The 72089-nt window shown below is 37.6% G+C and overlaps 1 protein-coding gene across 1 annotated transcript; it reads left to right on the top strand.

Annotated features, from left to right (window-relative positions):
* Nucleotides 1–19358: 19358 nt before the first annotated feature.
* On the top strand, nucleotides 19359–60235 carry DCN (decorin). The gene is made up of 8 exons (XM_009284358.2): nucleotides 19359–19559; nucleotides 23858–24090; nucleotides 40929–41041; nucleotides 51096–51309; nucleotides 51498–51611; nucleotides 52827–52920; nucleotides 57471–57609; nucleotides 58710–60235. Exons 2-8 carry the CDS (start codon nucleotides 23886–23888, stop codon nucleotides 58902–58904), a joined length of 1074 nt encoding a protein of 357 aa, XP_009282633.1. The 5' UTR covers nucleotides 19359–19559; nucleotides 23858–23885; the 3' UTR covers nucleotides 58905–60235.
* The last annotated feature ends 11854 nt before the right edge of the window (nucleotides 60236–72089 follow it).

Here is a 72089-nt window from a genome sequence, read left to right as displayed (position 1 = left end):
TATCATGTTACTCCTTAGAGAGTGTTTTCTCATATGTTCTTCAAATTACAGCTGCTCAGACAATCCTCTGACATCCAAGTCATTCAAAACAATGAATATTGTACTCACGCTATTGAGGCACAAAATGTCTTTATACTTCATCAGGAAATATTTTAAACCAAGAAACAGACAGGCAGAACATTCATAATTAAGGCTGCCAATTTGTCCTCAGTTCACATATTTTTTAAACAAAATACTATATCGTTTTTCTGAAAAGAAAAAGAAAATGTGCAATTAGATATGAAGCCTGAGATAGCTGCAAAGGAAACCAAAGTTGACTCTTCTGGAATGGTGGGTTAGGGGGTTTATACAGTGGTTGTCACTGCTGCCGGCATTCCCCTCCTCCCGCAGACTCAAAAGTGCCATTGGCCTTACTCTGAAAGAAACACTTCTGCTGTGACAAAAGTTTTTTTAATAACTTTTGTTTTGCCACAGGAATGCGACTTCACTCTCCTTTTGAGCAACAAACTCAGTCTCTTAGATTTGGGCAGTAGTGCTATTATCTTCACTCCTTTCTTGGTAAGGAAGAAATTGAACTTCTGATCACTATACTCATTTGGAACGTAACACAAAACCAAGAACTGTTTCACTACATTAACTACTATTAATGCTCCTCCTTACCTGAAATAAGGAAAAAATGTTGGCCTTAAAGAGGCAATATTCATCTGAAGTCTACTCAACTTCAAGAAGTCAAAGTAAGTTTCAGTCCCCTTCCATTTTTGATAGCTTTGCAATTTTTAATTTCTTGTTTCTCTTCTCCTATAGTTGAAAAATGAAACTATCCCATTTCCCATAGCAACACAAAACAATGGAAAGCTGTCTGTGCATACATTGGAAAACATGAAATGATAAAATTTTGTGTTTAATGACAGAGAACTCTGAATCACTAATCAGTTTCAAAAGTGTTTGTCATAAACGATGAAATAGCTCACTTCCTGTGGCACCAGGCCTAAAAATGACAAAATGGGGCAGACCCCTACACCCATGGAGAGGCCAAGGTCCCCTGCTGATACCCGCATACGCAAAACAACCCCCTACTGGAAAAGAGGACAATGGAACATCTCCATACTTCTGGCTTCAATTTAAATTCAGTTTTTTTCTTGTTGTACAATTTCCTGACTGCAGTTATATTTATATTTATACTCTCTCATGCATAAATTGCATTATTCTGCTAAATGTTTAAGCAACTGTCAAAGCACTAGTTGTCTTTTATGACTCTCTATAGTAGAGAGGAGTAAAACTGCCCTTCATTCGCTTTCTGTTCATAGTTCCCAATTTTTTAGCCTCACTTTTAGATTGTCAGCTGTCTGTTCTCTGATTAGTTTTAAGGGAGCATACAGAATGCTAGTATAATTTTAGTTAGTAAACCCAAACAATGTTTAGTAAACTCAAACACTTTCCTTTTGTGTCTATTTACAAATGATGTTCATGCAGGTTCAGTAGGATTAGCAGCAAAACGTTTCCAAAGGAAGTTTGTAAAGATAGCATATTTGCAGTGCTAAAGGTGTTAAGCCAGGCATCTTACTGTCCATAAGATTTATCAGCAAAAATTGTGCAGGCATATTATATATTTCATGAAACCATTAATGGTTTGCAGCCTTCCATTTGGCTTTCCACATTCTTTGGATTTTAATTTTTCGGATGGCCTATGGAAGTAGGCTATCATGGCTGTAAAAAAGCAGTTGGCACCTAATAAAAATGAATACAAAAACTTCCAAATTGACTGTTCCTAATTGCCCAGAAAGTGTGAATTAGGCTCTAATCCTTTGGGTACTTAGCTTGCACTTTACTGCACATGTGAAGGAAGGGACCCCAGAGAGCGCGGGATAGTGGCTCAGACCCCTGGCCATGCTCTGTGCCACAAGTGGCCGCCCGCCATCACAGCTGCGGGTGCAGCAGCTTCACTTCATCCGCCTTCTGCAGGCACAGCCTTGGTTCAGGCAACCTCAGGCAGCCTCGCACACCCCGCAGATGAATGCACCCCTGCATGTTCTGCCGAGGGGTGCCCTGGCACAGGGCATCGGCACTGCTCCCAGGAGCAACCCCCCAGCTGAGCCTCGGACCAGACTTCTTCATTCACTCTTGGCACAGCCAGGAAATCCAGTTTTTTGGGAGACCCCTGGTTCTTACCTTTTCAACTTTCATCATTTTCCCAAGACTTTGAAAGAAACTGGGGGAAAAAAATTGTGAGTGGCCAAATTTTGCCAAAAATAAAATGCCTCTAGTAATAAGATACACTTTGACAGTTCATATCTGTACCAGCAGTACACAGCTGGAGTATTTATATGTTAAAGATCTGGATATAAATTCAATTCTTCACTCAGAGCACGTTTTTTAAACCAACACTGATGTGGTCACAGTAGTCTGAAGAATGATTCAACAGCTCTTAAGTAAAATAAAGAGAAACCATCCATTCAATGGTGTACTCAGCTGCTAGGAAATCATCGGTAAACCCCAGGAAAATGCCCTAATTATCAGATTTGAACAGGTTTCCATTGTGTGAAGCAGTCCAGACTTACATAGGACTAACAACAGTACAAACACAGGATAGAAAGCAAATGGCTGAGTACTAATTCTGCAGGAAAGAATCTTGGCATGAGTCAGCTATGTCATGCTATAGGAGAAAAGGAAAAAAAAAAAAAAAAGAAAAAATATGTATACTGTGGTACGTATACAGGAATACTTCCTGTGAGATATACAAAATAATTTTTATAACCTACAGATATAGTCAGCATTGGGAGAGCATCAGCTGGAGTCCAGTTTGGGGCACTGCATTTTAGTAAAGATGTGGACCCATGGAAAAAGCCAGAAGACAACACTGAGAAAGATCGGAGGACAAGAAATCACAGTCTGTGAGGAAACACAGACAGAACTGGGGGCTAGAAAAGAAAGAGCTGCGCAGAAAAAGGGCTATAAACTACTGAGATTACAAAATGGACTATCTCGTCTCCTTTTCAGTGGTGGTAGAAGAGGAAGTGAAGGGCTTTGCTGCAGCATGAAAGCTTTGGGGTAGACTGTGGGAAAAAATCCTTTCCAGCTGTTGGGAAAGGTCACCTCGCTGCTGCTGTCGCTGACAGCCCTAAGTGCCCTGGGCTTGGCGAAGGTGTCTCGGGAGGGACACAGCTACAGCCCGCCCCGTCCTTCAGCTCCAGGTGGGAACGTCTGTCTTTGCATCCCTCCCAGCTGCAGGTTTCTTCATAGAAGAGAAACTGGGGTTCTTACCCATAAGCCAGGAATCACTGCACAAAAGACATACATGGTTAGTAAGTGATGATGCTTGTTTGTTTAGGAAATAACATCAGAGAGTCAGGTATAAAGAATATTTTCCTATTTTTTTCATAGTTGGGAGTTCTGGGATATGTTTTGATGCCTGGAACAGAAAGGTTCTATGAGGTTGTTACAGGCCCTGTAACTTCTTGGCCCCTTCTCATTTTTTACTGTTGGCTATTGCGCTCAGGAAGCAGACTTCAAGAGTTTGGTCCAGCAGGTTTGTTTAGTAATGAGCAAAACAGTACTGAGTTAAGAGTTCAGACAATATATCTAATAATAGGTGGTTTATGTTTTAGCTATTTCTTTTATTGGAGAAGAAAATTATTCCCTGCTAACAATTTCAATTCCGTATTACATCCATAGTTCTTAGATGTATCTACAAGGTGTATCAAGAAATATGAATGTACATGTCAAGACCAGTATGTTACCTAATATTTACAGTTAGTGGGTTGACTAATATTTATGACCATCTTATAATGTATAATTTTAACCCAGAATAATGCAAGTAATGTTATCTGTAGGATCCTAGAGATTGCTTGTCTCCATGAATCATATCCAAAATCTCAAACAGCTGTAAGAACATTCAGAAAATGTAAAGTTGTCCCTAAGAACAGAGTGAGCACCTGCCTATGGAAATCTTTATATGAAAATGTGTGAGTTGGAAATTTCACACACCAACTGGAAGTAGAGAGTTCTGAGTTATCGCTACATTTTGGTGTGTGTGAGGGCAAAATATTTTCAAGTATTCAAACAAGTTGTAAATTACATTCCTTTTGGTTTCTGTATTTATTTTTACTGAACTTATGTACACATGGAAGTTGTTTCAAATGAATATCTGAATGTTACCTCCAATAATTTCTCAGCCCTTTGCTCAAAAGAAATTACAACAAATGTCAGTGTAATTTAAAATCATTGACAGTGAACAATTCAAAGGCAGAAATGGTCCATTTTTGAAAGACAAGTTATTTGCCAGGAATAAGTTGCTCGAGTTCAGTGATTTTTGTTGTTTTCTAGTTGCTGCTTTTGTCAACATCCCTGTACTTTCATGAGTGCTGGTAAGTGCAAACTAATGCCATCTTTTGAAAAGATCACATGGATGGAACATAAAAATCGGTCTTTCAAATGTCACTTAGATACATATCATTTTAATATTAAGATTTGTACCATAGCTCCTAGAGACCTGAAATGACAGATAAACCTTATTTTCTTGTTACTAGATAAATGCCTGATAAGAAACACTTGTAGTCAAAGAATCAAAAGCTTTACCACATCAAACTTTCTATTGTTTCAACTTTTCAGATGGCAGAAATATGTTTTCTGGCATATAAAACTATTCTACTTGATACTTAGAAGTACTCTAAGTACATTAAAAAGCTATAAGTAATGATATTAGCAAAGAGAAATGCTGCCAAGAAGCCTGTGCATTCTGTCTGGCTAATACACTGAATGTTAATTCACTAGCAGCAGCTGGTACTCTGCCTACTCTGATACTCTGCATGTATATGGTAATAAAATAAAACTCAGCAGCAACTAACACATAGCAGTATATTACATGTTAGTTCCCAAATATCCCTACATGAAGAACGTCAGCCCAATCCCATGCCAAGGAAAGATAAAGTATTAGATACTGAGCTAGGAAATGCTAAATGGTTTCTTACCATTAGTGGAGAAATATGCAGTATGAACAAAGTCCATATTAGTGAAATTAGTGGTCCTTCTAAATGTGTTCTGCAGAAGTAAAATACAAACCTTTATTAAAGTGTATGTGAGCCAACACTTTTCCTTTTCAGTACGTGAAATATCTGGTTACTCTTCCCGTAATGTTTTATTCATACATGATTTCACAGTAGCTTAAATTTTCTAATACAATTCCCAAAACACATACTTGTGTCCAGATATGTGGTCTCATTTTAGAAGTGCTGAATTCCCACATCTCCCACTGAGCAAACACAACTGAGTTGGTGCACCAAATCAACCCATTTATTTATGGTCATATCCAACATCCACTGAAATTAAGGAAAAAAATAATTCCCTTGTGTGCAGTAAGATGAAGGAGTTTGCTAAGTCCTTTAACTTTAGGCACCCACTCAAACAGAAGTTTGTCAAAAGAACCTTTAAAATGTCTAAACAGAATTTGGTAAAAAAAATTTGGTTTTGGAGGAAAATGTTTATTTCTGATCATTGACGCTTATTTTGGAAAATGTGTTTCTAAGTGTTTTCTACCATAATGGTTGTTGAGAAAGAACAGTGGCAAAAACCTATATATTACAATATTTCTTATTCAGAATATCACACTGATATACTGAATATATATTCAGTATATCACACACATATTCTGTGTGATATAAGAAAAAAATTTCTTATTTTTCAGTGTTCTGTCATAAGGTGAAAGAGGTGTAGCTGGAGAAAAATGAAAATACCCTTGAGTAAATGCACTATAATAATACTATTCAAACTGTTATCATATCTCAGCCTATTAATTCAGGCAGTTTTCTCATGGCCTCTCATATAATCTATTTATACTGTGTCTGTCTGAACAATATGTGACTAAGAATGGTATTTATTTTACTTTTACATCATACTGGGAAGCGTTCATTGCCCTCTTTTAAATAAGCATTTAGAACTTCCTGCTTCTTGTGAAGAAAAGAAGTTTTCTTTTAAATTATGTGAAAAGCTGAATGAATTTTGGGGAAAAAAAACCTCGCTTATTGAATAACTTGCTCCAAAGAGCAACATTATTTGTTAAATAAAGCAAATAAAAATTTGTTAAATAAAGGAAATAAATATTTGAGTAACAAACTTTATGGAAGAAACCACACAGTGCATATCTAGTAAACAGTTTTGCCTACTAATTTATGAATGCCCGTGAGCCTTGTGCTTCCCTCTGGGCCCATCCTAGATAAGTTACACAAGCTTTCTGACATGCCTGTGACAGCCTTTACTCTTCTGCCCTTATCATACTCTGCGTAATCCTAGAACTACACCAGGGCAGCCCAGCTGCAATATTCAGGTAAAGCCCTGTCTGGCAGTGGTCAGTGAGCAGCCAGATTGCTTTCAGTGGCCTCTGTGTGACATACAAGCTTGAAAGGAGTCTAGTGCTTAATGGTATTATTCCAGTGTTCAATCCACTCTACCTGTCATTTAGAAATTTAAAAAAAAAACCCACCTTTTAAATTGAGAAACTTTGAACATAGAATTTGCCTTGTAACAATACAGGTTCCTTTTTCTAGAAGTGACTGAAGAAATTTCTCAGCATGAGAGAAAGTAGAAAGAAGTATAACCCTGTGGGAGTGTTCAAGCGTACATATTTCTTAAGTCTCATTGGTGAATAATGGGAAAAGATGTCAGAAAAATATATGTGCTAGGGGAGAAAAACTTTAAGTGATTCAGTCTGGCGAGCAATAGGCGTAGCTTGAATTTTAATCCTTCTCCATCTAGCACTCTCCTTCCCCCTTTTTCTGTCTTTTTTTTTTTATTTTCCCATTTAATTAATTTAATACTTTTATTTATTCACATTCCAACTTACACGAGTGATGTATTTTTTCCACAAGAGATTCTCATTCCCAGATACCACTTATTATTTATAACACTATGTGCTAGAACATAAACTTTTCAGATATTCAAGGGATACACTTTTTTGCATACTGGAATGTCTTACATTTAGTCGCATTTAATACAAAATAAAATGAATATAAATATTTTGCCTTTTCCATATGCACCCTCCAAGAATGGCTTTCACAAGGAAATATCTGGATTGCAAATGGTCTCTTCAGTGCCAGAAACAACTCTGCTGTCTCTATATGACTCTACAGCCCTGTTGAACTGCAATTTTAAACTTGCCTGGCTATTCTTTCATGTCTACAAATCACATCATTGTGTGTCCCTGTGTTAATATGTTCCCTCAGTAACTGGTTCATGTGAAATGTGTTGCTATAAAATTTGCTTCAACATTTTTATTGTACCAGTGAAGAGGAAAACCCAGGCTCAATGGCATTGCAAATTTACTCCATAATTTCTTACCTCAGACACATATGAAAAGATAGGAATCTTTTTTTTGGACCAAATTAAACAAACCACAAGATTTCTCTGAAGTAATATGTACTTCCCATGAAATATTTACAAATGATCTCTGCAAGGGTAAAAAGAACTAAATTGGTCCAATTTAAAAGACTGCTGTAAACCTGGTTATAGGAGGTTGAACATAGCCTTATATTAAATTTTAATCTGCAATATTTACACCAGGCAAACTGAAGAAATCCAAGTCTGCAATACCTCAAAGAAAACAGTAATTTTTTGCACGATTTTTTTTTGCACAGTCTCAGAAAGATTTGCTACTCCAGGCAGTTGAAGTAGATGTCCAGTTTCATTCATTCTCTGTTAAATGAAGAACAGTGTTCAGAAATAACATCCAGATTATATGTATATTTTTGTTGCTGATCTCTTACTCTGCCTCCAAGACACAATGGAGTTTGGCTCCAATCTAATCAGAGCTGGTTCTGCTTGAGTTGATTGATGTGCCCACACAATCAAAGCACAAAAATAGACAAAAACAACTGAAATAAAATGTTACTACCCCTAGTTTTAGGATAGTTTTCAGAGCTTTGGCACTGATATTCACTGTCAACCCTGAAGAGGGTATTTAGACATTAGCCTTTCAACAGCTGAACTCAGGTTTATTGATTCAGCCAATCCTGAAGTCTACAGAAAAGCCGGGAATTCAAGGTGGTCACTTTTTATACTGTTTTAACCAGAAGACAATGCGTCAACTCTTCTTTCTTGTTTCAGAAAATGTAGTCACCTTTGTTTTTAGAGAAGCCATTCATTTTGATTTGTGAATGATTTTGTTGGATAATGAAGCAGGAGAATTATCCACTGGATGTAGATCTTGTTTCATTACTTAAGTCAGGTAGTTAAAGACTGTGAGGGAAGGCCAGGCATTCAAATAATCCATATCACAATTCTTTAAAATGTGATTATAATGCCACTAAGATGTAAAAATCATTGGCAAGCTCAAGAATATTTTTCATAGAAAGTCAGTGTCCTCATTCTTCCACAAAAGGGGAAACAAAGCTACAAGATGTGATAAAGTAATCTGAGATAATTTGTAATTTTCACATGGTAGGTGGTACGGTGACTTTGAATTGGATATGAAGGTGGAGGTTTGCTCTTTTTCATATATTTTGAAGACATGTAAGAGGACATAACACCATGACAAAGATTCATTCAAAAAAAGGGCTGTTTGTCCAAAATCAGGTTTTCCTTTCAATTTGTTATGGCTAAAAATAAGAAGAGGTTTAATCACTTTCAAGGAAAATGTAACTAGACCAAAAGTCAATCCTTTTGAAAATTCTTTGCTGTCAATAAATACCTCCACAGAGATAAAAACACAAGTCTCTCTAGTGTAGGAGACAAGGCACAGAGGGTGATTGCTCCACTCTTCTAGGCTCTGGAGAAACTCATATATACTGTTAGGTACCCCATTTTAAGATTAAATTCAGAGAATCTGTGGAAGAATAAATGAATCATCAGAGGACTGGGAAAAAAAGTGTAGCAAGAGAAATGGTTAGAGGATCAGCAGTTGGTCACAGAAGTCTTAGGAAGGAAATGATGGCACTCTTCAAGTATGCAAAAGGTTGCTATGAAGAAGACTGTGATGAGTTGTCCCACAAGAAGTAGAACAAAGAGTAATTGGCTTAATTTGCAGCAGAGACTCATGTTTGATATTGGGAAAGCTTTAATAACCATCAGTAGAGCTGAGTAACAGGATCCAGTGCCGGGGAGTGGAGCCCTCCTGGATCTGCCTGGGCACAGGGAACAGAAATAGCCACAGGGGGAGAATCAGCACCTCTGAGAGGTGTTTTACTTGATGCCGCTTCACAGCAGGAAGACGGACTAAATGGTCTCCTTTGTTCTGTCTCCTACATTGCTATTATTAGTGTGATTTTCACGCTGCACTTTGTCACAAGCTTGCAGTGGAATACCACTACTGAGAAAAATGTGTGCCGGAGCTTCTGCTTCACAGATGTAGCATGCAGTTTATATACTATAAAGTGCTGCTGGGTTACCAGCTCAAAAGCATATCAGCTTCGAAAGGGTGTTTGTCACACTTGTGTCTACAGTTTTTACAGACCCACAACCCATGACACTCATGAAATTAGTTGTGTTAGCTTACCTTAGATAGAATATACTTTTTTTCTGGAAATTAATGAACACTGAAGGAAACCACGCCATTATGCTTGGTAACCCTGTAAACACTATGTCATATTTACTATGTAATATATAGCTGGTTAATGAGTAATGTACATTTAAATAAAAAGAGATGTGGGTCTCCAGCTTACAGTAACTCTTACTGAAAAATCTTATTGAGGAATAAAATAAATATGCTTTTATAGAAATGACTCAAAACCCAAGAGAACCAAATAATGAATGAGATTCTTTCAACAGAAATTTTACATGGAACAGGATGTAGTACAGAGCTCTATAGTAGAGAATATAATTTTCTGTTAATTTTCCATTTGATTGTGTTGGCTGTTTTAAAAATACTATACAAAACCAATTTTGTTTCCTGTTAAATACTTTTGGACTTTTTCATACAAACAATTCAGACAACCAGATTTCCTATCTGATGATTTTGGATCTTTGTCTCTTCAAAGACATGGAAGACTATAAAGACAAGCAAAAGGATACTCTGGTAAAATAATTTAATTCTTAAGCTTCTAAATAAAAATATGTGTGGATATAAAGCCATTGCTCACGATGATAGAGAATATCCTTGTGTCCAGTTACTGCCTATATTGAGTACACTGTTCTCCAAAAGCAAAGAGACTGGAAGACTTACGAAACTGTTGCACAATTTTCTGTGCCTTATGTAATCATGAGTTGATGGGTGTTGGACTACCTCTTAGACTTCAGAAAAGCTAACACAGAAATCCAAAATTCAGTAAGCAGTAGATCTAAACCAAAATCAAGCTTTTACACTTAAGATAAGCCTGGGAAGTCTGGGCAAAGGGCACATTGTAGGTCAGAGATTGGTAAAGCTGTTGCATATGTCACATCAGTCACTTCTGTTCAGCTTTATACAAACAAAATGACACTAGGAAAAAAAGAGGGTAAAGTACTCTGGATATCTAGAAATGTCATATTTGATTAAGTCACATTTTGTACTAATTTGCTGTATAATTTCCAGCTGCCCTGACTCAAGAGTTTACAGTCATAGGAATCATAGGGTCATCACAGTATTTTTTACAGTCCCACTTAGCACCCAGCACACGGCTTATGTCTCCTCAGTATCAAACGGCACTTCCTTCTCCTTTAGAGTACAAAATGGCAAATCCCTAAGTGTACATCACTTTTTAACTGGCCAAGATGAAAATACACACTTAAACATTTGTTTTGGTGAAAAATGGGCATATGTAAAAGGCAAAATTGACATTTTTTTCAGAACAGGCCAAGCAATTCTCAGACTGTTAGGGAAACTAATTCAAGCTACAATAAATATTGTAGAAACTTTCATTATAAGGCAGTAATCTGACTCTGTTTTTCCTTGATGAAAGATATCTGACATTATTTTTAAAAGCTTCAGATCTGAAATACAAGAATGTGAATTTTTGTCTTCTACAGCCACCGATCTTTTATTATAAACAGAAGGTCATATTATGGTTTCATTTTTTAAAAATAAAATATCCTGAGGTATAATCTTATAAGAGAAGCCATAAAAAATAATATTCTCAGACAGGCTGAACCTTCTTTCAAGATTCAAAGAATATTTTTAAAACTATTAAAATCATTTTGCTGTCTCCAGCATATTTGGCAATTACATTTCATAAATTTTGTACTTTTTTAGTGCCACCAATTTTGTTCTCCTTTAATCTGAAACATACCATGATAAATTATCGATTCACTATTTGGAAAATAAACTATATGAAGAAGCTGCTTGCTTTGGGAAATACCACCAAACTCTGTCAATAAACACAAAATCTGAGAGGTTGTGGGGAGACTTGCAGGAAGGGGGGAGAATTTCAGTAGATGGTGGGAGCTCCATAACTCTCTACTAAATTCATATAAAATGGCCGGCCAGTAACATTTGTGGAGAGGAGTCAGAACATACTGAGAAATGAGGCTATGTAAAGTGGTGGCAAGGGATGCAATAGAGATCTACCCCCAGAGCAACAAGTTTTGTTGCCGTTATAGTTGAATACTTGAGCTCATCAGACTGGTCAGGCCATTGAGCCTCTCAGCCTGGCAATGTCATCTCCTGCATGTCCTGGTAATGCTTATAATGAAGGTTATAAGAGATCCCAATGACCTCAGGTGACTTCAAGTTTAGCGATTCAAGGCCACGGAACAAAATAAAAATGCGTTAAAGTAATCTTAACCCTAATTTGCCCCTGAAAGCCTGCTGTAATCCATAATCCAGAGGTTTATTCTGTTGGAGCTGTGGGAGTGCAACATCTTCGGGACCTGGAGAGAGAAGTGAGGTTGCAGAATGGACTCTTTGTAAACCATATATGTTTCTGTCCTGGATGTGCACTTGACAAATAGATTACGATCCTATTAGATAGGCACTTCAGACTAAATAGCAGGTGTCCTTTAGGCTAAAATATACCCTAAATTATAGCCCTAGTTGGATAGGTGAAAAAAACCCACAATAAAGCCACAAAAGTAAGACTTTTGTGAGGCCTGAAAGATTCTACAAAGTCCTCTAAATTATTAGAATTTTCTTGGATGTATTTTTAAAACCTGTTTTTCTCTCTTCTATCCTATAATTTGAAAAATAATTGTTTATTTTTGTGACTTAATTCCATTGCATCTTTTGCCAAATGTTTCTCATTTTAAATTGACACAAAAATGGCATTGCAGGCTGTGAACAGGTTACATACAGTGTGAACTTCTTCTCGGAGAGCTGAATTTTCTAATTGTGACTGAAAGATAGATAATTGCTCTTGCGGAGCTGTTTCAAACAATTTGGAGGAGACACAGGGTGCAGGAACACGGTGGAAGACCTTTAACAACATGACGAATGACTGTTCCAACCTGTCCAAGTCTCAAGATCCAATTTGAAGTGGTTTTGGTTTTATAAATGAAGAACAGTCTCTGAATAGATTTTTGCTTGCAAGCATATGTGTGGCTTCTTCAGAGGCAAGTTTTCCATCTTATTATAAAAAGCTGATGCATTAATTTTGAAACATCCTATTTAATTTTTACATGTAAGGCAAAATAACTCCATCCTGAAATTTAGTTGGTAGATTCAAACTAGTTCAATATACTGAGATTTTCAAAAGTGATTAGTTGGTGTGGGTGCCTGGCTGTTTTCTGTGTCCATCCTCCAGTGTGTTATGCAATACCTGATTTTCAAAAACTGCTCTTTGAATGTGTCTTCGAAAATCAGATCTACTAGAGATATTTTTGAAAACTGTTAGAAACTTTTCCAAATCTTGACTTAAATCTCTAAGGTTTTGGGTTCCTGGTATATTATGATAGATGAAGATGAGTCAAGAAATTCAGTGGCTAAATTTTGAAATGGCATAAATCACAGGATGTTGCAATTTCAATAAGATGGTATGAATTATGTCTCCTGGGGGTGTGTCCCAGCATGCTCGTAAATTCATCTATTATGTAAGCAGATCTAAAAAAAAAAAAAAACAAAAGCCCAAAAGTGGGACAAATAAATGCAAACCAAGAATACTGATAATCAAAATATAGCTTAACTTTTATTCAGTTGAAACACAATGGACGTGTGTTATCCTCTAAATTAAAACGTAGCTGGCCTTTTTGGAATAGAAGGTTGCTCCAGGAGCATGGTATGGAACAAAGAAGTAACTGAAAAACATGTTGTAAAGAAGGAAATAAAACAATGGATAATGTAGAAAAAGGATAGCCTTCATTTTTTCTGACTACCAATAGAGTAAACATTCCACTGTAATTCAATTGCTGAAGGAATTACAATCACATTAAAAGTTTTTACATGTAGAATTAAACTCTGTTTTGTTTAGAAAACCTCACTATGTTTTATCCAGGTTGACTATGGAAAATTACTGTTGAGGAACATCAGTGCAATTACTTGGTCACAGCAATCCTTTGAAGAACTTATTTAAAATAATAAAAGTAGAATATGCTTTAAATAGTAGTCAAAAGAAAGCCATATCTGGGTAATGGCAAGTTAAAGTGAATGACTCTTCAAATGCTTAATGAAGTGCAATGGATATTTTGAAGACTGTTCCCTGAACAATACTGTAACCTGGAAGTATTTAATGGCTGATGACCCTAATTCCAAGTGATCTTGAAAGTGGAAGAAATCTGATTCTATATCGATAGAAAAAGATTTTAAAAATATTCAAGACTTTTTTTTTTTAAAATTCTAAGCCGTGATAGTGTGAAAATGAATTTAAAAGCTTCCTACTGCCCTTTTTTATGAACTTCCATTTCGCCCTTCTTGAAGAGGCTTATATTCTACTTTTGCATGTCTTCAAATCAGGTAAAATTTGAGTACAGTGTGTAGTGTTCTCATAATCACTTCTCCATCCTGAATGCTAGATATCGTCTGTGCTATTTGGACTCTGCTCCCACATCATTATTTTTCTTTATTATGTTTTTAAATTGACTCAAATGCAGTGAGTTACTTCAAAGGTTCAAGATTTATGAAAAGCACATCCTTTTCATTTGAACCCCACAGGGCACACCCTGTTTAGACAGGGTTGATTCTCGTGTAACTCATCACCATCCACCTTAAGATTCTCAACAGTTCCACTCCATAGTGAGGTCACACAATCCAAACAAAACTGGCAAGTTTTGTGATGTCATTGCTTATATCTTCAAAGTCACCATTTTGTATGTTTAGCTGAAGTTAGATATTATTTATTTCTTCAGTAGATTGCCAACATACAAAAATGAGCATTTTAATACAGAGACACAGAAACAAACCCTAGTGTAAAGGTCCTTTTTTTCTATTCCACTCCTTTTTTCAGGACTTTCCTCAGTAATACAGTCACTAGCTCGCCCTGAAAAAGTTTACTCTCTGTGATGACTAAATAGGAAATCAAGGATGACCTGGATATTCACATGTTTTTCATAATCTGGGAATAGGCTGTTCAGAGCTGAACAGGATGTGTCTCATTTTGAATGCTGGTTCATAACCCCTGACTAACAGAGAACATGCATGGTTCCAACATGGTTCCAAATAGTTCCAACATTTGCATGAATTACTGTCATCCTTTTCTAGGGCATTGTGTAATCCAGCTGGGATAATGAGGCTTGTCCAGAGCATGATCTAAGGGCCATCAATATGACAATTAAGGTTTGGATTTTTCATCTGAACCTTGAAAATGGTTGGACTCCAACTCGAGATACAGAAAAATATAAAGAAAGGCCAAAATCTGATGAAACAGCTGCTCACTTGAAATTTCATCTCCTCTTACCGAAACTAATCCTCTCTGCTCTCCAGTCATCACTCCCTCTTTCATGGCCCACACTCCCAGAGTGACACTCTTTCCTCCCTCTTCCATAGAGAGTTGTAGCCTCCTGGTACCTTTGGTGAGGGGCATCTACCAGCACACTCTTTCCTTCATGTGAGATTTTCCAGAGGGCAGGAGACTGCTGACACTCACACAGACATCAGGCAGAAACAAAATGTAATGTTGTCTGTGACTGAAACACAGCAAATGGAGCACCTGAGTACTAATACAGAGGTGTATCAGTGTGTATGACAGCAAATGTTTTTGCATATGTTTTCTTCACCATTAATTAAAGGTGAAGAGGTAAAGTCAAAGTGAGGTTCTGGGGTCTTAAGTCCATGATCACTTTTACTTTTCTCTCACTCTTTGTTTCTAGGATGGCTAGGACCTGGGAGGACTCACAAAGTCTAGTTTTACCTATTTGCTGCATTTTTGAGGGAGGGAGATAACAGTGATCTCAAAATGTACGTCTACACTACAAAAGCGTGAGGAACAGTTAGGACAGGCTTCCTCCTCAAGGGTGGAAGTTAAGTTCAGAGCATTTGAAATCATAGTGAGTAGTAAGGCTACGCTGATATGTGGTTAGGTCCTGCAGCTGCTGGATACACCTGGACAAAACGATTTGATTCAGGAGAGAATAGAAATGTCAGCAGAAAGGAAAGCCAGTGTCAAGTACAGGAGCAGATTGACCTTTCCAAAGAAAAGAGACCAAAGTAAAGGACATGATCACACATCGGATACTTCAGCTGAGGGTAATTTTAATTTGTTTCCTAGAATGACCTGTAGATCCCACAGACTCCTTTCAGAAGAGAGCAGGGAGTTGACCGTGAGGGGTACACAGTACATGCTCTTGCAGAGTGGGAAAGGGAGAGAAGGGAAGACAGACGGTGACAGAAGAGACTATTCCTCCAAAGAGAGCACTCCCTCTTTTGAAGTTTGGTTGCATTCTGTTCAAACAGTTATACAAGAAGAGCTTTCACCACAGCAGAAAAATAATGTTACTGGTAGCACACGTCCAAAATCCGATACATTGGTCCTTTTGATCTGTAGAAATGTCAAGAAGTTCAGGACTATAATTTCTGAGGTCACAGAACGCTGAAGGAAACTTTGATACTCAAAATATCCAGAAATTACATTTCTGTCTCTTTAGCTACCTTGTCAGGCTGTGCCTGGGTCAATATTTACCTGGATCAATGTTTACTAAGCTTGGGTCAATATTTACTGGCATTTTTAGTAGAGGAACTCCATTGCTACGGTAAAGAACAGTTTACTACAGGTGATTGAAAGAAATTATTAGGCATAGTGTAGAAAGGAGAGGAAAGACAGGCAGTAGTATATTAGAGAATGTGGAGGATGCCACACTAGGGAGCTAGTAAAGCCCAGGCGTGAGATACAAAGATAGAGGAGGTGGAAAGGGCCCCTGAGAGGCAGCCAAACAGAGGATCTGGTTTCCTCCCTTCTTGGTGGGGATTGGCACTTACCTAGCTGGTTCATGAGGACTTTGAGGCAGATTTGCCTGCCCCTCTTCCTTACCACAACAACACTAACCAGTCTTTGATCGTCAAAGCTGTGATCTATTAGAAGTCAGCCCAAGAAAAATGCCTTTTTTGTAGTGGAAAATTAGAATGAGGACGAACCTGAATCTCTGGGCCACCATGTTCCTGCAGGACAGATCCTGTCCTCCTGCTTTGGTTTTATTCCAGTAACATTCTGGATTGCAATAAATGCTACGCTTTTTTTCCCAGGCTCCCTAAAAAAAGCCTTTCTTTTCACCCCCAGGGGTAGGTTATGTCGGCTCCCCATTCTCCTGAGGAGCCTGCAACCTGTGCTGGCAGCGCTGGGTGCCTGCTGGACGTGCCTCTCTCCCAGCCCTGCCCCGTGCTCCAGGAGCTCTTCCCCCGGGGTATGTTTGCTCCTTCCAGGGCAGCTGCTCATCTCCTTCCTGCAGAGACTTCCACTGGACCCAGGCAGGTCAGTCAACAGCACGCAGGCAGGCTTCCTGTCTTCTCTCCCACCACTGCCCTTTGAAAGGTCCACAAAATAAGCTGTGGGCAAATGAAGCAGATGCTATCCATCAAAATTTAATAAAAAGACTGTTACATAAATAACATTAACATGCAGTTGCCTGTAACTTTCTGGGAATCAGTCTTTGGAGCAACATGTAGCCGTATAAGTTTGTTAAATTGCAGTAATAAAATCATATAGAAACCAAGATTGTTCTAATCATGATTTTTTTGTATTGACTAAGCCGTAGTCAAAGTAGGTCAGACTGGGAAGGAGAGCTTATCGATGCTAGGCCCTGTGTATGGTCATGGGCCTTAAAATTATATAATGACTTAATATTGTTGTTGGGTTTTTTTAAAAAAGTTGTTTATCTTCTGAGTGACGTAGCAGGGGGCAAAGAGTGGGGTTAAAGGAATACTTGTATCAGAAAGGATCCCACATTCCCATAAAAGCACACAAATGACTTAAAACAGTTAATAGGGTACTGCACCAATATTCAATCTTGTAAGTCCTCTCCCATTCAGTTGCTCAGTCCTCCACATACTCCACTTTGCATTTCAGGAGGGCTTGGATGCCTAACACATACCCCTTCTACCTCTGGGTATCGGCAGGCAGCATAAGTGTTTTCATAATTCCTAAAGGTGGTAACATCTCTTCCCCTCTGAGCTTCTTGGGATGGACTTTATTACAGAAGAAGTAGGAAAATTCCCCCTCTACGAGCAGCAGTTCCTCTGCAGGCAGACTGGGAGCCCCCAGCCCACCTGGCAGGCACCCTGTGCTCCACCTGTTCCCACCTTGATCTTCATGTTTTTGTTTGACTCTCCCTAATGCCTAAGACCAAAAAGAAGAAGAGGTGGCTGTACATCCCCTCCTGTGCCTCCAAAGAGATGACTAAGCTATTAAATTCTAACACCTTTCAACCCCATAACAGATATCAGAACAAATGTATTACGATTTTATTGGGAAAGGATATGAATGGGTTTTGTGAAGCAAACTGACAACAAGTTTACCCTGACCTGTTCCTCATCAAAATCTTGCTTTGAAATGTTTTTAAACACCAGATGCAGCTGGTGACCAAGGTTCAAATAACTGACATTACTAAGATGCAGCCAAGATTTCAGCAAGCCTCATGGCGACACTTCTAGACAAAGATAAGGCTTTGTTGTAAGCATGAAAGCTTGGAACACCACTAATCATATGTGGAAAAATGTCACAACAAAAATCATTAGCAGTCTTGAATCCAGTGGAGAGGCAGGGGAAAGAAGTTAGCTCAAGGACTAGGGGTGAATAAATGATCCTTAACTTCTAGAGTGAACTATATAAAGAAGCTGCAATGTAAGATGTCTGATTACACCTTTGTGCTACACTGACCAAAACTAAGCAATTATTCTACCATGTTTTCTTCCACCAAAGGAGAACAATTATAAGAGCTATTTCAATGTCTCTTCTTGAAATTAAATGAAGAGAATAGCTAAAATTTCAAGAGTTTATTGTGTTTCTAAAAATGCAGACTTCTTTTAAACATCATTTCACATTTTACAGGCTTTAATTTCAGATTTGCACCTGGTCTTAGCCTAGGGGCAGAAATAAAAGGATACAAGTCAAAACACAGAGACACAAGCCTCCAGTATTTAGATAGGACAGCTAAGAGCACAGGGAAGCTACACATGTTCACAATGTGTTTGGATTACTAAATAAATAGTAATTATTGTATTTGCTCTCCCTTCAGTTTGCTAGACTTTTAAAATTGTGCAGGAATAGAGAAACTGCATTTTAGATTCCATTGATACTTGCATCAAAACAGAAATTACTAAAATACAATATAAATCTGAACAATGAGTCAGATACATTTTTCCTTTCATGCTAAAAAATCTCCACTGTCTCTTAAAAAAACCAAAAACCAAAAAAACCCCCAAAAAACCCACCCCCAAAAAACAGTTAAAGCTGATTTCCGCTCTGCTTTGCTGTCCTGGTGAGAAAGCAGTAAAAAAAAGCAAGGTTTATATAAAGCAGTTCTAACCACAAATGTTAGAATCGTTCTTCTAATGAAAACATGATTTTCATATATATCAAAAACATGCTGTAGTTTGAGGAAATACATAAAAACTTTATTATTAGACAGGAATAGTATATTACAGTATATACTACTTGGTTTGACAATGATTATAGCATAAGCAAAGGCAGGTTGGTATCTGTTTAGTTTTACCTAAAGCTACCCCTTTTTTCTGATATTAATCTCCACTTTGACTAACTCCAAGATTAATTTTATATCATTTCCTTGAATTACAAATACTATAAACAAGAGGAACAGCCAAACATTTTTCTCAGTAATGAGTCAGAAAAAAAACATAGTTAAAACCAAGAAAACTTTCCTAAATATATGTTGTAGGGACATAAATAAAATAAGTAGGATGAATTACAGCTAAACATCTGTCTTACAGTGTACAAGTAGTTTGGGATTCTAAACAGATGAAAAAGAAACAAAGCAAATGAAAAAGAAAAAGGAGGAAAAGAAAGCAAAAGAGCTGATAAAGTTTCTGGCTACAATACAGGAGACATATCATTACCATATGATCTAATGTGGGTGTCAGCCTGGATTCTGTTCATTGAGAGAAACCTTATTTTTTAACTGTGCTATGGAATAGAAGCAGGAGGGTTTTCCACCAAGTGACAGTCACTGAGCTGAACTTACCCCCTCCTCCTTTCCACACCTGCAAAGCCTTTTGCCTGGGTTGAATATTTAGTTTAATTACATCTCAGCTTTGAGAGCTCCTGTTGCAAATCCTGGATTAAAAGGTACGGTTTTCAGTAATTCTCCTGAACTATGCTGCACTAATAAAACTTCAGGCAAGTCTACGGCAAGAACTAGTTGCATTTTAAGAGAAGCAAGGAAAAAATCCTGCTAAATGTTTAGCAATGTTAAGTTTTGTATCCAGCACTTTTGTTTCTTGGGAACATAAGAATGCATTCTGAAGGACTGTGCAGATTTCCTACTGTTTATTTGACTGTTCTGTCTCTTGTTTTGATTTGTATAAGCACTGCTATAGTCCTTTCTTTTTCCTTACTGTAAACTTTTGCAGCAGTATATTCTCTGTTTGCAATCCAGTGTTTAGAATTGGTGATGTAATGAGTGTAAAAAATGCATGAGTTCTTACTTTTCTGTTTTAAACTACACTCTGCGATTTCTTTTTTATTCGGATTTCTTCATATATATTCCAAATACTAATGAATATAATTTCAATTTCAGAGAAAAAAAAAGTAGTAGTTACTTAAACGGGCTCAGTGTATGTCTTTGTAATGTTAGAAAGTGCTATGTTACAGTGTACAAACAACGGACTCATATTTAAAGAAGGTTCCTATGAATGAAATAGTAGAAAAGAAAACTCCTGGAGTTGAAACTCCTGTTAACAGAGTTTTAATCTCTTTAAAGCTTACAACTCCTACGTTTGGACATCTAGACTTTATTACACAAAATAGGTAAAACATATAATGTCGGGGATTTTTTTTGAAACTGCACATATTGTTTAACTTGTCTTTTGTGGCATTTTGAGAGATTTCTGACAGTAGGTGAACTAATATTTTAAACTTAATATTAAGGTAAAGTGACAAGAAGACCACCAATACAGTGGTGACGTGAACTGATGAAGCATATTTCCAGTGGTATTTTAAACTGAAATGTGGCCAAGTCTATGGTATAGTTTCCTCTGTTTGTGGAAAAGTCTTCCTCATTGTAAACACATAATTAAAGCAAATTTAAACAGTTATGTCCTGCAGACATAAATATTGTGTCACAGACCTTTTAAGAATTCAGATTTTTTTCCCCTCTCTAATTTTTTTGCAAGTGAAATGTAAACATTTCTTACTTGTACAGTTTTGTATATATTTTTTTCTCTGTTTATGTTCATTTACACATGCAAACAATAGGAACAGATATGTATGCCTGCAGTACAAATACATATATATGAATAAAGATATGCAGACACATATCTATTCCAATTTCCTGATTAATATGTAGCTTGTGTCTGCTATTTTCTCTGCTGTGTCCTCGGATTAGATCCTTGATATTCTTTGTTGTCCTACAGTTTTCCTTTATACGCAGCTCTTACTGATTTTATTTTAGTTTTGACAAAACAGGGACCAAAGGAAAAGGCCTACTACAGGGTTTAACTAAGATAAGTGAAGTCATCAATATTAATGTGAACAAGAAGTAAAGTGTGAAGACACTTCCAAAGTGCCTTTGCATTGTTTTGGGTTTTTCTGAGGGGTAGTAATTTAACTCCAGGATAAGATCCTGATTGTGCATTCTTGGGATGGATGGTGCTTCAGCACCGTGACCCTGAGGGGGAATACAAGCAGTTTTAAATACTTAAGAATACTTTAAAAATATACAAATACATAAAAAAGAGCTGGGGAAGCTCTTTAAAAAGTACTGACTGCCAGTGCCATGCCAGTGTTGGTGTGCAGCATTCCCAATGTTTATTGATGTTAATGTACATTCTGAAAAATGATTTGTACTGGGATAATGTTTTATTGATCATTTTCACAAGGCAGCTTATTATGATAAATGGTGATGATTTAGCAAATTTGTCTTCCCATTTCAGACTATTAATAAATTGCATTGTTACTTTACAATAATTTCTACATAATAATGATTATTTCAAAAATCTTCTTTTAGATTAAACCATGGTAAGAACTCACCACCATGTATTAACACCACTTTGCTGTGACATCCTTACTTGTCCGTGTGTACTCTGCATGCATCATGGGGGTGTTGCTGGGGAAAGGACACAGCCCCAGCTTTGGGGGGGGGGGGGGCAGGGCAGGAGGGAATGCAGGAGGATGGTCCACACGGGGACACAGCCTGCCCCTGCTGCATGGCATGAGTTTGCACAGCACTGAGCTGGGCTAACAGGACATGATAAAATGCACTGACCCTCTAGTTGACATTGGGGGCTGTGAAACTCCTCAGTGCATGCAGTGGGTAGTATGTCTGCTCCAGGAATAGAAAATACTTTCAGGTCCAACTAAGAAACCAACTATGTCTCTTAAAGAGGCAACAGAAATGGTGTTTTACTCCATGTGAAGTCACTTTGAAGTCTTTGGGATACCTGTCTTCCTGTTAGGTAGATGACAGAAATATAAGCTATGATTTTAAAGCACTAGCATATTTTATAAGGTAACGTTATCATCCTCTCAAGACCGAGCCCTAAAGGTTTCTGCAGGATTGCATTATTGGCACCTGTAGGTAGAAATTCATAAAGGAAATTGAACCCAGGCACAATATAGACTGTATCTAATTCCACACCTGTGTTTTTTATCTGTTTAGCTTTTTTTATTCTGACCACTCCTGTTAGAGTACCTGGATGTGGTATTCTAGAAAGAGAGGCCTCAGTATACCACTCTCACCTAACACCAGCTGCTTATGTTAGTCATCTACTTGGTAGGTTCTGTATGTCAATGTAGAGAGGGAGACAGTCCTCCTCCTCTGCCTCTCCCCCAGTTTTTTTATCTTTCTATTAGTCAATATGGAGCTGAGGAACGTTATACCACTCCCCTAACTGTTAGATAACTTCTGCTAGAAAAAAATTAATCCCAGGTAGCACCCAGACAAGGCATTTCGGAAGTTATTGACCTGAAGAAGCAAGTGGACATTTTTGCTTTCATTACAAAGAGCAACATCTGTATTCAGGACTATGCCATCCATTTTAAGAAAAGGCTCCTAAATAAATGACAAATTTGCCTTTCTGTCAGTTGGCAACTTGAAAGCAGGTTTCTTCATATATTTTTGTGGGTTGTTTTTAGGCCCATGAAGGTTTGTAAAAGATAAGCTTCCTTATATAAAATAAATAGTAAAAGAAAATAATTTTCAGAAACTTAGCTGATCTACACAGCCTTGATACAAAACCTGCAAACAGCTGCTTTGTAATTTCTCCTTAGCAACACAGGTAGCACAATGTACAATGTGTTGAAATGCATTTAGGCCTAGGTCCTGAGAACACGTATTTAAGCAGTTTTCCTTGTTAGTATAGAATCATAGAATCATAGAATAGTTTGGGTTGGAAGGGACCTCTAAAGGTCATCTAGTCCAACCCCCCTGCTGTGGGCAGGGACATCTTCAACTAGATCAGGTTGCTCAGAGCCCAGTCCAACCTCACCTTGAATGTTTCCAGGGATGGGGCATCCACCACCTCCCTGGGCAACCTGTTCCAGTGCTTCACCACCCTCAGCGTAAAAAATGTCTTTGTATTTCTATGTATGGCAATATATATTTGTGTAAAGTTGCTCCTGAGCATGAAAGTCTGCAGAATGAGGCCCTGAAGTCCCATTAGAAAGTGTGCTGACAATACTACAAGCATCAATTCAAATGCTTATGCAGTGCAAAGCAGAGGATTTTCAGGGTGCATTGTTTATATCATAAAATCCCCTAGCCAAAAATTTGGAAAGAAAGCCAAGAATATCCAATATAACACAACATTATATTCCATTTTATTGTGCTGTTTAATCTGGGAAAGAAGTATAGCTCATTTAAACAACTAAAGATCTTCCCCTCTCTCTCCACCCCGTCACTAGATCCTACTCTTTCTCAGTCAGTTTTACTAGGCTATAATTTAAAACACACAGCAAGCTGGCACTTTTTAAAAAAAATATTTCTCAAGACATCAAATACTGCATTACAGTGAGTTTGGGAACCTCAGGTTCGTCCCCAGGGGACAAGCTCATTGCTATGAAACAAATACTAATGAAATCAAATAGACTGTTACGTTGGCAGAAAACAGACACATGGAAAATGTGGCTTATTGTTTTGACTGTTTTGCATAACAAAGTTGACAGCGCTGCCTGTTCCTAATAAATATTACTCTAAATATGCAAACAGATGTGTTTCCAGTTGCCTTTAAACTGCTCTGTAAAAAAAAAGCCTATTGACAAGCAGTTACCAAACTCCTATCACATAACTGTCCTATTTTCACAATTCGGGTTTCATTTATTGAAAGGAACAGTTATGCAATTGGTGGATATACTGGACCTCCTTCAGCAGGAACTGTGCAGCTATGGGAAACTTACTTTTGTTGTAAATCTCCTGCTTTGATCCCTAGGTTCTGCCTGGAGTCGATGAACTAAGCCATGAGGCTGGCTCTTCTCTTCGTCCTACTGCTGCCAGCATGCTTGGCCAAGCCATTCCACCAGCAGGGCCTCTTTGACTTTATGCTGGAGGATGAAGGGTCGGCCGATATGCCTCCAACGGACGATCCCGTCATATCTGGATTTGGACCAGTGTGCCCCTTCCGCTGCCAGTGCCATCTTCGCGTGGTGCAGTGCTCTGACCTAGGTAAGCCCAAGAGTATCTCCACAGGGTATATACTTACATTCTAGCCACGGGTTTGCAGCTGAGATGGTGAGGTTGCTACTCACTGCCAGTCCGTAACTGGGTTTTTGTCAAAGAAATATGCTACAGCTACTGTTAACTAGAATGTACTATATGAAGTAGGCCATAAAGCCCTGACAAGATGGACATTTGTTGTGACCACGAAGAATGTTTGATTTTTTAATGTATATTTTGTGTATGTACATTTCATCTGTTCTTTGAAAGACCACAGATTTCTGTTGCAGAGAAAATAACTTTTCGAGGCTATTCCTTCAAATGCATATTAAATAAATTCAGTGAGGTCAGATGTGGGAATGGAAACATTTTAAACGGTTCTAAATTGCATGGTCCAAGCTCCAACACCCTTAATCATACTGTCTAGTACCTCAACATAGAAATCATCCCATTTCTATTGGAATACATGAGCATGGAATAAGCAACCCTGAATCATATATACTGGAACCAGCTCTTTGGAGGAAAGAGCTTGGAAACTCTCCAAAATAATGAACACATTTTAGAGCTCCTTATTAAATATCTTTCTTAGACACTGTTCAAGCTGAAACCATGAGAACCTTTCTCACAAACTCCCCTTACTCCCTCACGTACAAGGGCTTGTCTGCACAGTCAGACCAGCAGGATGTGAAGCCATGCTTGCCACCACTGTGTTTGACTTTCCCATGCAGAAGTCTCAAGTAATGAAGTTGACTTCAGCGAGACTGCTCTTGGTTTAAGCCAGTATTATTCAGTCTAAGTCAGTGTACAGTGCAGAAAATCAATTAAAATTGGTTTTGCTCGCAAGAAAATTAGGCAATTTATCCAGTGGACAGATAAATAACTTCTCTTATGAATTTATAGAGCTTTTTTTTTTTTTTAAAGTCTTCTCTCAGCTGTTTAAAGGTATAGCTGGTTGTTTCTATTTTCCTATATTATAGTATTGGCTTTTGATAATTACTGTAAATCATGGCACAAGTCCACCAATTAGGACCTGGGTCTCATTGTGCTGGGTGTCGTATAATTACAGAAAGGAGGGGGAAACATTAGTTACATCCCTAGAAACTTCTGTGAATTTATTAAAACAAGCCACATAATTACACAACAGATATGTTTGGCAAAGACCCAATGAACAATGCAAGCCAAGTTGCACAAATGAGCACGGACTAACCTAGCCATGCATTCATAGAGCTTTCATAGTACTGTCCCTGTTGAAAGATATTTTCTTTTTTTACCATTTAGGTGCCAGATAGTAGCAAACATGGGGTGGGGAGTGGGGAGGAGATTGCCCCACATGCCATGAAGCTCTTAGGTTTTATTGTTGTTACATTGGCTAATGTTGATGGAATTTAAGTTATTTTGAGAACTTGTACCCAGTCTGTTTCAATTCTGCAGAACGTAAGGAGCTTTCACTTGGTAAAAAAGTAAAGATATTCATGCTGGGAACCTTTGTTGCTGTACTTGCTCCCATGTTTGTTCAGTTCTCCTTCACACACACATGGTTTCCAAAGGGTTGCACTACAGTCCACTGCCTACAGATGCTTCTGGGTTAATAGAGTCCCATGATGACAAGGAGACTCAGAAATACAGCAATTAAGGCCCCGGGTCTGTGTTTCCCAGATAATTTTGAGAGGGGTGATAAGAAAGAGATATATGTTGAGCTTGGTTTAAACCCACATGCTGCAGATACTGCAATGAAAAGATTGTGCTTTTGAAGCAGCTGGGCTGATAACATCCAGCCTCTGGGCACAAGGGAAGAGAGATCTCCCTGGGCTTAAAATATGCAGCCCTGAAAAATAAATAATATTTCCCTGGCAAAGCTCAAGGTATTAAGAATCATTCAGAATTCCCCAGACTTGGCATTAAGTTTCATCCATCCTTGACACATGTGGCTACGACAGCCCCTGATGGGTCGTGGCCCAAGTGGGAGGCTCACCAGGGTGCAGGTCTGATGGCCGCCCCTGCGAACAGGGACAGGACAGCTGTGTGTGCTGCCTGCTCACAGGCAAATCTGCCTTCGCTCTCCTCTCTTCCAGCCTTGAATCCCTTTCTGTGTGACTCAGACAAGGTCAGATTTACCTACGGACTTGAGGAAAGCCAGGAGCTGGCCCCAAGAGCTCAAAATTTTGTTGCAAACGGTGGAGGTCCTGCCAGGACGACCTAGCAGCTCCTGGGCTGTGGGATGAAGGGTGCTTGGGGCGCGGCAGTCAGGAAGGCAATGTGCACATGGGAGCCATGAAACCAGCAGTGACAGTTCCGCCTCCCTGCTAACCACCACTCCTGGCCCGCATCTCCCTTCAGCTCAGTTGGGTTTCCGACCCAACCAAATTAGCTACCTCCCTCCCCCAGAATTATCAAATTTAGTCATCTAGTCCCATGGGCACTAATTGAAGAAAAACTGCAGGCAATAACAAGACTCCTCCCAGGGATATATTAAGAGCTTACTAAATTAAGTCCTGCAAAGGAAAGTTGAAATCTGGATCAGGATCCTTTCTTCCACTCACTCTCTGGCTCTTTGCAGCCACGAGCCCCTGGGTGCAGAGGGTACGTCAGAACAAGGCAGCTGGAGGACCCTAATGTGGGCTACTTATGGAGAGGTCTCCTCTTCCTCAGCATGCTTCTTTTTGTGCCCAAAGGGGCATTTGCTATTTGTAAACTCTTGCTTCATAAGGAAAAAAACAACTATCTGACACAGAGTTATGTGAATAAATCACAGGAGAACTATCACATCCAGGGTCCAGAGATCAGGTTTGCCCCTTGTCTCATGAGCACTGGATGGGAATAAAAAAAAAAAAAAAAAATCCAAATTCAATAAAAACAGTGAAAAAAATGCCCAGTGGTCCAATTACACTCTTGTCAGCTGAATTTTTACATTCCTGTACTTTCAAGCTTCAGTCACATCTTCCTAAGCACATACCTCCGAATTAATTTATTTTGCCTCCAAGCCAAGAGCTGAGTTAGCAGGAACGAGAATGCCGTCTTCTCACACCCCGAAGAAGAATTCTCTCTGAGCTGCAGTTACTGACAGATCGAGAGCAGAGCCCCATGTGCCTACCTTATATGAGATGTATTACCTTTGTGCAACGGGCTCAAGGAAGTCCACCACGGTATCTTTATAAAAGTGCTGCCTTTTCTGAATCTGCCTCCTATTGCTAAAAGGGAGCCACAGGTTCACTTTTTAATCGTGCCTCAGTATAAGGCATTACTATGCTATAGCCAGACTTTCCATAGAAATCACAAACGTCTTCCTTATTAGCACACATTACAGGTGGGGAGTAGCTGATACAGCTGGTCAGAGGCAGCTTTTCATGTTTTAAGATAATAAGTACAAGGAAGATGTGCAGTCAGTTGGCCAGGAAAACATGCCTTGTAAAAGCTCTAGCAAGGATTAACCGTTCCATTTAAAGTCTCATCCTCCCAAAGGGAGTCTCAAGAAAAGGTTCCTCCCAGAGCGCCCTGGTAGGCAGGAGAACGCATGTGTGATTACTCAGCCCTGCAGCGGACGCAGAATGCTCCATAAGTGCATTCAGAGGTGGTGGTCAGAGCTTTATTTCACCTTCAGATAAGTCTGGCAGCCCCTTACGAAGTGAGCAGTGTCTGTGTTCTGCAAGATGCAATGAGATCACCTTCCTTGGAGACTTCACAGGATGTAGGGGGGTCCCTCTAGCCCTCTTGCTGTGAGCATCCATGGAGGTTTTCTGGTCTCCAAAAGGTGTGTGGGAGATGGATGTCAGTAATCAAAGTTCAAGCAGTATTACAACTTAAACTGGAATTTTACTCACAGCTCAGAAATGCAGGGTTTCTCCAGCTGTAAGGTAAAGAAGGGTATATTAAAGCTCAGCATGGGTGTTGCAGTGTGTGTTTGAAAAGCACTTCGAGATCAGTGGCTGAAAAGCTTACAGATATGTAAAGCATTATTCCAGGGATCTGGTAACATGAGGCAGTTTATCTGAACATGTACAGTGTCTAAACTGTATTAACTGATGGCTCTTCAACAGCTGAACCATGGTAACATGACAACAGCTAATTTATTTGTTGACAAAAGATTATTTCTCTCATTGTAGAAAATCTTCCAGAAACATCTGAACACCCATTTTCTGATCATGACTCCATTTGGGAACCTCATCTCTCATTATAAAGGAAATTATCTCCTTTGGGATATACCTTGATTTGAACTTCTGTTGTCAACATAAATCTTTTTAAAGAAAAATAATACGTACCTCATAGGTGATCAGTCTCAGTCATTTTATGAGTTCAAGAAAACAGATAGGATTACTTACTATTGTGTACACAGCTTTAAAATCCCTGCCATTATTTGAGTGTTTACTAACCTTTCAAAAACATATTTTTTAAAGCTAAATGTTTAGCTAAAAATCTTACAGTTCTAAAGTCTAAAGATGTAATAAGAGAAAGCATGGATCCTTAAATGTCCAGACATTAACAAATATAATTTTTAAATAAAAAAGTTTCTGCTAATTTACATTGTAATTGCTGAGCCTTTAGGACAAGTTATTCCATGTTTTATGTATTTTTTCCTTCTAACAATAAGGACTAGAGACTTATTCCTTTTATGTTTAATAGAAGCTGAGACTCTCAGATGTAATAAGAGAAAGCATGGATCCTTAAATGTCCAGACATTAACAAATATAATTTTTAAATAAAAAAGTTTCTGCTAATTTACATTGTAATTGCTGAGCCTTTAGGACAAGTTATTCCATGTTTTATGTATTTTTTCCTTCTAACAATAAGGACTAGAGACTTATTCCTTTTATGTTTAATAGAAGCTGAGACTCTCATGAAATCCCCTGACTTCATGGAACTGGACCATTTAACAAAAATATTATCAATAAAAATGGAACCATGAAATCTGGGAAAGTATATTGTCACTTATACTGAGAGTAGCCTCTGCATCACAATACCATGGCCTTAAAACTGAAGACTAAATGCCTTTTTGGACACCATTCTTCAGCCAAACATAACTATGCTGTCATCAAACACAGGGCATTGGGCTTTCCACATGCTAACTTGATTCACTTGGGTGAATCGTGATACTCTAACATGTTGGAGATGAGACTGGAGGATCTATATGAAGTATTACAGGTATTATCTGTAATATAGGAGTGATCTCAGGTGATGTCAGCTATCTTAAGAGTCATCTGGGCTCCTTTCACAGCCATGGGGAGAGTTAGGCAGCCGCCCCACGGGGCAGTGCATCCTGTCTAAGGTGGATGTCAGTGACAGAAAGGATATGTCACTCTCAGAGAATTAAACTGCCAACACAGGGCCTCCATGTCCACTCGAGGCTGTACAACTTACTTTCAGATTAATGAAGTTATGTGTGATAAAATTAAAGCATGGAAAAAATAAACTCAGGTTACCAGCATTATTTTGTAATAAATTTGCCACAGATTATTAAAATTTTTGTATATATTCTGCTTAGATACAATTTTTGGGATGCCTTGGAAGTTAAAGAAAGCATGAATTAAAGCCCTGTACTCAGTACATCCTGAAAAATTATTGTCAAGAACGCAATAATTAGAAAACAATCTTGAAAAGTTGTCAAGAAAAAAAAATATATTGGCCTGGATATAGACTGCTTTATATTAACAAAAAGTCATTAGCTTTTGCCAGTGTAACAGTAAAAGACAGGCCTTGTTGCATCGCAACCTGAATTGCTGATGTTCCAGTTGATAAACATGATTCTAGGCGAAAATTAATCCACTCTAAACACATCCTTTCTTTATTAGCTGCTTACTCCAAGGTAACAGTTACCAACTCCGTGTGTTTTCTTTTTTTTCCTTAGATTTGTTTGCTTGCTTCAGAGTAGGAAATGCCATTTAAGAAAGCCTAGTGGCAGGAATGGAAAACCTGACTGCCAAGTACAAGTGATACAAGAAGTGACTGTTTTCTGGCTTGCACTGTGACAAGGGTTCATTTCTAAAATTTCCCAATGCACAAATAAATAGCTAATAGATAGCTAGTAAAATGTGAGTCAATTATTATAAGTCATAGCAGGTGATTACAGTGCTTAAAACATGCTAAATAATCACTGCTGACACCTACTAGTGTTATGGACATCTACAGTATGTGTATTATTATGTTCTTAACACCTTTATAGGGTATATTCCTTGGTAAGACATGTAACTATTTAAAAGCTACCTGTGTTTTCACAACATAAAGCCTGTGCTATTCAACTGCGAAAGGTTCCCAGCCAAGTCTTAGGAAGAGCTAAAGAGTCCAAAGGTCCAATGTTCACTGAGAACCCCCTGCCAACAGGGAGGAGACCTAGGAATTTGGGTCCTATGTGAAGCCACCAATAACAGCAAGGAACTGCCAATACTAGCCTTCAGCTACTCAGGAAAACTCTGCTCGCAGAGTCCAGTTACCATCGTATTTAGAAAAGATTGTAGTTCTAAGCAGATTTTCAAAACACCTCTCTCTAACCCAGATTTGAGAGTGTCCCCTCCTTATCAATCTTGGATTCACTGGTCCGTATTTTGCTTTACCCATGTCCAGGATCTGTCATGTGATTAAAAGGAAGTGGGCCAAAAGAAGATAATCAGGTTACAGAAAAAAAGAGTATTTTTCTGAATATACTTTAATCTTTTCCTAAAGTTCAAATCTAAGAATATATCCTTCAAAATACATTGCAATTTTTTTTAAACTTATTTCTCCTGCTTTACATGCCTGCCCTGACAAACAATATTGACAAATGCTGGAATTCTAGGTCTCTTTGGTTGTATTATATTTAAGGGCTCATTCACACAGAGCATTATTGTCCTTTACACTATGAAAGCAAAGTAGATAGATGGAGTAGAACTTGCTCATTGGCTTCTCTGCAAGGAAAGAGGTGGAAACAATGAACACAGACACAAAGGGACCTTAAGACCAAGGACCATGCCTGCATGGGTTTTTCTGGAGGGGTGGGGAGGGTTGAGTTGCAGTTTTCAACTTATGGGACCAATTATGAGACTTGAAAAGCTTTGTACAAATGACTCTGTTGTTAGCAGGGTTACATTTGCTGTATAAGCAACTCTACTGCAGACTTCTTAGGCAGTCAATAGGGAATGAAAAAGGTGAAAAGCAGTATTTAAAGAATTTGTGTGCTCTCTGCACACATGCTTTTAAGTGAGAGGGCACCTCGGAGAGCATCCCATACCAGCTTTGTGTTTGTTTCCTGGGATCTATTTGGAGTGCTTTGAGTTGCTACAAAAATCTGTTAAGGAGAGGATGCTTGGAGTTGTAATTTCAATAAGAAAAGGAATGTGATAAGTACTCATATTTTAAAAAGCAGTGAAAACAAGAAATCTTTTCTGCCCACCTAATTTCACGGCAGCTTTAGGGATTTAATGGCAAAACAACAAATGGTCAGATTATTTATAGAAATCCTACAGCATTTAAAACATGTGCATGTGTAAATGGGACTACAGTCTGGTTCTGTAATACATCATCAGCACAATAGAAATGTGCAGTAGGTCATCCCAGAACCCGTTTCTGCCTGCACCTCCCGCACCACCTAAAATGTGAAAGCCTAGGATGACCTCAGTTTCTATGCTGGAGTGCATGTTTTCCCTTCTACTGCTCCAGTGTAGGCCTCAGAAACTAAACAGGCTCTCAATGAATTCATATTTTAGGGTGACATGGAAGAAGAGTGTTTGTAGTGGTGCAATAACCAAACTCTTTGCTGAATATCTCTACCTAAGAGGTGTAGGAGCAAAGGCATAAGTGCATTAGCCAAACAGGGCTAAAAAGCTATGTTATCATTCAGCTCTGATGCCATTTCTTTCCATAAGTTCAATTAGGTCTTCAGCTTTGATTTCCACACCTTCAAATTGGGAAGATTGTACTGATCCTTTACCACTGGGAAGTAAGAATGGGAAAGGAAAGGTGAACAGTGCTAATAAAATTTGTATAGTAGCAGCAGCCCAGAAAAGAAAAAGAAAAGAAGGGATAATATGAACATGAAAGGGAAAATCTTGCTTTTTCAAGGGGATCTATAACAGAAATGATTAAAAAAGGAGATGTATGGAAAGTTTCAGATTCAGGAAAGGAAAAAGGAAGAAGGAACTTAAGAATTGAATTAAAATCTTACTGTTTTCAGGGTTAGGGGGTAAAATTTATTTTCTTTTCTTTATTCTTTAACTCTGTGGTGGAGAGTTTACATCCTCTGGGCTGGAGATGACTGTTACAGTGATAGCTGACCTGGGGAAGGTCTATCACTAAATTACTAACAAAATAAATAAGTCACAAAGCAAAAATATCTAAGAGTTACAAGGATGTATACCACATCATCTAGTAGAAAGAGGGAACTAACAGGTCTGCAGACTCCCAGATTCAATCAGGAAATTCTCTCCCAACACTTATTTAAATGTTATTCACTATGTCCAGACACAGTCACAGCAGCTCCTTCCATTGTTTGCTTGCATGAAAGTAGGTTGAAAACAATCCTACAACATTTATGAAAAATGGCCATGTTATGTTTAGAAGTACCCGAAATAACGAGGAACATATCTCTGCCCTCAGGTCATAATAAAACTAGGGCTGTGCTATGACCATGTGGTCAGAACAGGAAGGGCTAAGTTTACTTGAAACCAGAGAAGATCCCCCCCAAATGACTCTTTATGGCTACTACATTATGTTAGTGTTAATTCTGGTAAATCCCAAAGTAAAGATTGAGGGAGCTATCCTTAAATTGTCATCTGTTGCCTGCAGCTTAAACTGTGAACAGGCAAACATCAAATTATATTACTCCAAAAGATCATTCAAAATGTAATTTATTAGATGATACTCACTTTTCTGAGTCACTGAAATGCTCTCTTCTGACTACTGTAAAATACTCGTAAGAAACAAATGTTTCACCTTAACACATGAGTACTCATAGGTAGTACATCTGCATTGCATCCACTTTGACTAAAGCCATTATGCACATGGTGCTGGCAGATTGCATGAATCACACAGGACAGTTGCTGTTCTCTGATGGGATGTTTTATGTCTGTTACCATGACAGTGGGAAATGTAAAGCTGGCAATTCCAGGAGTTAAAAAAACTCATAAGGTTAGATTTTTTTTTACTTAATGTCTTAATCCCTGAAGTCTCATGATTATTTCAGAATATTTTCCTGCCTTTCTAAAATACTTCAGTGCTTCTTGATAAGACATATAACTTCCAGACCTTTGAAATTAAAAGTCAGTTAGAAAGAACACAGAAATAGGAGTTGCTTGATTTTTAGTTTCAAGAATATATCATTACTCTTAGGTATTAGCTTTCGGAGCCAGGAGGCTAAATCTATCTGTACCAAAAACCTGACTAGCACTGAAAAATAATTCATAACATCTGTAGCTTGCAATATCCGTTATACTTTGAAATATGTGTTCACTACACAGAGTGGGTGCAAATGGAAAAGAACAGTTAAAGCAATGCATTCATTTTTAAATCTTTGTGAGGCCCTTTATAATTATTAGTATTATCATAATGGAGAATTATGCATTTGATCATAATGTGTGAATTTGTTTCTATTTTTCCGTGTTCCTCACTCTGTTCTGGGAAGCAATGTTGTAAATGTTTGGAAAAAAAAACAGCGTAGTAACATATCAGTAGGTCTACCTCTGTGAGAGGCCACCTCAGCAGGGGATGGAGTTCATTTTCTTGTTCTTTCCTGTGGGAAGGGTCAGAGGTATACAAAAATAATAATCTGTGATAAAAATAAGTCCAAAATGGATCTTAATGGAAGATGAGTCTTACAGACTGAAGAGCAGAAAAAAAGTCTGAAAAATGGTTGTGAATCACCTTTAAGAAGATGTATTTTGAGAGTCTCATGCATTCCAATGGACACTGCTTTTTTATATCTCTTAGAAAAAAATTATTACTGCTGACTTCATAGCAAGTGAGGGGAAGGTGGAGAACAAACTTTTACTTTAAAAGTGGGAGAGAGAAGGAGGCTGCGGATACTTCTCTGTAGAGGAAGACAATTGTTTCCTATTTTATGTATGGTGGGATGCAAATAATGAAATTACTCCTATTTGCAAATCCCACACAACAGAGAACAAATTTCCAGTAAATACTGAAGCACATAGCCAGTGAACTTTTCTAAGTCAAAGCATTCAAAGCTGTGTTAAGCTCCTTGCCATCCTTCCAGAAAGCAGTCCTTGAGTCCTGTTATTTTCCGTGACTAAGTATCCTGACCCCGTAAGCTTGCTGTTCGCCTCATTCACCCCAGAGTCCACTCAGGCCATTACTGAGGGCATTCACCCCCCGGGAGGGTTGCTGCCCCTCAGTGGGATGCGGCAGAGCTGGGTTTGGAGCAGGGGAGAGCACACAACAGCGTGCACAGGCAGCGCAGGCAGCTGCTGGAGAGGCTGCCTCCGCCGGGAGAGCAGCCGCTGATGATCACGGTTGGGAATTACATGCAGCTCAGCCCAAATTCCTCAGCTGGCAGCAGCTGTTTGTGGAAACTGAAGGAGTCTTGAAAAGAGCCCCATTTTATGTCCCCTGTGATAATAATTGTGAGTGTTGCAATGTAATAACACATGCATCTGAGCTACAGCATTCAGATGTCTCTCTGCCTTTTGGCCCCTTCTCTCCAGCTGGGGAAGAGAAGGTTTATTCAGAGAAATAAGCCACATCCCTGCTTGTTGTAAAATGGATAGGTGGAGGGAAAAAAAAACCCAAAATACCCCAAACAAACAAACAAAAAAATCAAACCCCAAGCTTTGTTGCGTTGTTAAAGTTGTTTATAATTGGCGCTGTTCATATATTTGTTATTTTGACTATGTGGTCTCAGTGTTACAAGTATGCAATTCTCAGGGAAGTGTCCTCATCTCTGGGCTACAGACTCAGACTTCCATTTGCTTAGTCTCCCTTGCTGGCCCCATAAATCTTGCATTCCTTTTCTGCATAGTCGTATGGCTTCAGCAGAATCGTGGCTCCGTGCCAAGTTGCAGACTAACTTGTGGCTCTCACTTCTGAGAAACTGGAGCAGTAGACTGAAACCCCTTCGTAGCAAAAAGGGTTCAAAAGCCACCCTTCTCCTTTCATGGGTTAAACAATTCCACGGCTGCTTGATCACAGCTCCTGTAGCTGAGCAGGTTATTCCCTCAACTGCAAAAGTAATAAAGCCTGTCTTGTATACCAAAACCCCTCACCCCCCTTAGTCCTTACACTATTCCCAAATCCTTGCTATATCTCCTACACCTGTTTGACTGCCTAAATGGCAGCATGTGCTAGCTGGGCTGGTGCAGTGCTACACAGGAGATGGCTAGCCACTGATTGCTGCTGTCTCAGGGGCTGGATAAGGGCTGAATTATACCAGCCTTGGCTCTTCTCTGCCTAATTTCTGGTCTCATAAAATCTCCAGACCCATCAGCCTTCTGTTCTCTCCAGGAGGTGAGGCAATAACAGCTAAACAGCCAGACACTGTAATTTGCTTAAGAAATTATGAGAAAAAACTACACTCCACATAAATAGGATCCCACAGAGACAAGCCTGATTTCTGCTACGTTACCTTCTTCTCCACCCTCCCACTAAGGAGGGACTCCTGGTCCTGTTAACCTCTCCCCACCAAACATCTTCTAGATGACTGTAGATGAGCCTTTCAGTGTTTCCAAAAGTGAGTGTGGGCCCTTGTTGTCTGCATGAAAGAAATCCGATGATGATCCAGCTCTGCTGGATTTTGATGAATACATTTTGATTGTTTGTTATTCAAAAAACCTGTGGTGTGGCAACTAGTGTAAGAAAAAGTTAGGAAAACTTCTGCCAGGGATAATAAAAGTTCAGCTGATCCTGACTAACAAAAGGAAATGTTTCAAGCTTACTTACACACTTTTTTTTTTTTTCCATTTTGTGGTTCTGTGGCATATTCTGTTCTTTATGTGTTTTCATATGCATGCATTTTTGCACAAACATGTACACTGGTGGGAACAGTTGAGTGCTACGGGTTGATAATGTAGAACAGAAGAAAATTTCTACTTATAGAAATCTGCAGAAAATAATACAGATCTGACCTGTGCTGCAGGAACTGATGGCTGTTCAGCTTCTATAAGGAAGTCATGATTTCTCCCAAAGAAATATTTTAGTGCAAATCGAAATGGTCTTTATGACTAAGGATACATGAACTCGTTTATTAAATCCCTTATATTTCCAGAATCTTTAGGCTCTTAATTTCAGTGTAAACAAGGATTTTGGAAGGGTGGAGCTATACCATTTCTACTTATTTGTGAATAAGTAGAATTTTTTAAAATGTATTTACCAACTTAGATAATAACTGACTTAGTTTTATTCAACCAAAATAAATAAAGACATATGTATTTTCAATTTAACATACAGTGGGAAAGGCAGAAGAATCTAAATCTTTAATCAGTTATAAGTTAATCTTAGGAACCAGAGGCCTGAAATATTTCCAGGGAACTGAATGCCGAACTGTGTAGCACTGATTATTCACATAAAAAGTCATTCTGCTATGAGAGATTTTCGTATGGCTTTTTAAGAAGCAACCTTTAATGTATAAAAAATCACAGCCAAGAGCTGGAATACTTGCGTAAACTGTTCTTAAAATGATTGAGAGGTGACTCAATTGACATTTTCCAACACCAGTTCCCCTTTCGGTAGGTATTACATAAATTTCACTGGAAGGCATTTGTAGGTGGACATGCAGTCATACTGTACAATATGGCTTCAGAAGTATATGGGCATCGCCTGGGTTTCTCAGAAATGAGTAGTAAGGACAGCCCACAGTTCCCCTCTAAACTTCTTGGTCTCCCAGACAGAGGAATCAAAAAATCCTCCTGGGAAACGGTAATTTTATCCCAGGAGCCAAAAGCCATTTCAGCTTCTAGTGGGATTACAATTTTCTCTTTTTGGTTCAAATTCTGTCATGCTGTCATGTTAGTTCGGGCTCCCCCATTCATCTGAACTGGCTGTTTATTGACTTGTCCTGACCAGAAAGTTTTGAAGGTTTGCTCTCCAGGCAGGGAATCTCCAGCACAGGGTCTAGTTTATACTACACCAATGCTCCTCCTACATGTATCTACCTGGAGATACATCTACCCATATAGAGACCTGGACCTGCAAGCTGAAGCACAGTTCTTGAAGCCAATGTAGATGTGACAAGTGGTGAAACACTTGGATCCAGTCCACACCTCAAACACAGTTTAGTCCTGAATTATTTAGCTGCTGATTTTACAAGGCAGTGTCCAGATCCACCCATTTATAAACTCTTCCTCCACTGGAGAGCTCCAGTTGATGTAGCTTTCAGCTGGAGGGTGTACTAAACTGCTTAATGAGAATGCAATGTCTCTCCAGCACCTGGGGTGCATCCTGTACTGCTCTATGCTTTCCTCTTCAAAACTCAGACAAGTCAAGGGGAAAAAAAAAAAATTCTATAGGTGTATTCTGAAACATTTTTAAAAACAGCTTCAGGAAATGCATAACAGAATATACATGAGATAGTTAATAAAACAAGTTTAACACTTTAAGGGATGGCATTTATATTCTTTGCATGCAAAGCTAACTATTGTATTGTACATCTTTCTAGTTTCTAGTACAAGATAGGAAGCTTTTATAAATCATTTTTCACAAATGGATATCTGATTATTGAATTAGTCTTATTGTTGTAATATGAAACATTTAAAGTTTAACTTCATTGCTCTGAGAAATTATCAGTTCTACCTTATTCAGGGATAACACTTGAGCTTTTAGAAGCTGACGTGAAGCTTGAAATGTACAGTTGGAAATTTATTTTGAAGTTTAGTGTCTGGCAAATTATCCCTTCAGTGGCAATCCAAGTGTTCTTACAAAGTATGTTCCAAGGGCATCACATAAAGGACAGCTGTATAACTCTCATGTGCCCTAGTTTCTGCCATAAACACTTATTTACAGATAACAGTCTACTAATATAAATGTACTGACAACCAGAACATAGTAATATTACTTTGAATACAAATAATTAAACCTTTTTTTTGTATTTATATGTGAAAAATGCTATAAAAGTTGCTAGACTGTAAGAACTTCTTATAACAAAGTTATGACCTTAAAAAGTAGTGCTTTTTGGAAAAGAATTTTTAGTTGCTGACATCATTCCTGTCCACTGAAGACAGAAACTGTCCAAAGACAACCAACATACAAATTATATGGTATCACATTTTAAACCTTTTTTTTGTATTTATATGTGAAAAATGCTATAAAAGTTGCTAGACTGTAAGAACTTCTTATAACAAAGTTATGACCTTAAAAAGTAGTGCTTTTTGGAAAAGAATTTTTAGTTGCTGACATCATTCCTGTCCACTGAAGACAGAAACTGTCCAAAGACAACCAACATACAAATTATATGTTATCACATTTTTATATATTTGGTACTCTAGTCCTACACTTCTGAAAGTAATGAGGGTTTTGCAACTGCCTTTAGTAAAAATGAAGTCCACGCCTTAGTGAGGAAAGGTTATTTTAGTAATATGAAGAATCTTAATCTATATCATATATTCATGCACTGAATATCAGTAAGGTAAACAGGATGAGATGTGAGCTTTGGCCTTTGTCATTTTATGTACAGTAGAAGCTTTTACTAATTCATCCCAGGCTGGATGATTGTGCTTTTTAAAACTTTTGGATGCTGATGTGATTAAAACTCAGCCAGGTTAATCTATATTGTACTCAGTTTTAATAAATATCAGATCCAAATATTTTAATAATTTTTTAGCTAATGTTAGAGAACTTATGAGTGGGAAAATAAATTTGAAAGAGTGGTTAGGATGTTTTTTTAAATTCAGAAATCAAACTTTTGTAATGGTAGGACAACAGAATATGTTCTATACAGACTAATATAAATTCAAAAGTAAGATTAAAAGAAGCAAACACTTTTCAAAAGTTTAGGTCTCCTGCACCCATATATAGATAACTAAAAAAGCAATCTTGTTTCCTGAATTTGCTAGGCACCAACAGCAGTAACAGACACCTGTGGGATCTGTGAGATGCTCAACACTTTGGAAGATTCAGACCAGACACCTAAAGATGAACTGGAGGCCTCATCTGCATGTAGATATTTCTAAGAATATGGCCAAATCTATAATGAATTCTTAGTGCATCACTAATTGTAGCAAAGCTCCGGTACACATCACTGTGGCCTCTCTAGAGTTTATGGTGAAGTTTTATAGTAGTAACTATAGAATAGTGTTCTTTATGTAGGTTAAAAGGATTATATAGTACCAAACATATACTTCTTTTCATGGTTTGCCATAATCCTTCCAAATACGAGCCAACCATTTAATACGAGCCAACCATTTTTTCACTCTACATATATATATATATATATATATATATATATATATATATATATATATATATATATATATATATATATATATATATATATATATATATATATATATATATTCTAAAAAGGATTGAAAGAGAAGGGATTTTGCTTAACATTGCATTTTAACAGAGAAACCTACATTCGAGGTGTGAAAACACTTACATTTGTGATGAACGTTAAACATCTCAGAATCACAGAATTATTGAGTTTGGAGGTCACCTCTTGAGATTGTCTAGTCCACCCCCCCTGCTAAAGCAAGGTCAGCTAGATCAGGTTGCTTAGGGCTGTGTCCAGTCAACTTTTGAATATCTTCAAGGATGGAGACACCACAACCTTTGTGGGCAAAGCATATCTTGTCTCTGGGCTTGAGATTAAAATATATAGGTTTAAAAAGATAATATATATAAATATACATCTTTCATCTGAGAACAATATCATGCAGTCTACCATCATACTGGGGAGACACTGGCGATACTTGCAGAGAGATCTTTCCCAGGAGAGTTCAAATATAGCTTCAGAAATATTTGTTAAAAACTTTACTGGTAAAAAGACTGTTCTATCCAGAGAAGTCCACTTCTGTTAGATGTCCATATAGAGACTTTATTAGTGTCTATAAATTTTTCCTACCAACCATTCATTTAGCGTTTCACATTCTGTTAAAGAAACAAAACAAAACAAAACTAGTTAGGAAAGAACATTTTAATTTTGTGGTAAATCAGAATGACTATAAAAGTTTTGCTCTATTCCAAGTCACAGTATGAAAGAAAAGCTGGGTAAAGCAAGTGTTATTTAACACTAAATAATTTCATTTCCATGACTTCATCGGACTTACATATCAGCTATTCAGAAAATAGTCCCAAAGAGAGTCTTTAATTTAAACTGTCTGATGTTCTTTTGGCAGTTGTAGTGAAACCAAGAGATTTGTTCTCCAGAAAACTTGGACATAGTTTCAGATGAAAGAAAAGGGGGGAGGTGGATTGGTTTTTTTTAAGGTGGACTTTACTGCAAGTTATTCAGTTACTGTCAAACAAACAGTATTTTTTCTGGAAATGATTATAATTAACTATCGTACTTCTTTCAAAAAAGCCTACTACCTTTTAAATAGCAGGAAATGTTCTCTGTGCACAAAAGCTAACACACAGTGAAATTAATAAATACCATACCTCTTTCTGAAAGCAATTTTTTTTCACACGATTCAATGGAATTAAACATGTTAGAAATAATTTTCCCAAACTCAATCCTTTGCTTCAAGCTATAACTCAGATATATTCTCAGAAAATGGCATAATGGAAATGTGACTAAATAAATTTTGATTTGACATAGCAAAATAAAGCTCCCTTTGACTGGCTGGAGACAGAAATACTTTCAGATAAGTCTTCATAAGCTTCTTCAGGAAATGAGTTCTAGAAATGGTGTTTACTGAAAGGTAAATGCTGCTAAGAAAAGTACTGACCCCTATTTACAATTTCTTTCAAAGTCAATTGTTTATTCTTTTCACTGTCCCCAGGTCTGGAAAAAGTGCCAAAAGACCTTCCTCCCGACACAACTCTGCTGGACTTACAGAACAACAAAATCACTGAAATTAAAGAAGGAGATTTCAAGAACTTGAAGAATCTTCATGTAAGTATATAAATGAACTAGCATTTGCCAAAAAAAAAAGGGGAGAAAATGTGGTTTTGGCCTGGTACTCAGGTTTTTAAGGAAAACTGATGAAATACCCTGTGATCTTCCTCCACCAGCCCAGCCTATTTATTTCCTTTCCCATTCCTCTCCTGCAAACTCTTTTCTCATACCACAGAAGTTTCTCATCTCTTTTCAACTCTTCATACCTGTCTCCTGTCCATTCAGTCTCCTGATCTCCATCATAACTTCTCTCACCTATTTATTTATGTTTTCAGTCCCTTTGGCACAGTGACTTGGTTATTTCTATTTAAAAAGCAGATCCATCTCAACCCTGCCACCTCACTCGTTACGGTATTCCTTCCTCTCCCACCTCTGAGCTCACAAGAGATTTGTATATACCATGTTTGTCAGCAGTTTTGCTGTACTAATTTTAGTTCAAGTATCTTTTCAAATCAGTCTTCTGCCCGCTGCACTACAATGAAATCGTGTTATTTGAATAACTTTCTCCTAGCAAAACTCCATCCTCATGCTCCTTTACCTGCCAGTCTCTTCCAACGCTGCTGTCTGTTTTCCTCTTTGCTGAAATATTTTCCTTCCCTGGTTTCTGTGACTGCCTTTTTTTCTGGTTCACCTCTTCTTTTCCAAGTTTCCATCAGACAACTACCTTCCTCTGTTTCAAAATTTTTGTTTCTCTGTCTGAGGTCCTCCTCCTTTATTTCTATGCTTTTAATCAACATCTTAAAATTCATACCTCATAGTCTTGCCTCAATTTTGTTGAAAAATGTCTTTCTTTCTAGATCAGAAAAAGGCTATTACTTCTCTGCCTTTGAAAGTAATACCCCAACTCAGGCATAATTATGAAAATACTATTTTTCTAGCCTTTCATCGACTCAATTTATTCTGTGTATTATTCTATTCGATCCTTTTTGATATAAACTACTTGGCTTTGCTTTCCTGGCTCTTCACAGCCTCTTTCCATTCTATTGTTTTCATTCACAACCCAGAAGCCAACTCCCACTTTTTATCCATTCATGATGCCAATGCCATCACCCAAACAAGCACTGTTTCAAACAAGAATCTGCATTCAGCCACTCATACTTGGAAAAAAAAAATCCTATAAATATTTATCTCCTTAATTACTTCCAAATTCCCTCTTAAATTTTTCTTTTAATGCAACATCAAGAAGAAAAGTTTTAAAAAAATTTCTAGGAACAGGCACAATGCCAGTCTGTCCATAGTGGAGGGAGCTGCATAAGTAAATCATGATGAGGTTTATGTCATCTAATTTTAGCATAGGTGTCTATACTTGAGCTAGTTACACAGATAATCTCTACAGTCAACAAAGAGAAGTAGGTGCTTCTACATCACATTTCATCTGACTTGGTTTTAGAATGAGATGACTTGTGCCCCAGAATTTTTTTTCAATTCCTCTGCTTGGCTACTGAACAGATTCGACACCCTTATTCCTGCACACTCGTTTTGGTTTTCTTCCACCTTGGAGAGAAGTCCTGCGTTTTCTGTGAAGATCATCTGCAAGGTGCTAAAAAAGAGAAAAGTCTTGTCAGTGAAATTAATCTTTTTGCTGACACTGCATGAAATGAGTCAGAGCATGGTATTGCAGATGAAAAGCACTGCCCCAGTGACTTCTGCCTACTTGGCACTCAGCTCAGGTCTCTGTTATACATCCTACTGTGAGTTAAGCTGTTGTGAACTATGTCATATCATTGAGGTTAACTCTATGGATTTTTTTTTCTTTCTTTTATTACAGCAGATATAATTTAATAGTGAATTAAATAAGTAACTCTTCAGGGAAAAGATTATTTGTTTGTCTTACTCCCAAAAGTACCCAGTACATGCTTAGGAACCAGTGGAATTCATACAAAAGAGTGACAACGGTAACGTAAGTTTTAACAAATAACCTTCAAAACTATGCAGTTTTCCTGGATTTACTCAAGAACAAAAAATGATCCTCTCATCTCCTCCCCAAAATAACAATTTAGTCATGCAGTACATATATGTAACTATATAACCATCTTTACTCTCAGCAGGCATCATTCTTCTTCTTGTGTAATATCTGGGAATGATTCCCATTCCCCACCTCACAATTAAATATTCTTCAGAGTTATAGTGAAAGGGGAATATTGGTTTTAGATGAATATAACTCAAAAGCTTTGTTGTAGACAAAGCTCCATTGTCACTTTTGTTTTAAGGAGATATATGTGTGTGTGATATATATATGTGTATATATCTCTCTCATGTATACGCTTTTTAATCATATTCCCTGATAAACATGGCTTGTGTTAGCGTTACACTTGACAGTGTGATGTTCAAAAGTTTCTAGACTTCTTAGACTTTACTAAACCTTCTTATACTCTACTAAAACAGGAAGATTTACATAAATTATCAGTATTATTGTTCCAAAATCTAAAATTATCAGCAACTGCAGTTAACGTCTTGCATGAAGTGATCACTTAAGGGAACAATTCCTTAAATCCCAATTTTCATAGATCTTGAAAAGAATGAGCAGTATATTCAGTTTATTCCTTTTGAATATTCCTTTTAAATTCCTTCCTAATTCCTATAGACATCACCAACCATAAGTGTAATAGTTTTAGAAGAGATTTTCATGAACAAGTTGCGTTGAACCTAGAGTTCAACTTGTACTAAAACCCGGGTGAAGTAAGGCAAAAAGAAAGGATCTACCTATAACTTGCCCATGGCTTCTCTTTCAGCAAAAATGTAACTGCTTATGCTCTGAGTGCACAATACATGGAAATAGAAATGAAAGAGAAATTAGTACCTACAAAAATATTCTTTGTATCAGAAAATTTTCCTGAGTAGGTAAAAAAGCAGTTAAAATTTGCAGCTGTGGAAATATGGCAATTAAAAAAGGATGCAACTAAGGGAATATTTATCTGCAAATAGTAGATGCCTGCCAGAAAACACCAGAGTCAACAGATTTGGTGCACTTGATATTTTTATAGTTTTAAATTTATCCAGGAAAAAGTGGCTAAACTATTAATGTTGTACTATAAAAACTCAGTGAGATTTCACACTATTTAAAAATGAAAGATAAGATATATTTTTTACCAGAGGACTTGGGAGAATAGGGAAAAAATTGAAGACAGTCTTTTTTTTAGGGCCGAGGACTGAGTTTTGCAGTTTCAGAAAACTGTCTGATACTATGTAAAATACTTGCTTATGATTTAGACCTGTGGCCAAACAATCAGAGAGGCGCTATTGGAAAAGCCAGGAAAAAAAACTTCTGTGAAACTGTCAGAATTTTCCAGGCAGACTGACACTTCTGGATAGAGTACGGTACTTTGACCCCATGGACACAATAAAGAATCCAAAATACTACATAAGTAAGCCCTCATGCAGAGTGAAGGAGGAGTCTGCAAAAACAGCACATGGAGTTGCATGCTGTGTGGCAAAGCCAAAGCAAACCAGCATAACGCCTGGCACTTGGAAAAAGAGGTAAAAGAAACTACTGTGTATTAGATCACTGTAAGAACAACACAAACAACAGAATAGTGACTGCATGCTTTTCCAACAGGAATTTTTCAATGGCACAGTGTTAGTACAGCAAAAGAAGACGAATGCGCTATTGGTCTGAAATCAAATGGAACATTGCTTAATTTAAGCTGGCAGAACTATGCAAAGCCATGGTTGTGCATACAACAGTGCTAAAACCAGTTGTACTTACACCGAAAGCAAAGACCTGCATGAAGGAGATAAAAGATTTAAACTTGGGACTTAAGGTTATGACCATATCCACACTAAGGGATTATTGACACTAAATATACGGGCAAATAAACTGAAACACTCTTTGCAGTAATATCAACTGGAAAAACAAAGTATTGCATTAGAAAAGTTTCATGCACTTTTTTTTTTTTTTTAAATCAAAAGAAGGTTCCCTATGGAAGGACAAGAGCCCAGATTAACTGAAGAAAAGTCTAAGAACATCTTCCAGGGATACAGAAAAGCTCCTAACAAATCAAAAAGTATTAATGAAAGAACACAGTCTTCTGATGACTCATTACAGCTTCAGTTCCTTTTTCCCAGGCATAATTAAAAGAGAAGTTAAGGAAACTTAATGCTCTGCAAATCACAGAATGAAGAGTCAGTAACCACCGGCATGCTGTAAAAAAAACCAAAGACAGATATCTCTGTCCAGTTTCTACCTCCGAACTCAATTTCCACTATCATCAACGGCAGACATTCTTAACAGGACTGAGAGATACCTTTTTTAAATTTTTTTTGCACTTGGTGCAGCTGTAGGTTTCTAACAAATATTCTGAGGAAAAAAGAAAAGTTAATCTTTCTGAAACGCAGCACTGCCTTAGAGAGTTGTAATATTCTGAGGAAAACAGAAAAGTTAATCTTTCTGAAATGCAGCACTGCCTTAGAGAGTTGCCATGTCCTCAGACACTCCTTTGCATTGTGCTTAACACACAATCAGATTTTCCACTGAAACAAGCATGCAACACACCACATGCATGCAAAACATTTTTAATGTGCCGAGGGTAAAGATCTTTTCATGTGAGGAAAACGACAGAAGAAAATACTTTGAGGTCCTTAAAAGTCTGGAGAGAGTCAGTGTATTAAGCTAATGAAAAAAGGAGATTTTATATACAACAATAAAATAAACAAGTAAATTGTAATAAAATGAATGACCAAAATGCTTGCCTCAGTAGACAAGGACAGGGTTGAAAGATTCTCTAGAACTCCAAAGCATTAGGATTATTTTTTCTTAGAGCAGGAAAATGTAGAGCCAGCTGCTCTGTGGTCATCTGTGCAAGTCATGTTACACAAGACTTATCAGTGAGAGCTCAAACGCCATGCAAACTAGATCTGCAGCAGGCTCCTTGGCTTTGCGAGATTATTCAACAAGGTACTGTGGATGTGATCAAACTGCTTTCCACAGTCGTCTTTTGTTTATACTGACAGGCTGTTGCTCCAATGCCTTGCCATCTCCTCCCCTCACAGCTCATTCATCTCTTCCCTATTGTTTCTATGTCATCCCTTTTTTCTTGTCTTTCTTAGCTACATCCGCTAGATCCTAGGCTTGGTAGGGTTACTACCAAACCCTACCAAAGAATTTAAGTAACAACAAATAAAGAATAATTGTGCCATCATGGTTTTTTGTACCTTTATCCTTTTCTTGCCTTAACTGTAGATCATGGGCCCTTCAGGAGACATAACATCTGGAATTCTGTTCAGAGACCTCCTTGGATTCAGGGGCTCTTGCTTCCTTCAAGTTTACCAATGTTTAAGATTTTTTAAAATGAATTTTAAAATGAATACTTAATTTGTAAAATTCTGTCTCCTGGTATAACACAATTAGAGAAGAAAGTCAAGTTCTGTTTTATATTTTTTGTGTTTTGTTGTTTGTTGGTTTTTTTTTTTCCTAAGTGTACATCTACTTCTAGTAATTTGGCAGAAAAGATTGAATATATGTCCAGGTTATGAGTATGTAGTTATTTAGTAACAACTAAAAACATAAGGCAAACAAAAAGGATGAAATTTATTATTATTTTTATTTGGATGCCTGACTCCTGAGCTTACAATTCTTAAGGCATTACTGTTCCTAGCAGAACTGTAATAAAAACCAGGTAATAATGTAATACATAACCCAGGAAATTAAAGAAATTCCATCGGGTCAGTGGATTAACTTTTCAGTTTAAACCCTGAAGGACGCATGCATCATTAAAGATTTGATGTTAGGTAAGAGTACCATCCCCAGCTGGCAAAACAGATGTATCACCATGTATTATGGCTGATAACAATTTGCTGATCATTTTACAGTTCACTTCTGATTTTGGCAAGGCTCTTGCTTCAAATTATTCTAAATTAAGAAGAACAGAAATAGGGATGAAAACCCCTCAGAACAATCCCCTGAGATTCTCTCATAATGAAATTACACCAAAAAAATACAATCCCCTGCTCCCCACCCCCAGACAGGGCAAAAATTCTAAGTTTTGGTAACCCCAAGAAGAACAACCCTATGCTAGCTCCTACATGATTGCCACACGCTCCCTCTGCAGTTTGACAGGGTGTATTTTGACAAAAGCCTGCCAACAAGTGTTCCAAAATTTTCCTGAATTGTGAATCCTCCTTTTTGTTTTGGGAATAAATATTTGAGGTAGAAACCAGGCCAGAGGGAGCTAAATGGCCAGACTCCCACTGACTTCAACGGAGCCAGCATCTATTCCTGTCATACAGTGATTTTTTTTTTTTTTTGCCCTGACTACACTAATACCAGAGGTGTTTCAGTAAAAAGTAAGCCATTTTTGGAGCAAAGCTTGGATTTTTTTTCCTCTCTGAGAACCACTTAAACTGCTGGTCATGATAAGATGGTCCGTAGGTATTACCACAGTGCAAAATTATAATAGGGCCAATGTTTACCGTGCAATGTTTACACTCTATATATGACAAGGGAAAAAGGCTTTATCTCAGGAAACTGAAGATGGAAGCTAATTTTTCTCTTATCCATAGCAAATTGCTATGAACCCTCTAAGCTTGACTAGGAGTTGTCTTTAATACTTGACGTATTTGTGCCTCTTTTTTTTCTCTTTCTTTCTTTCCTCCTTTCTTACCTATGGCTAAATATCTTCGCACCCATACCAGGTCATGCTGAAAGCTGTACATTCGTGTGCTCAGCCTTTTGTATTGTGAATTGGTGACATGCTTCAAGTTTTTTTTTTTTTTTTTTTTTTTTCTAGTGGGGGGAGTACATTTATTTTAAAAGAAATATCTTTTTCCCTCCACTAAAAATGGAAGCATGGAAGAAGATAGATTTTTGAATAAAAGTATCAATTCCTGTGGCTCTGTTCTAGGCTGTCAGATTTCTGCCAAATAATTTCATACAAGCATCATCACAAGTACTGTCTGTGGCCAAGGGGCTCCAGCACTTTCAGCACTTTCAGGCTGACCCTCATTTTTCCCTCTGAGTACTTCTTGCCCTGTACAAAATTTTTATATGTCCTTTAACAAGATGAATATAATGCCCTGTCATGCCATCTGGGCTTTATTCAGGATAGCTAGTCCATGTGGCATGTTTTTGCCTAACGTCCCTTCCTCAATAGCACTGCCTGCAGATGTTTTCCCTAGGTTTTTCTGCTCTAGTTCCTGTTTTCACTGACCTCTAAATTCCCCTGAGTTTTTAATTTAATTTTATTTTGTTTTGTTTTAACTTTTGTTACATGCAAACCATACGGGGCACATTTTGAGGAAAGTAAACAGCATTGCTCCAAGGCTAATAACTTAGTTCTTTAAGTCTTGCATATAATAGAGTTATTGTGAAGTGGGAAAGGAACTCAGGGGTGGCTCTCCAGGTGCTATGCTGGTGTGTTATCCTCATCATTTGCTGTTGCTCTGGGAGACAGTAAAACTTCTCTTACAAATTCTGATAGATGGGTTTATTTTTTCTTCTTTACAGCTGCACAACAGTGTGGAAAAATAATGCAGGTTTAAAATACCGGGAGCAGGGACCTGCAGTGCGGGGTGTAAGTGGGAAATGATATTCTGGTACAAAAAAGTTGAAAACCACAGGCTTGTGATACCTTCCCACCTTATACCACCATAGATATGTTCCCACTGTGAAATCAGTATTTTTAAACATACCTTTGATAGATACCATCATTTCTAAGTGAGAGACTTTCTGAATGTTTGAATAAAACAGTTCTGCGTGTTTCCCCAAGATAACATGGTCATATTCAGGAGAAAGCATTGGCAAAGCAGAACAGATTAATCCTAGATACCTAGATAACTTCTGGTTTTGGTCAGGACTATCAGTTCTGCTCTGAAGAGCTGTAATATCCTCTTAACATCAACTACTCAGAGAATATTTCCATGTGTGTAGCTGAATGTATACCTATCTATTTCCAGCAACAAATATTTCACATCAGATCATCAGCTGTGATAATCATGGCCCAAACATTTTTTATCTAAAAGGCAACAAAGTTAAAACAAATCAAATAAAAAAGAAAAAAAGATAAGGCAGACTTTTGGCTGAAATAAATGACCAAGCAGTAGAAAGCAAGATACAGAATAAAAATTTCAAGTGCTGATAAGATGAGTCTAAACTCATTGAATGTTGACTTAGAGATCTATGGAAAAGAAATCCATGGTAAAATTAAGGAAAAAAAAAAAAAGAATGTAATTAGCAGTAACACATTCAGTTATTCAGTTATTATGATAAAAACTGAGACTCATCTGCATAATTCAAGCTGTACCCCTCATAATAACTGGATTGTTTCCCATGTCCTAATATTGTGCAGGTAGCTGTATTACACTACAGGCAGAATCTACATCTGTATCACAATTCTGGCAATGATGACTCAGGAAACCACACCCCATGTGTACCCCATGTGTTCTCATGGCAGTTCTTACAGCTCAGGCTCAAATAAAAGAGAGTTGGGGCCATGGCTCCCACTGACCAATATATTTATTTTGGGAGAGGCTTATTGTTAAGGAAATGCTCTGCTGAACTGTGAGTGACCTTTTCTACCTCCTCTTGCAAATGTGTTATTGCTAGCTAGCATACAAAATTAAAACCAGATACGCTCAGCTTTATGTGTACTCAGTGAAACCATGTACAGAGCACACTGCTTGCTTTGCTCAGGATGATCTGCAAGAGGAGTCCATTAGGGAAAAAACACACATCAAATACCATTTTAAACTGTCTTCTCACCTCTATTTCAGTTTTCATGATGGAGAGGTGCAGTCACAGATGCTGATATACTTCTTGGCACTCTTTTAATACTTAACTGATTGTGGAAAGAGTTGAATGCTCCAAGAAACAGACTAAAGTGTAATTCTGAAATTATTAAAAGTGTATTAAAATGCACTGAATGTTAACTATATTATATGCAATATAAAAAATTGTGGTTTAGCAGCAACTGTTGTCTTCTGTTTCTGAAAACAGCATAATGGAGTTAGTGATCCAAGATGCTCTATAGCTATTCTCTAGTAATAAATATAAGTAGATATTATATCGATATTTATACAGCTCATTCTACCTAATTCACTGCACAAACATGCCGCACTGTAAGTCTGATAAGTAGATAGCAAACAGATGGAATGATAAGATTCATTCTGATATGTATCATATCTGAAATCCTTTCCATTAGCTGCATTACTGTTCTGACAGTAATGGGACTTTCTTCTCCCTTTTTATGTCATGGTTGGTTAATCAATAAGATTGAGCAGTAATGTAAAATTTCAGAGGCATACAGAGACCACCTATTACAGGTAACAGCTTTCATGGAGGCCTTTCTCCCCTGACTGTATAGAGAGCTAATTTGCTTAGAGTTACCCTGAGTCTAGATATCACAATTGTTGTGAGAACTGGATTAGGCACCTACGTAGTAGGCAGAATGAATATGGCCCATGACGCCTAACTGCAGGACTTAAGAGTATGATGCTTCAAATTGCTCCCTTTCCATACCAAGTTATGCTTACCAAAAAATAGCTTATATCTCTGCAAAAATGAGGTTATTATCAGACAGATATCTAATAAGTGCAGTCTATAAGACTAACAGGAAAGAGGTGATGATATGCATATTTTTATTAAGCTGGGCTGTGCCTTCACTGTATTGAGTCATAGAATTTTCTGTTCAGGAAAAACTGCTTAGGTTGGTTGTGTGATGATGGGTAAGGTATAAAAGTATCCTCAGAATAAACAGAATCAGAAAGAAACCCAAATAAAACTGATAATGTTAGTTTTATGTGAATGCCTTGTTCTTCACAGCTTTCAAATGGAAGGGTTGTACTTATTCTTGGGTATAAATTATGGATGTTAACAGAAGCTGCATATACCTCAGCAATGAAATAACACTTGTATTTGTTATGCAGGCCTTGTTTATCTTGCACTGATTCAGAAGGTCTTTATTTGTTTTAGTACTGCATTGCATTTTCTTCAGCTCATTAGATTGGCCATCAAAAGACATCAAAAGACACTAGAAAAGAATAAGTATTTTTGAATGTTTCATTCCTAAAATAATTTCCCTAATGATCATCTGAGATCTCCTTCATTATTACTCCACAGGCATTGATCCTTGTTAACAACAAAATCAGCAAAATAAGCCCGTTAGCTTTTGCTCCTCTGAAGAAACTGGAAAGACTTTACCTGTCCAAGAACAACCTGAAGGAACTCCCAGAAAATATGCCGAAGTCTCTTCAGGAGATACGGGCTCATGAGAACGAGATCTCCAAGTTGAGGAAAGCTGTCTTTAACGGACTGAATCAAGTGATTGTCTTAGGTACGAGCATGAGAAATTATAACAAAATCAACTCAATGTTTTTTCAAGATGTTGTTTTTAGTTCAATCAGTGATTTTATGTAGAAAGCCAAGCAATGCTCCAATAAATTGTACCTCCAAATTAGCTTTGACTTGAAGGATATAGGTACCTGCACTGCAGCACAGCTCACGACCATGTTTTGTTGACAGAACTAGGCACCAATCCAATCAAGAGTTCAGGCATTGAAAATGGAGCTTTTCAGGGGATGAAGAGGCTCTCCTACATCCGTATCGCGGACACCAACATTACTACCATCCCAAAAGGTAAGAAATTCAATTAATATTTCAGAGATTTGCACAGATATAATATAGTGACTTCTAGTCAGCTGGAAAAAAAATGATTATGGAAGCCTTTTGAGTCAGTCCTTAGAGTATCCATTACTTGACTACTTCATTTTTTGGTCAGTTGACTTTTATTGGTTTGGAAAATTTTGTTTTTCTATTATGAGAAGCTCCACAAGAGGTGCACTGTCAAAAGTAAACCATTTTATGTTATTTTGCTTTTCTTGTCTCATAACTGAAATATAAAGTGGAAGAATGGTTTCACCCCCCAACCCTGGTTGGTGAGCCTGATCAACATTACACAGATGTAAATTCATGTAGAATTAACTGAAGTTCTACAAGCATAAAATCAGCCCTCCACAAGTCTGTGGGTTTGAAGCCAAAAATACTATTTCTATACAAAACAGAAACATTTGCTATTTTTAAAAGTACTTCATTGCAAATTACTACAAAATAAGAACAACTTCAATATAACCTATTAAAAGAAAAGAAAACAAAACAAACCAGAATGGTTCCAATCCAGAGGAAATTATATTCAATTTATTCATACGTCAGCCAGCAGATTGCTTTGAAATAGCTGAAAACTTTTTGAAAGTTAATACTAGTTGTTATTTCTTTCTTCCCACATTTCCTGTTTTGGATGTTCCTCTGAGGGACCTCAGATAGTTAAAATATTTGGTTCCAATTTTTTTTTCCTGATAAACAGTATTTGCAAACAAGTATGTGCCCTACCTAAAAAAACATTAAAATTATTTTACCTCATCTTTATAATCTCATTTTCTGCTTCTGTTATTTGTTAAATATCTAGGTGCCAAATGTTTGTAGATTTATGTATGAGGATAGTCTGGTTAAAATGAAAGCTCTTTCTCTTACACTATCATATATGTTCCATTTACATAATCACGAAGGCAAGAATTCATATCTGAGAATAATTTAATTTAGCTTTTTTTTAAGAATTAACTGTTCTATAATGACATTAGGAGCTTGGTCTTATTTCATGCCAAATAAATTGTTACTAGTTGTTTTCAGTTTCCCTGATTGTGAAAGTTCCTTTTTTCATTCAGTGAATTGTCCTTGGCCGTGTCTAGTAAAAATCTTTTTGTTACTGTAAAAAAGCCTCAGTATGACACAAGTCCTTTAAAAAAAGATAATAATACAGTTTTATCAAAAGTAATTTGATGGTGTTCTCTCTCTCAGGCCTTCCCCCATCCCTTACTGAACTTCACCTTGATGGCAACAAAATCAGCAAAATTGATGCTGAAGGTCTGTCTGGACTCACCAACTTGGCAAAGTAAGAATTTATTTCTTCTTTTCACATAAAATATTAGTTGAAATTGTAACCACCACACACAATTAGAAAACATCATTCTGGGCTTCATGAGCATTATCATCATTGAAGCAGTAGATAATTTAGCAGGAAAAGCTTCTAAGGACTTGTGTACTGACTTAAGAGAACAAAACACTTTTTTTTTTTCCCTAACAACACTTTCCAGCTGTTTTCAATTATGAGTGATGTATGCCCAGGACAACTGTTTGTTTGATTTAAAAAAAAGAAAAAAAGAAAGATAAAGAAAGCAATTAGATTTTTTAATTATGTCATGCTTCTTTCATTGTATTTCCATCTTTGGTTTATGCAGTTTTCTTGGGACACTGCATTGCTCATGCAATTTGCCCTGGAAACAGAGGAAAAAAGCACATGGGAACCAAAACTGCTTGCAACAGTGTTTCCTTTGTTTCTCAAGAAAGGCAAGTCTGCAATGAGTCCAGGAACATGACAAAAAACCAATCATAGCATATAAATGAAAAAGTGTCATTTTTTTGGAGTGATTGTACCCTGCTAATCTGCGAATATATTGTTGAATAAGTTTCTCTAACTGTAGGAAAATGTAAGGAGAATTCCCAAAGAGCAGTTATAGACATACATAATTACTTGTGAATTAGTTCACATTAGATAACATGCTAAAATAGTAAAATGGGCCTTTACTACAAGGTATTTTAATACTATGATACTCGAAAACTTTTGTATGACAATAGAAGTGTAATTGACCTAAAAGACCATTCATCAGATTACTGGATCTAATTCCTGGATCTTCATCTTAATCATTCTGCTTGTCATAATGAAGGCAGAAAACAGAAATCAAAGAAATATTACTGAGCAACAGGAGTTAAGTTTACCACCGTTTATAGTAGCTTGGACAGCAGTTTATTGCAATGAAGTATATAGTAACAACACATACTCCAAATCTGGCAATTCCAAGTGATAAAGCTTAGAACAACTTTCTAGAGCTTGTAAAATAAGACATTTCAACTCATGTTTGATGTTCATATTTGATCACAGATTCATCCCTGTTCAAAAACAGTCTGCTCCTGGATTTTAGTGAAAAAATAAAAATACCGTAATTATGGGTTAGGGGACTATGAATCAGTTATTGTTTATGATAGAGGCTTAGTATAAAATGTAACATCCTCCGGAGAAATGATAAAGACAACTTCCAAAACCAAAACAAGATCATAACTACTCATGTAAAGAGTAATTTACTTTACTGGAAGAGGGAGGTGTGGGGTGTGTCAGCTGTCCTGCAGACGACAGAGTTTTTCTGCTTTTTCACATTCACGCTTGGAAAACACTACAGGCAGCATCACATGGACAATATTGTTGGAAGTCCTTCTTAAGACATAAAGTTTTATGCAGCAAGTGCTGATGGGCTACTAAAAATATCTAACCTTGGGCTGCTTCCATTGTGGCTGTACTGTATGGAGAAACAAGATACTCTGTTGATCATGGTGTGGAAATGTGGAGCTGCTCAGAGCAGGCACCAAGTTTTAAACTGCCCTCTGGCCTGTGCTTAAGCAGGCAACCTAAGCATAGTCAGAAATCCTCTCTTGCAAAGTTGAAAAGTGAGGCAGAATACAGCTTGGTGAAAAAAGGAACACATTGGACATAATAGAGCAGACAGATGAAGAAAGAAGGGAGCTATGGGAGAGCTCCAGGACAGCATATGGGGTAAATCTAAGGGGCAGCACGCCCCTTCTGCCACGGAAACAAGCTACTGAAAAACAGCTTTTATTTACACATCTAAGTCTTCATGAACATCAGTACGGACGGAGTCAGACCACTCTTCTCCTGGATCATGTCAACTCATGCTCAACAGTCTAATAGCTGCCCTAAAGCACAGTTAGACTTTGAGAAACAGGTCATTTTTCTGACTGTGTTATGGTGTTTTGAACTGTAAATTCTTCCATGCGAGAGCTCGGTGTAGATCTACTGCTCATTCTCTTTTGAATTCTTGAGTTCTAGCAGATTGCCAATATTTGTCCTTTTTGCTTGTTTGTTTTCCTTGTAAAGTTACTCTTAAGTCTTTCAAAAGTCTTCATATAGTGCTTCAGTGGAAAAAAAAATCTCATGAATGTAAACCAAGCAAAGAGTTTGCTGGTTACACGCAAGAATGAGCTCCACAGGAGGATATACACATTACACAACTGATGTTACTAATGTCTATATCCTATTAAAGTTTACTGGAAAGATAGGTCCATACAGTGGATGTTGCATCAAGCCCAGAATAATGATGATGTTGAGCAGCATGAAGTTTGTTAAAAAAAAGTGGAAATGAGCCAGCAGGGATGTTGGAGACAAAAGAAGGTGAAAAAATATTTGAGAATTTCTTAAATTTTTAGATATGTTTTTGATGTTGCTCTTCAATGATTTAGAACACTGTGACGAGATCAGCTAAAACACTGGAAAAATGTTACCTATTCACTAACATAAAAAGAAGTCATATGTCAATATATTAAGCAAGAGTGATTTTTCAAGTTCTTCCCTTTTTTTTCCCATGGGAAAAAGAAGAGAGATGAAGACCATATTCTTTCCTAACATTCTTAATCACCCTGTATTTTACACACTAATATTGACTTATTTCATTTGTAAACATAGCCCCGAGTGACTGAGAGTTTGTTTGTAACACATTTAGATGAGATGTAATTACATATAATTTCACTGCTTGTGGGAGTTAGATCCACTTTTCAACAGACTCCTTCGATTTTACTCTTTCCCTAAAAGAGTTTCCCTGCATGAGCTAATGCAGAGTTGGATCTTGTCCATCCCTATGGTGTGTAAAGGGGTTACTTTTGCTTCAACAGACCAATATGAAAGTCAGACCTGCTTTTTTTCATGCTGGTCTCCCTAGGTGTGACACATCTGCGTGTAGACCTGCATATGTAACGAGCATATATTAGTAGCGAGCATATATATGTGTCAACCAAGAATTTATAGCCTTCTGCCAAAATGTTTTTTCCCCAATCCTTTTAAAGACATTCACTATGAGCACCCATCACTGAAGTTATTCTGTAAATCTTCAGACCAAATTGCTCTGTAGGATCAAATCCCCCAAGCTTTCCTAAATCTTGATGTAGTCTACTCAAAAGGAATTTTGTTCAAATAACTTTTAAATGAAAATTCTTCCTGACCAAATTCTAGCAAAGATACGGGATACTGTGAACTGATTTCTGAGTGAAATAAATCCCAGTTGATGTCAGTGGGAGATCTCATTAAGCTCTCCTTTGTCATTTAATAGTATGACAACATTGCAATGTTTAAATGAGTGTGATATGACTATTTGTATTACATATAATACTAGTTAACAACATCTTTCTTTGACAGTTTATTTTTAAGAGGAAAATTATAAAATGCACTTCCATTCTTGGACAGCATTATTTCTGGAAAAATCTCTGCCATAAAGATCAAACAAGAATTTTTAGTTCTGTGATTTTATACTAGGTCCAGATTCTGACTTTTGAAGCTGGCACAAGCCACAAAGAATTACAGGTAGTAGATTACAGTGAATAAGACTTAAAAGTACTCATCCATAGCAAATTATTTTATCACAAGGATTCTGATTACCTATATCAAAGTTCAAATTCTTTAACTGATTCGGTTTTTAAAAAATCTCAGAGCATTTTTTCTCTCAAAATTAAAAGAGATTGCTTAAAGAAAAAAGATAAAGCCAACTAGATGAAGTAGGTTTAGCTTTTATAGAAATAATTTTCTCAAAGGACAACACTCCTGATGATGACAACTCCTGCAGAATTACCACTGAATCCCTTACTGCAACACAGAGCATTGTAACTTATGAGAGTCTCCTGAAAAAATTCTGTAGCTTGGTAATTGCAAACCAAAATAATATTAACACAGAAATACACAGATAGGACCAGATTTTCCAAATTGGACATAAATTGTGCTAGTAAACCCAGAATGTGGATCTATAAAGCAGGAAGGATGATTTTGTGATGAAAGCTCTGGTCTGGAACCTAGGAGAAATGTGTACGTCCCACTTTTGTCCTGCTGGACAGATCATTATGCATGACTCAGCTCCTGTTTCCAGTCTGTAACATGGCTCTAACTACATAAGTATCTTAGAAGGATGCGGTGAAGATTTAAACTTAACAGTTCTGGTCACCCTGTGTTATGTAGTTTGACAAAGAAAGTTACAGCCAGTGCTCCTAAAGTCATGAAAGAAACTCTTATTCAGCTTTTAAAGAAAGACTGGTGCCTATGGAGGTACACAGTATATATTTACAGTGGGATTAGTCGTATAGCTTATGAAAGTATGCAGTACCACAGGCACAAGTTGGATGATAACATGATAATTATGATAGTTCACATCAGATGTCAAACATTTAAATATGTTTAACTGAATTAGTTGTCCGTGGTGAGTCTGTACCTCACACACAATTCTGAAAATTAGTCTGGTCTGTTCTACAACAGTAGAGTAGAGAAGTAATCAACCCAAGAAAGATGGTTATGTGGGCAAGTTTAACATATTTGTTTGTTTGTTTGTTTTTCAGATTGGGTCTCAGCTTCAACAGTATTTCTTCAGTTGAAAATGGTTCTCTTAACAATGTACCTCATTTGAGAGAGCTCCATTTGAACAACAATGAACTTGTCAGAGTACCTGGTGGGCTGGGTGAACACAAATATATCCAGGTAAAGTTTATCATGCTGCCTCAGAGAGCAATAGTTGAAAGATTCCAAATGGTATTTGTGTGTTTATTCGGTCTTGAACAGAAACATATACAGTATTTGTGCAAAAGGTAACTTGATGCAAGTTTCATAAATTGTTGAATAGGCATGGAAAAGTTGCATACAACAGGAAAACTCTTATTCTGATTTTTGTGTGGATGTGTCTATGGAGGTGTATAGACCTGGAGGTGTGCATTCATTATCTCCGTGTGTCTGAGGGGACTCAACAAATATGGGATTATTTGTGTACTTTGATTTCCTCTTTACTCAAAAAATGCTTTCAAAGAACATTTCTTCTGTTGAATTTTTTTCAATTCTACTCAGTGACATTTTGCAACCTTTCCCAAGACCCTTCCGTTTGGCATCTCACAAAGCTGTGCCTTCAGGAGGGCAAAGAGATGCAATATGCATTTCACATCAGCAGTATTTTTGAGGTCTGTGTGGCTGGATAGCTAGAAATATGGCCTCTTGGAACCAATTAAAATCTGTCTTCACTTGGACTGAGATTTTACGGGAAAGCAAGCTCCCAAAGAATGAAGACTCCCAAATGTAAATCACCACTTGCATGTAGCTTGGGAAAATTCATCAGAAATGGTGACTCTGGAGCAAAGTGATATTCATCAGCTATATTAAATCATCATTAGTGATTACTTTGGCTCTGAGTCCTGTACAGTTTGCACTCATGAGAGGGAAAACATTAGAGCTGGAGAGAAACCAATTAGCACCAAACATATTCTTTATATACAGCACATCCTTCTGAACCGCAGCACTGTATTAATAATTCCACATCTTTGACTCCTGTTTTGGTTACAGTATGATCAAATGATAGTAATGTTATTAGATTGCCTTGCACAGCTTCTGCTCTTTCTGTAGAAATTATTTCTAATTGGGTATACTCTAGGTATTTCAAAAGGTAAGCAGAATCAAGCATTTGTTTGGAAAAAAGGATATATTGTTACTCTGTATAACATTGCACAATACATACCAAGAATTTGACATCAAATCGTTCATCCTATTTGCCACGGTAGCTCTATGTCTCACTTCTGTACTTCTATGCTTTTCAGGTGGTCTATCTTCATAACAACAAAATTGCTTCAGTTGGTATCAACGACTTTTGCCCTCTTGGCTACAACACCAAAAAGGCTAGCTATTCCGGTGTGAGTCTCTTCAGCAACCCCGTGCAGTACTGGGAAATCCAGCCTTCTGCTTTTCGGTGTATCCATGAACGTTCTGCAGTACAGATTGGAAATTACAAATAGATGTCTAAAGATGGGGTTTGGTTGTGTTTCAGCTAAAGTACCTGTTGTAATAGGCCTGTTCAAAAAATTGTTGCTAACAATTAATGCCAAATACCAGAAACTTCACTTTAAAGTGGAGATGATCCATTGATGTGGAATAAATGAATCATTACAGATGTACAAGATCAAGCATAACATCAAAAAGAATTGCCAACTGTGCTTTAAACCGACTTATTTCAGCCTTCTTTTCCAGCATGCTTTCTGTGGTATTTTTCAGTTTGCTGAATGCTACAGGTTTTCAGATTCCACTGTATATGAGATTCGGAGTAAATATTTGTCAAGCTATGATATAAAAAAAAAAAAAATAGCGATTGAGGTTATTTTTATAGCCACACACACACACAAAAAAAATAGTAGAGGGAAAAAAGACTCTCAAATCATCTTGAGACTTGAGAAGGTGAGAGTTACCTCCTTTAAATTTATTTCAAGCCCTGGAGGTTTAAAAATATCCACTATAACACTAAGCTAATTCTGAATGTATCTATTTAGCAGAGGCAAATAAAGTTGTTGCTAATATCATTATTTTGGGAAAAATAAAATAAATTCATATTGTATACATAGTTCTTTAAAGTTTGCCATTCTTCTAGAGCAATGCTATTCAGGATTAGCCTAACATAATCCTATTGAACAAAATAATGAGTAGTCTGCAGTAAAAAGACCTGTAACCTATGTCTGGAGCTCAATGACTAAATTTCTCTAGGGCAAATCCATCTCACCTTAGTCAAAAGAGCAGTTATAATGACTTCAGTGAGACTGCCTTGCAGAGCATGGTATTAGGGTTTAGTCATTGGTGTCAGTCCATGTATATATCTAAACCAAAAATACTAGCAGTTCACTGTTCACTTGTTCTGCATTGTACATTTGTCAGCATCCTTTACTGTTTTTGTTTTTTAAACAATGTTTTTAATTGTCAAGTAGAGATATGCAGGCTCCCCACCTGATGAATTTGTGAAATTTAGATTATAAGCAAAATCATAAGTATAGCAAAATATGAAGTGAAGTAACAGCAAGGCCTAGCTGGACATTGCTGGGACATCATTCGTAGAAGTATCTTCTTAGAGTGATTTGAAGCCCTCTGCAAACTGGGATTCTTCAACCCGTACCAGTGGGTAGCAAGCACATCAAAGGTAGGCTGCACATTTCTACTGTCAATCTACAAAGCTAAATATATACTCAATAAAAATGTCACCTTAAAAGAATCTTCTGCAGCCTCTTAATACTCCAAGGTCAATCTCTCTAATTTGTAAAACTTATATGTCATTTATATTAAAGAATAATGTAATACAGGCAAACTCCAAAGTGTTTGTCTTTATTTTCTGTTTTGATAGCATAACATAGTGTGTCAGAACTTTAATTATGATTAAGTCTTGAAAATTGAACATCTTTGGCATGGTGATAGCTAAAGTAAGAGCAGGTTGTGTGAAATTCTCTTGCCTCAAGAAACTTTTTCATGCCTAAAAATCATAGGTATTTTTTCTCGAAAATGAATATATTCTTTTTATAGCTGTCATTTATTCAGGTAGTAAATAATTGGAAATGATTATGAATCACTAAAGCCATTACACAGAAAAAGCGTGTTTGCATTCTTGTTAGCTATCTTCTTCATATAGTAGCCAATGATTTCCCCCATTTGCATCTGTTTTTTCTTCTGGGTTTCACATTTTCTGAGTGTTATATTTAAATAAAACTAACAGTACATTATATCCTTCTGTCACTGGAGGGAAAACCCTCCAGAAAATCAGCAGTTAGTTTTTTTCCTTTTGGTTCTTGGTTGGATATCTGCTATTATTCAGAGAGAGACTTCATGCAGAAAGCTAAGCACTGGCATTTCAATAGAGAACAAAGTCATTGTCTTAGCTTGAACAACTCCACAGGGTTTGTATGTACACAGTTCAAATTAGCAGTTACAGATACAACTTACAGGAAGAGATTTATACAATAAATAATAACAATTACTTATGACATAAAACTTCATATAAGCATATACACAAACTTCCCATTTCTCCCTCCATGGCTTTAAAATCTCTCCATACTAAGGCTTTTCTTTCAAATCAGAAGCAACTTTAAGTCCAGAAGAAAATATCTGAGCCTGCTCCTCCTCTGTAATACCCATGGTATGTCCCACACAAAGCTTGCTGCCCTCTGTGCTAAAGCACAGGCTATTCCTCATAAAATACACTCCCTGCTAACATCCAAGGGCTGCAAAGGTAACAGCACTTGCCTGATTCCCAGTCCTGAACACTAAAACAGAATAAGTGAATCCTATAACATGAGACCTCAGCAAGTTCACGACAAATTCAAAAGGTAAACACAATGTTGGTTTTCCATAAATTGTGCAGCCATACCTACAATGTCTGACTGATGGGACCCTATCCACACACAGCATCTGCAAAGATTTCAAAGCAGCCAGAAGCCCAATACTTTTAAAACTGCTTTTCATATAAATACAGAACAGATGGCTCTTCCACTTAAAAACAAAAGAAAAAAAAAGAAAGAGAGAGAGAGAGAAAGAACAAACGAACGAACGAACGAACGAACCCAAACAAACTATAAACAGTTGGGGGGAAAGAAAGAAGAGAGCTAAAGTAGAAAACCTTTAGGCCCAACAGTGTGTCTCCGATCCTTCCATAAAGTATGAAGATGGTAAACAGTCACAACTGTAGGACTCAAACACATAACGGAATAAAACCCTTGTTTCCTGGTGCAGCCTAAGGCATCTTATCCCTTCCTGCATCCCTGGGCCACGGAGGGGTCACTGCAGGCAAGGGTGCGGCCATCTCTCGGGTGTGAGAATAGACCGTCCTAGGGAGCCTGAAACAAAACATATCCTAGTAATTGGAAAATTCAAGCTGGTGGAAATAACAGATATGAGAATAAAAAGGTGTACTGACAGATCCTCAGCTGCAAGAATGATGGAAGAATTTAACTGACATACAGAGGCTTCTTATTTCTTCCACAGAATATAAAATTATAAAAAATCCAAACTAAAATGATAGCACTTGCTTGCCTTTGCTTTTAAAACCAATTTTCTAATAATATTTTTAAAATTCTATCTTTTTGTGATAAAGAAGACAGAATAATAAAATTAGAGACAACAATATGTTTTCTGCCATCTTAAATTAATAATGCTTATGATTCACCACATTACTTAGGAACATGCCTGAGTAAATGTTTGGACTTCCCTTTTTCTTATTTTAAGAGCTTTTCAGAATTATGGCCAATATTTTCTGTTACTTTTTGATATCTAAATGTATCAATTTTCTCTTAGTCATGAATCTTATTAAAGTGTTAATTAAAATCCCTATAAGAGGTTTTTAACTAAAGAAAATAGTCCCGTCTGTTTTCTACTGAATTGACTAAATAAGTTGGAAATGAAAATGATGTCTTGAAGAAGTGATGCTTCTTTAAGTTTTACTGTAGTTTCATGGCAATACTGTAAACTTATTCTTTTGCTTTTGTAGTATCCTTCCCACTTTTTTTTTTCTTTTTTTTTTTAATTCATGATATCCCTCAGGTTTAGGCTTTCCAAAAGTACATACACATTTTTGTTTAGCAAAATCATCTTTTGCTAAAGTGTTATTTTTTCAAAACTTGACTACAAATCAATTAACCCCTTCATATACGCTTGTCTTTTAAGGCCAGAAGGGCGCTGGCTGGTTTCTCCTAAAGTGCACCAGCTTATGGACAGTCATCATATACTTGATTGCTGAGGTATAAATGACATCAAATCTAATTTCATTTCCAGGAAAGGATCAAGTCTTAAATCCCTGGCATCAACGTGTTGCTCTGATTTCCAGGCCTATAGATTTTTTTCAGTTCCCTCCACAAACTGCTTCTCAAATCCTCTAAACACAATGTCTGGCAACAGCTCTTTGGCCCATAACCTGTTTTTTTGACCTACTAGTGAACCACTCTGACATAATATCTTTCTGCTTATGTTTGTTACATTTTTAAACAGATAGTATTACCTACCTCGCAGTCATACATACAAATTAGCAGAAAGCTGAGACATTACTTTTGTTTCATGCAAGTATTAATTTCATGCATCTATAATATCATACGCAAAACAACCAGAAAAGATTACAAAAGACTTTCTGATCCCACCACTACTCTGAAGTGCCATCTAGTGTCACTGAGGGACAGTAACAAAGTTACTGTTCACTGTGAAAACCAGGAGGAAAGACATTTATGAGACTTTATGAAAAGAAGCTACACAAATTCACATACTCACTCTGCTGTTTCACTTTTTTTTTTTGTCAGTGTGCATAGCTGTGAAATCAATAGCCTTTTTGTACATCCACGGTCAAATATTCTTGCTTTGCACATGGATGTGGTTTTGCTCATCCTCTCTGAATGTACACGTTGCTCTGAAGTCAGTTTTGCTACAGGGACTGGCCTACATCTCTGTAATTTTTTTTTCAAAAGAGGTGGCCTTATTTTCCATGGTCATTACCAAGCTATTGTTAGGTAGTTGGGTTTTTTTCCATTCCAAATTTTAAACCCAAAGGGGTTTAGTCTGTGCTAATTTAGTTGGAAATAGTTTATTCAATAAAAAGAAAAAGAAATTAAGGAGCATGTTAGTAACAAGTTTACACAGCACTGAAGGGGAAACATGGGCTGTGAGATGTTCAATATTAAGTGCATCATCTTCAAACTGAAATAGTGGAACTAAAAATACTTGATAAATTTTAGCATAAAACATTACCCTACAGTGCTCCAGCAGCTGCAGCTGCAATAGGACAAAGTATCTGTGCATCTCCTGAAAAGGCACAAAAACTGTTTTAGTGTTTGTATTAAACTCAACACAAACACTCAAACAGCTAGACTCATCAACGGATACATTTAAAGTGACATAAACCAGCCTTTGGTCTCCTGCCCTGCTTCCTGCTCTGGAAGCTTGGGGCTGTTAGTGTACCATAAGTGCCTGAGGATCAGTCTAGATACAGGTACTACAGAGGGCTGCTTACCCTGCCTGTTAAAACTCCACACTTTCCTTTCTGAGATACAAAGATGTGGTTTCTTCAAAACTGCTTTGTCAGGCTGTTCTCTCACTCAGTGTGTACATTATGCTGCTTGAAAGCTTTGGAGATTACCTCTATGTGGGTGTCTTAAGTCAGCAGACCAGAAGAATGTTAATGCTCTGTTACTGCCTGCTTAAACTGGGACTTAAATCTGTGGGAGAAAGAATGGACAAAACTATGAAAAATGGTATTGTTTTAATCCTATATATACATGCACACACATCTTTGTAGATTATAACATAATATTAAAAAAAAAGAAATAAAGGAAACTAATAATAAAATCAGAGAATCTGCAGTGTGATGAGAAGCAGTGATGGTCATGTTTCTGAATCCACATGTACGGCTGCAGCAAGCAACACAGTGAAGAAGTTTTTGGAAAATAACAAACATGGTAGGCCTTGCATCTGCAAACATTTACCCACATGAATAGTTCCAATGTTTTCAGTCAGAGGAACTGAAAGTTACAGATGGGCACTTAATTTTGAAGGGAAATTAAATAAAAGATACCACCCACTGTCTAAATACAAAAGGCAGTTTTTAAACAAACAAAAAACAAACTGTCTAAACCACCTCCATCCAGAAAAGTTTCATCCAAAGAATTGTGCCAGGTACTGTCTTTGGCTCACACCCAGATGGAGGGAAGACAAATACTTGCAAATTATGATTTCTGGTGATTAATGGCATGATATTTTGCCTATATGCACAAATATTAATTGGTAGGTTTTGTTGCTCCTGACATTTGGCAGAATGGACAGTGGAATACGTACTGCTTTATTCTGTATAAATGGTTACAATTTACAGAACTTTCTAGTTTCATATCTAACATGAAATGAAGCAAAATTCCAGGGTTTTTTTTCCTAGCTCTTTATGTTATTGACTCAACAGCATTGAGGTATATAATTTATGATAAATCATGCTTACACCTTTTATTCATTTTCAACTAATATATTAAACTACATATTATATTGGAATGAAAAAGCCTTAAGGATTTTGCTACTATTTTTGCAAACTTCAGGTTTGGACAAGTTACATTATTGCTTCCAGATGAAGACTTTAATTGAGATGAATTAGGCTAGTGCTTCTCCACACAGTAACTTTTTGAAAGTGTTCAAATCCCAATATAAAGGCATGGAAAATAGGGGCCATGTGTCTGCTACTAAATGCATGTTAGAAAGCCCTTTCAACAGGAAAACTCAGAACCAATTAAGCTAATCATGTAGTATTCTGCTGATGAATCCTTTCATCTTTTAATTTCAAGGTATTGAATCTTTGTGGGAATAAAAAGATTATAAAGAATAAACCAAATTTCAGAATGCAGAAAAAAAAAGTAATTTCAAAATGCATAAAATAATCTTGACATGAAAGACAGAATCATTGTAAATATTGCTTGGCTACGTTAGAAACTCTAGACAACTGAAATGCTTCAAAAGGCTTATTCAATTCTGAGAATAATCCTTTAGAGGTTTGTCCATACACATCATTCTAACGTGGAAGGAGAAAGTGGATATGTTGCAATGAAGTCTTGAAACAAAGCACTGTCTTTGAAGTGTTGGCTAACGGAGAACGATTGAGAGATCCTAAACCTCAGGCGATTTAGTATTTCATCATGCCATCACCAAAATTACACAAAAAGATTAACCTTTTGGGTCTTTTTTTTTTCTTTTCTATCCCTTACTGCTCATTTCCAACACCAAGTTCTTTAAAGACATGCCAACCATTTCTGACATATAGTAGGAGCCACTGCACGTGTAGGTTACGGGGAGATAAAGAAGATTGTGTGAATTTCTGTTCAACAGATGCAGATAATTGGATTGTTATGGAAAAAGTTAAGTAGTTAGGCTCCTTACTGCTCTCAAAGGACTAAATTACTGTGAAATGGTAATATTTCCTTTGAACTTCCTTGTCAGAATTCTGACCCACAGGATTGTTGTTTTCCCTACATCTTAGGCAGCGGGAATGTGCTCACACTATGGAAAAATACAACTACACATTGATTTTAGATTATTCTGCAGAGCTGAAAAAGAAAAAGCAGGGATAGGAATTGGAGAAGACATGTCCCATTTACCAAAGCTCTGCCCTAAAGAGGAGGAAGCTGAGGATACCTCTGACCCGCTTCCACCCTCCCTTACAGTTCAAGCGAGAGAAGAGATAAAAGAGCTTTCTAGCCACTTGGCTACCTCACGGACAGCTTCTGGGCTGGCATGAAAGCATGTGTGGTAGTACATGAACATATGTGAACCTCATGAAGGTCGAGGCAATCCCAGTATCAGTACAGACTGGGTGATAAATGGATTGAGATCAGCCTTGCAGAGAAGGACTTTGGTATACAGGTGGATGAAAAATTGGGTATGAGCTGGCAATCTGCACTTGCAACCCAGAAGGCCAATCACATCCTGGGCTGCATAAAAAGAAGTGGTCAGCAGGTCAAGGGGAGTGATTCTCCCCCTCTAGTCGACTCTCGTGAGACCCCCACCTGAAGTTATGCATCCAGTTCTGGGGTCCCCAGCACATGAAAGACATGGACCTGTTAGAGCAGGTCCAGAGGAGAGCCACGAGAATGGTCAGAGGGCTGGGACACTTCTACAAAGAAAGGCTGAGAGAATTGGGGTTGTTCAGCCTGGAGAAGAGAAGGCTTCGGGGAGACCTTATTGCAGCCTTTCAATATATAAAGGAGGTTTATAAGAAAGATGGAAAGAGACTTTTTACTAGGGCCTGTAGTGACAGGACAAGGGGCAATGGTTTTAAACTGAAAGAGGGTAGATTTAGGTTGGATATAAGGAAGACGTTCTTTACGTTAAGGGTGGTGAGACACTGGAACAGGTTACCCACAGAAGCTGTGGATGACCCATCATTGGAAGTGTTCAAGACCAGGTTGGACAGGGCTTTGAGCAACCTGATCTAGTGAAAGACGTCCCTGCACATGGCAGAGGGATTGGACTAGCTGATCTTTAAAGGTCCCTTCCAATCCAAACCATTCTGTGATTCCATATGCAGTACCAGGGCCCTGAGTACACCAGGAGGCTCTTGCTGCCATGACCATACTCTTCCAGAGCCTCTGCTTAAGCAGACATCTACCACTCATTGTCCCAGGAGCTACATTTAAGCTCAGGTCCTTGTCCTTTCCCTGAGCTTATTGTTCGGGTTCAGCAAGACAGGGCAACTGTGCAAGGGAAGGCAAGCTGGGAGCCAGCAGTTACACAAGGCAGGGCAGCAACCTCATGAGCAAGGTGCACAGTCCCACAGCACCTAATGAAGAAGAGCAGAGCTGGTTTGGTAACTGCAACCAGGGCTGGCCAAGCATCCAATGACAGATGTCCACTGAGGAGGCAGGTCCAAGGTCAAGCTCAGATATCAAGTCAATAAGATAATGCCAGGTACAAAACCAGGCACAGCATACCCACAACACAGCTAGGGCTGGGGGTTCAGCTTAAATACAGCTGCTGAGCCAATGGGTGGAGGCAGCATGGCTGGAGAATGTGGGTGAGGCTGGCCAGGGCAATCAGAGCCTGCTGGTGTGCTCAGGGCCCAGAACGTGGTGTGTTGTCACATACAGAGCTTGCAGAAGTCCCCAGTCACTCCAATGGCCTTGTTTGCAGGCTTGAAATGCTGGAAATAAATTAGTTCTTCCCTGAGGACACTCTTGGCTCCAAGCTTAACAGGCAGTTCAGACATAGACAAGATGACCTTTACTAGGCTGAGGGGCACATAGGTATAGAATAAATGTTCAACATCACCTGAGTGAATTAGGAGCTCAAACGCTGTTTTCCAAGACCTTGGAAGGCACATTTCTGAAAACATTTTGACATGTGAATATGTGACGAGTCATTAGTGGTGACTTTCAGGAGAAGGATATCATGCTCATTGGTAAAGCAAACACCTTCTTCCCTTCACTGTGCTTTGAATCAAAATGTCATGGGCTATCACCTGCACATCTATTCCCCACTTGCTTGAAAGAATGACCTTCATGTGGGTTCCCTAGAAAAGTCACCAATCTGAGACAACACAAACCTCTGATGGGTCTGGATGTGGGTTACATGAGGATGCAGGCTCACACATGTGCTCAGAACCAGCCTTGCTCATTCACCAACATTTGCATGCCTCATAAAACCCTTTTACTAAGTCCCAGAAAGGGGGAAGATTAAACCTCAGTAGGATAGGAGAAAAGCAGGAAAGCCTCACCAAAACTCTTTTACAGAAGGTGTGGGTCTTTCTAATGTGTCTGCCCTGTTTTTATTGTTTTCTGACACCAGGTGCTCTCAGGGTTATTCAATTATTGTTGTGTTAAACGTTCCATAATAAATGCAAAGATTTAACGGCTAAAACACAGTGTAAAACCCTTCCATTCATGAGCAAAGTTATTACAAATGTGTGATGCTCAGCTCTGGAAACAAGAAGGTCTCATTCTGCTTTCATGAGATTGGAATAAGAGCAATGGATTTTGCTATACCGCAACTGGCTAGCTATATTATCGAAGTTATCTATGGGATAGGAACATGACCTAAATTACAGTCTTGCTCACCGGTACTGCTGTAGCTAAGTTTGTGTCAGCAGTTCTATGCGAAACCACCTTTTCCACTTAAAAATTATTACTGTGCTAAAGCTTGGAATCAGATCTTATTTCTGGAACATATTTGTTTCTCTTCTGAAAATTAAAAATAATCCATGTATCTTCTTTAAAACTTCAGCATAAAACAAGAGTGACATATGCACACACACATGCATGCAAACACACATAAATTTTGAGAAAATGGTGAAAACAATGAAATTATAATTTAATAAAATTCAAATTGTGGATCAGCTAATGTCAGCAGACCTCAGGACCTGAATGTCTGTTTTCTTATTGATGTCCCAGGTTATATTCCAGAGTCTAAAGCTGCCATTTTCTAGCTCGGGATCAACTAGCATGACTTAGCCCCATCTCTGCTATCTTACCCCACGAAACAGGGTGGCTTCATTTAAACTCTCTGTTGAGAATGGTAAGTCCCAAACCATGGCTAGGAATTGTTCAGTTTGGGCTAGAATCATGGAAAAGCCCATTCTAATAAACTAATACTATAAAAAATGACTTGCCAGTGCCAGAGGCACTACATGATTTACTAGTGTAGGTAGAGCCTAAAGGGGAGGTAAGTCATCCATTTGCATATATACAATAATTTTAAGTGTGGTGACATGAATATTTTTTATTGATCTCCCCAAATATTGACAATGTTGTTACCTGCTTGTTGTCTGAATGCTTTCCTATTTTTTCTTCTCAGTCAGTTGTAATGCTTTCTTCAGCCCTTCCTGGCAAAGTTTATCTCTGTCTTTTTATATCTTTGAACAGCTGATAACATAGAGTTCTGATCTGACTGAGAGTTTGGAGGAGTTACAAAATTTGATTGCAATGTTTTACTTTCCATACCTACAGCCCAAAAGAAATTGCAACCCAGCATTTGAAGAGAGAATGAAAGAAATTCCCTCTAGGTTAGCTTCATATCGCTATTCCAAAAAGGTGCAGCATCTTTGAAAATGCTATTCTGTTTTGTAGCAAACGTATCTATATAAGCAAAAGTAATTTTAAATATTAAGAAAACGTGAAAAAGACAACTGGGAAGCTCAAGGGATAGATGTTGATTCCAGTTTTTTGTCCAAATCATTTTGCCATTTAGCAAACAGACATACATGTGTATAAATATACAGATACATAATTATCCAAATACAATTGCTAAGTGCTTACTGAAGTCCAAAGAATACAAAGCGGTAAAGAAAAAAGAGTCAGGCTAAGTAGACAGAGGTCTAAAATCTATGAGAGGTGAACAATCAACACAGGATGAGGGAAATGCTGGTACAGCTTATCCCTTCTTGGGTTGGATGGAGAGCAAATTAGACCTTAGGCACTCTTGTGTCAATTCAAAATAAGCCTATGAACACTTGTGATGCAAAATCTTTTAAATTGTTTCTGCCCTTTCCAATGTCTATAACTTATACAATTATATATGAAAACTATTGAAAAGCTTTGTTTGACTAAAACAAAAGAAAACTCTTCAGTGAGGACTCAGGTGATGATCTAATGGAAGCAGAGGACTGTCTTCTAAATTTTTATTTGACCTTTCAAAAAATTCCCTATTTTGGCTTTTTTATTGCTATGTTTTTTAGAGGTGGTAAGAAAATGGAAAATACCTGTGGTGGAATAGATCATGACTGTCTCCAGGCTTATACATCTCAGTTTGCTTGGCTCTATTTCTGTGACATGTCTTTGCAGATATTGTGCTGAATACTCAGCTAAGAGAAGTCTACAGAGAAAATTGTTGGCGAAAATGCTGTTCAGACAGTTTACACAAAGTGAGGATATTATCTCACTTAGGAGACTGGCTATCTACCGGACTCGAGCTCGAAGGGCACAATTCAGGTACCAAAACATGTGTCTAATGTCATTCTAGATTGCTTAAATGTGCCTGGCCTCCTGCCACTACTTCAGGACAGGACAGGTCTCCTCAAGATCCTGAGTCGTAGCAGCCAGCCCCACTGTCCAGGCCATGTCAGACAGCAGTAGATGCCTTTGCATCACCAGCTGACTGAAGCCTGTTGACAACAGGCAGTTGCCTAAAAGCAGATGCTTTGTTATTAGGCACTGTGGAGTACTGTGCTTTGTCATCAGCTGCCCCTTGAAAAGGGGACAGGTCTTTAAGTCCTTTCTCATAACCTATACAGATGAGTTGGATACTTTAGAGCATCTCAAATGATACTAGATGCCTACATTTAGGTAACAATACTGTTATGGTGTCTGTGTTAGAGAGTTGAAACACTCCCTAGGCTCCATAACTCTATTTACTAGATCCCTATTGACCATGAGGAGTGCTTGGACTCCTAGCACACATGTAGACACCTGTTTGCTGTCTCTCAGGATCAAAGTGTGAGATACAGCGTGTGAGACCATTTATAAAAAAGGTGGTCTGCATCTCACAGAGAAGTGGAGGTAATCTTAATGAGATATAAGATGGAATAACTTATGAAATAAATAGCTTTTCTAATGGGAAATTTTATTTTGTGAGATGTTGCTAGCAGTGCCATGCAGCCTATAATAAAGCATTAATAGAGTTTCTCACCACTGCACAATTCCTAAGACAAAAGGTATTGCATACAACATGAGGTAAACCCACTCTGGACTTCCTTACAATGAATAAAGACAAGTTAATCACTGCATTGGAATCTAGTGGTTGCCAAAGCTGACCATTTAATACGATCAAAAGCATTTTTCCAGCCAGTACTTCAGAGGAGCTCAATGTCCCCAAACAGGAAAAGGATGAGGAAATTTGTTTGGGAGGAAAAAATTAGAAGAAAAATAAGAATACCTATACTTAAAAAGAATTCAAGAGATTATCCTCAGATACCTTTTCCCCCCTGATTTTACAACCAAAAAAGGCCAATTTAAGCCATAACCTTGCTTGTTTCAGTAGAAAAGTGAAATGGAATTAGAAGTGAAAAAAAATTAAAAGTATGAGACATGAAGAATGAGGAAATATAAAGTATATATAGTAGTGTCTCTGTACTTATTAGTAATAAGGCAAAAATAAAACTGAGTTGCACTGAAGATATCAGTGACAGATTCACAGATAGCATGACTGAAGATAGTTGGAAGAAGCTGAAGTTTATGATGAGGAAAATAAATTCTAGTAATGTTGCAGAACCATGACTAAACAGACACAAGACAATGGGTAGAAATTAAATATGTAAAAAAAAGTCATTAAACACTGTTTCTCTGCATTTGGAGAGGAGTAGACTGGTGCACTTTCATCAGACTGATGTACTTTTATCATATGAGGACTATCATGTTTTTTTTAAAGGGAAAAACTAAATAATATTTGTTAGTGAGAAATACTTTATAATTGGGGTTTCTTAATAATTTGTACTTGGTAACTTGGTGGGTAACAGAGTCTTCTTCAGTAGCAGTGGATTTTTCCAAGGTGTTTCATTTAAAAAAATACAATGAGCGGTACTTTAAAAAACTGTACTTTGGCTCCCAAACTGTCCCGTCCTCACGGCAAAGACAATTTATCACCAAGTGGATATGTTCCAGTAGAGGGTCGCATCAACTGGCAGAAGGCCAAATGCTATGTGCTGGTTATCTGGACATCATGTTCAAAGC

This window comes from Aptenodytes forsteri, unplaced genomic scaffold (assembly GCF_000699145.1).
Source record: "Aptenodytes forsteri isolate BGI_AS27 unplaced genomic scaffold, ASM69914v1 Scaffold53, whole genome shotgun sequence".
Taxonomy (NCBI): domain Eukaryota; kingdom Metazoa; phylum Chordata; class Aves; order Sphenisciformes; family Spheniscidae; genus Aptenodytes; species Aptenodytes forsteri.
Note: the sequence above shows the minus strand (reverse complement) of the source record. Positions and strands in the feature narration are given on the sequence as shown.

Excerpts from the sequence above, each read along its gene's own strand:
- DCN (XM_009284358.2), top strand. The coding sequence starts at position 23,886 with ATGAGGCTGGCTCTTCTCTTCGTCCTACTGCTGCCAGCATGCTTGGCC. Across the intron at positions 41,042-51,095 it reads AGAACTTGAAGAATCTTCAT|GCATTGATCCTTGTTAACAA; the intron begins GTAAGTATATAA and ends ATTACTCCACAG. Across the intron at positions 57,610-58,709 it reads GTGAACACAAATATATCCAG|GTGGTCTATCTTCATAACAA; the intron begins GTAAAGTTTATC and ends TATGCTTTTCAG.